A 72,089-nucleotide genomic window follows, 5' to 3' on the forward strand; every position below is an offset into this window, starting at 1 on the left:
CCAGATGGTTCCCTGCTAGTTCTTAGGCCTTTGCAACCAAGGCCTAAGTCTTCAAAGAAAAGTCAGGGTGTTACCGAACTAATCATCATAGCTGAGGACATTTCAAAAGCAAATTTTGCGCAAGCTGTGCAAGCCTTGAAAGGTACTCTAAAAAATTCAGTACTTTAAAAGTAGTTTTTAAGCTGTCATGCACAAAGAAAAAAGGAGTTTTTCTTTGTGCATAAAAAACTGTAATATTTCATGGCAAATTCATGACCTGTCTTGAGTTAGGTTTCATTTTGGACCAGCACAGGCTGACAGATTACCATCATAACATCACCATGCCGAGAGCCACAGCACCATATTTTATTAGAAACAGCACAACTAATCTTTGGATCTTTCTTTCACTTTTTATCTTCTGAGTAACTATTCTACAGGTAGAAAACTATTGTGGTTTGCTGAAATGTTTCGTATAAATGTTTAGTATAAGATATCAGGGACTCAAAAAAAGAGAAAAAAATCACTTGGCATTTCTTTATATTCCCTCTCCCTCTGTTTTATTTCCATCACTTTCTCTCTGTAGTTCAGATCGGCTGTTTGTCTCCCCGGGGAGAGAGCGCAAGAGCTGAGTCTCCATCTGCCTCTCAGCTTCGTCATCCCTCCACCCTTCTTTTCCTCCTCACCCTCTGCCTCTCTCTGGGATCTTGGTCCATCACCGCCTGTCAGATGCCAGTCTCTGTCCCTCTCACCAGTTCTGCCTCGGTCCAACTGTCAAATGAAATTTTGAGTGAGTTTCAAATGAATGGAAAGACTGAAATATGAAAAAGGTGTCCTTGCAATGGTTGGCTTGAAGTAAGCATTGTTTCAGAGCAGAAAAGTATCCACATGAAAAAGTTATGTATAGAAGTGCAAGGAAGGTTATCAGATTCCTTTCTTTTGCATTGTTCAACAACATTTCTACACTTAACAATTTAAATGTCCGCTGACTTACATAACTTTCTTTGCACACATTTTTTTTCCTTAAAGTTAGACTGCTATTCGGCTTGTGTTTGAGAACAAAATGGGTGGTATTTTTCAGAATATTGTAGTAAAGGGATTTCAAGGAGTACTTTGGGATCGAAGCAAGTTTCCAGCTTTATTCAGTCACTTGTCAATTTCCTTACTGTCAGGATGGAGGGGTACAATGGACTCTTTGAATTTATGAGCCTTTGGAAATTGGTATATCAAAAACCGCCTATACGTGTTTCCATGAAAGCCTGATTGCTTCGACACTACTCTCAGGTGGTTCTCTGCAATTCATCTGTCATGTTTTTTGCCCCTGCTCTTTTTTTCTATGAGACAAGAAGAGAGACAGCACTAGGTGGTGAAATACTGGGCAATTGGACAAGTATATCAGTACTTTGGGGTTGGCCTAGTCCATCAGTGGTGCTAGATTAGCCATGTGTTGGTAGTTCTTAATGAATCAGGGGTCATGCAGAAACATCTGTATGAGGGTCAGCAATATACGAGCCAGTTTGTAGACTGAATGTGGCTGCCTGGAAAACTTTAACAACCTTAAAGTGCAATTTGTACATTTTAGTTCTTGAAAACAGTGATGTAACTATTGATGTAGTTATTATTAACTGTGAATTTCCGCCCAAAAGTATGTAGGTATAATTGTTATCATCTTTTGTTGATTGAGACTGAGATAAATGTGATTCATTGCTTTATTTTTTACAGCAATAAAATGAATAATTATTATTCGGTCATGGCAGGTACACTATGAATCTATGCTAGCATAAATGACTAAGTAGCATACTATCCCGTAATTTATCATGAGTAATACATCTAGAAATGAGCATAATGATGTTGGTTTGAACCACGGTAACTTCCTCAGAACCTTAGATCAAAAATGGACTTCTGTGACTCATAAGCAACTCTGCTGGAAAGAAGCCCGTGTCAGCTGGTGATGAAGTTAGCAGGGAGTGTTGTCTTGCTTGTTTTTGATCTCTAATGAGGATTAAAACCTCAGAGAATCAAACTTCCTCCGTTAAAGACATGTCGGCTGCCCACACCTTGTCGTAACACCTCATACTGAATGCTTTGACACGGCTGACAAAGTGCCCGTTGCTAAGAGACAAAGTGAGAAAATAGCATGGTACAAACAGAAAACCTACAGATTACTCTGATATGCAGAACATGCTGGCATTTAAACCCTTAAGTTCCAGCTATCGGCTGTTTTGATATCTCAGTCTGCTTAATTTCGACAAAAGATGGGATAAATTTAGTTGAACCATTCATCTTTCATAGCATTGCTCAAATTTGAGCAGAAATATACTCTGGCTAATTGCTATGAGATGTTTTTGAAAGTTAACATTTACATTTGATTGCTTTGTATTTATTCTGCAGGAGAAGTCTGGAAACATTTGAATGCAATTTCTTCAGAGGACTTGAGAAAACAGGCAGAAGACAAAAATTTAGGCGGCAACTGCCCTTTTTTTTCCCCATTGCTGTTGCTAGGCTGTTACTGTAAATCACTTATTTGCCACATGTCACAAAAGGTAACTATGAAAAGCAGCTACTTTAAGGCAATCAGTAAAAGACAAGCAAATATAGAAACCTCAAGTACTCAGCTAATGTTTCTGAAAGCTGTGTCGTCAGCAGCAAGAACTCAAGGGTCAACAACAAAACAAAAAAGGTAACAAGTCAACACTAACTTAAATCTACAGAGAGGTGATTAAATAAAAGGAAAACCAGTGTAAAGTGTGTTGGTAAAATGTTAGTCCACCCTGTGCCATGAGAAGAGCTTTAAAGTGCTTTGTAATTTATTTGCCGAGTTTGTGTAACTCCACTGGAGGAATGAGTGCTGGTATTTCAAAAAGTATTCCCAGAAAGACGGTTGTGTAGGGCAGCAGGTAGTTCAGTTTTGGTTGATACTCTATTGATTGTGAAGACCGTGGAATATAATTCAGATGATTTTCATACTTAGCAAACCATTTAGTGAGCCCTTGTGTCCTCGGGTCACGTCCTGGCAGACAGCTCTGTCTACAGGACAGAAATGCTCCCTCACAGGATTCAGCTTATTATTCATAACAATTTATTACTGACTTGACCCTCTGATTGATTTCTCTCTCAGGACAAGTGGGGCCCAACCATGAATCTGTCCCAAGGTTTTGCCTGGACTTTTAACTGGTAACATATTTCTATCCTCCCCAATCTCAACTACATCCAAAACTATGAGGTAAAGCTATGGTATAAATGTCTGTGGCAGGGCAGCCAGTCAATAAATGACTTGACTAAAACATGCAATGCAACATTTAGTACTTGAATTTAACTTTGTGCTTGTTGGCCTTGAATTATGAACTTTTTTTCCATTTATTTTCTAAACCTCTTAGTTTATTGTGTGAGCTGAGGGTGTTTCAAACCCCAAATTTTCTCAAAGCAGTCCTTATCACTAGTTTTAGTATGTGATAGATGGAGGCCACCTGTTAAACCCAACAGCCGTCTACATCTCAGTTGTGATCAGTTTATAAGTTGAGGACAAAAAACAGGTTGTTAAAAGGTAAAAGTGTAATGTGTCATTATTGGATATAAAGTTTGATTGTTAAAAAAAAACCAAAACATATTTCTATGTTGCAGTGAACCATAACAAGTATGGCAGAGCCAGCTCAGGATTTAACCTCAGGATAACACAATATGGCTCAATGAGCAAACGCATGTGATGTCTAGAGCACAAAGAAGGATGCAAAATTGCTTGGGGCACTAGTGTAACAGAAATTCAGTTTTCTGCTCCAGGTTCAGCTGCTCTTTCATTCCAGGCCTCACATAAATTACATTCAAATGGTTGTGAGACAACAAATGATCATTATTGCTCACAACTAAACATGAGAATTAAAAAAGAAAAAGAAAAAAAACCTGACGGTGCGCGTCCCCACTACAGTGGGGAAGCTGTGGCTCAGGAGGTCAGACTGGCTGCTCCAGTCTGCATGCCAGAGTTTCCCTGAACAAGATACTGGGTCCTGGGTTTCTCCCATCATTGGAGTGTGAATGTTAGAAAGCATTTAGATATAGAAAAAAGTGCTTGGGTAAATGAGGCATGTTGAATAAAGTGGTTTGGTTTCTCAACTACAGTAGAACAGCTCTACATAAGAACCAGTCCATTTAGTGACAGCATGAAGGAGTCACCAGTCTGAGCCAAACTTTGTTGAGATTTTTCTTTGTATTTTCATGAGAACTATTTCTCAAAACCGAAGCAGAAAATTCCTGTTTTAAAAAGGCCCCGTGTACGAATGGACGCAGCCAGTTGTTCTCTGGAGTGTGATACCTGGCTGACCCACCTGCTCCTCTTCAGTTATCACCCACCTGCAGTATTTAAAGACCAGTTTATCTACTGATACTTTGCAACAGTGTTACAACAGTGCAAGAGGTAGTACACTCTTGCTCCTTGTGTTTACCTTAGACATCTTCATCCTACGGTGGCCCTGAGAGGCCAAACGGACTGCAACTTAAGAAAACACCAGCAATAAGAAAAACGCTGCAAAAGCACACACAACACAACGGAAATAGGAAAAACGACAACGGAAATAGGAAAAAAGAAAACAGAAATAGGAAAAATGAAAACAGAAATAAGAAAAAACAGATTTCCAAAAGCACAAGGGAAGTGTTTCTGGGGAGACAATAACCCGACGGACCAGTTGCAGGAACCAAAATATGCTAAGAATTGCACTGGGAGACACTTAAAAGAAGTGGAGGATCTATCTTTGTGAGGAAAGAAAAGATTAGAGGTAAGTGTGTTAGCCTAAATATTAACCTAAAAATCTTTCATCAGTATTATATGAATCATGATAAAACACACCTATTATGTTTTGGGTTCCTGCAACTGGTCCGTCGGGTTATTGTCTCCCCAGAAACACTTCCCTTGTGTTTTTTCCGATTTCTGTTGTCGTTTTTCCTATTTCCGTTGTGTTTTGTGTGCTTTTGCAGCGTTTTTCTTATTGCTGGTGTTTTTTTTAAGTTGCAGTCTGTATGAATAAAACTGAATCATATTAAATCTGGAAAACTTGCCTCTGTCTCTCACCTCTCTAGAATTCCATTTCTATGAAAACCTACCTGTCTACTCAGTATCTGCTTCTTGGCCTGCAAGAACAACAACAAATTAGCATCTGTTGTCTGGGTCCTGTTTTCTGGTCTAGCGTTTCGTTTTTATTGTTCATAACCAGCATCACTGACATTTGTTACAGAAAGTAGAAAATGTAGGAAACCTAGCAGACAAAGTGAGACAGAAATAGAAAATCCAGACAGGCATAAGAGGTCCGCTGTTAGGAAACATGAAAGCAGCGTTTCTTGGTGATGTTTTTTCTGGTGTGGCTTACTTGAGACAAACTGAGGCCATGAACTAAAATGAGTCTGCTACCGCTGCACTACAGGAAATAATGGTGTTTAAATGAGTGCTACAAACACTTTTGGGTGGATTCCAGCCAAGTCCTCCTCAAGCTGCAGCAGTTAGGACACTTGACCAGAAAAATTAGGTTGGCCATTTGTCAACCTCTACTGAGTGATTCAGTCGGTAGATTCTGCCCCCCTGACTACAAGTGCTCGGAGAATACAAGCACTGAAATGCACCAGTTAGCTTAATTCTGTCCCTCTCCTCCTGCAGATGTCCCACTGCCAGTCACCTGAATCAAATCTCACCCTCCAGTCATTCATTCAGGCTTGTGGGATGTGGGTTGTCTGTGCTGCGTCTCCAGCACTGGCTGTTCCTTTTGCATTTATTTACACTGTGTCTGTGAATATCCCCTTGTATCCCACAGCAGCAGATGACATATCACAGCCCTCTCAAGCTTTTGTCAGGCAGCTAAATCCAGTCCCCATCCCTTCGGTGGGCCAACAGTGGAATGGGAAACGTTAACTCACTCCTGTAAAGCCCCAGCAGACAGTGGACCAGGCCCCTCAGCCTCCGATCAATTCCACTTCCTCTGAATATCAGTAAATCAAGCTTCAGCAAGATCCCTCCCCTGGCCCGTTGACGCAAACTAATTCTGCCGGTTTCCTCGATAGTGATCTCACTAAGACCCCCGGTGAATGGTGGAGAGAGCGAGAAAGAACTAGTGTTGTATAAAAAGCAAGCCAACAGGTCTACGGAGCAGGGATTAGTGGGTAAAGTGGATTAGGAAGAGGTATTCTGATATTCCGCCCAGGCTGCTGAGAAGGTCTTTAGAAAAGCAGAGAAACATCTGCTGGAGCTTAGTGAGGCAATGAAAACACTGGAAATCAGAATGGTTAGAAGACACACGCGCTAACACACTGAGAGATTTAAAACAACGAAGCCATGGCACGGGAACAAGGCACTGGAACATAACAAAACCCTCACACTTTTATATATACTTATATATATATATAAATGTACAGCAGTGCCCTGGGGTACTTGCATTCTTGGCTCTGTCTTTGTGGATCCTTGTGTTTTTATAGATGGCGTGTGTGTGTTTGTGTGTGCATTTCAGAGTGTGAGCGATTGCACCAGCTTGACAGGTCCTGGCAAATTAGAGCTCATATCCTGATTGAAGCCTTTGTATTTTGAAAGCCACAGGACACAAAGTCTCTATCTCTCTTCTTTTACCTCTGTCTCTTGTTGTCTGTTCCTCCACCTTTATTTACAGCTCCATCGCAGCGCTGACATAATGAGGACATGAGCTTCAAATGAGATGAAATGAGGTAAAACAAGGCTCCTGTCAGCATCGTTTTCTGGACAGCATCTAAAAACAGCAGGCGTCGCTTCCTTAACTGGGCCATTAACTTAGGAGGAAGCCTTCAAAGTCCTGCTTTGACTGAGCAAACAGTCCAACAGGACAGTAATGTGCAGCTGAGTGTGATGCCGTTTTGATGGGACAGGCATGGCTGATTGCACGAATTACAGAAGGGATGGGAGTCGGAGAAATTCAGGATCACAAAGAACTGGGTGACAGCACTTAACTGGACTTTTTACTTTTGCTCGAGGCTATAAAACTAAATATTTTTCCACATCAGTGACTCATTTAGTTAACACAACGAGAATAATTATGTAATATCCAGCATGAAAATCAGAATGACAAATCATAAGCATGACTACAACTAATGATCATTTCCACTGTCACTTCTACCCATTTTTATAATGAAAAAATGCAGCGGTTTGCGTATGTCTAGAGGCCACAACGATGATGTCAGTCTGCTTGTTTTTCCTTTTAAAAGCACTTCTCAAGATTCCTGTCTTATTATCTGATCTTTATCAGCAAAGAAAGGATTTGTCCTTATTCTAATTCACCGTCTCTGCTAAAGTTTAACACTTAATTGGGATTTTATCCTTTTTTTTGCTTTAAAATAAGGCAGCTCTGTTCTGGCAAAAGTCATAATCACGAATATCACGATTATTTTAATCAGCATTGAGATCACTCATTACTCAACTTTAGACAGGGGATGCAGCACATTAGGGAGACCTGGTTTGAACTCACAGTGAGAGCAGTGTTGACTAATATAAAGACAAAAGAAGGGCATGATTGTGAATACGAATGCAGAACAGGGGAAAAAAAGGCTTAGCTAAGCAGCAACCTACAGAGATGAAAAATGAGTTTCATGTTGAAGTGAGGAAAACCTGCAGTTCTTCTATTGGCCACTTGAGGCTGCTTCAAATAGTGAGTTAACTCCTGTAGAGTCCCATGTTAAAGTGGCCAGTGTTACAGCATTAACGGGATATTTGTAGCCTGTTTAAAAAAAAATGTTTTTGGCCTTTATGGATATTCTAATTACCTGATATGTGTCTGTGCATTGTACCTCTACCATTTATGATGCAACTTACATCAAGCTAGTATTAGTTGGTAACTTATTCTACCTTTTTATCCAAATACTGCCTTTCTTGCAATGATCAGACAGAAATAACGTTTAAAAAAGAAATAAATAAAAAAACCCACATTCCTTACTGCATGAGCACAGAGATGTTCCAGTTCAGTTCTGAACCTTTGGGATCAGTGGACAGTCATGTAAAGTGATCATAAATAGCCACCTAATGGACCTTTAGGTAAGACTTGATAGAAATTATCAAAATAAAATGACAAAAATTGTTTTAATCAACCTTTTTTTAAACAGTTCAACTGTTATGTGGTGAAAAATGGGGGGAAAAAAAATCACAAATTATTCCTCCAGCTGCCTAAAAGATTTCACATACTCATGTTGATCTTTTTTTTTTTTTTGGTAAATTGTTGCATTAATATGTCTGATTTCCTGTTCCAGTGGCGCCTCGGTTAACTTGGTTCAAAAGGATAAATGTGGAGCCTCACTGTGACCTTTTAGCACCAGTATGTGTATGCGTTACCGAACGTGCAAACCTTTTGTAATGCACTTTCATGTGTGCCATTACCTGTGTGTCTTTGTGCCTTTGTGCATTTGTCTCCCTCTGATGCGTCCATAAGTCCAGTCAGGATGTAGAGTGTTAAATATTGATACCAGGCATCACCTGACCACTCCCAGGGGAGGACGGTGTAAAGGTTGTGGCTCTAACAGCAGGCTCCACTGAGCTCCCGTATATTGCTCACTTTCCTCTCCCCAGGGCCATATTTTCACTCTTTCTTTTTTTTGTGTCCCTAGCATCTTTAGACTCAGAGCAGCAGTAAATGCACCCTGTATTTCCACTGTTATTTATTTTTATCTAAAGCTATGAGATATTCTCTGCCAAATCTGCAGCCTGCCACAACTCTGTACATTTATCTAGCACAGGAGCAGCATGTTGTGTTGACACCAAAGGAAAGCCAAATAGACTGCCGAGCCTTTCTGATGCACGTTTCCTTCTCCACTGAAAAACAAGAATAGTGGTTTGAAGAGAGTGTGGGCAGGGTTCTGACATGAAGGTAGTTATTTTTATCATCTTGATGTGCAAAGCATAGTCAAAAGGGCACGTTACTTATTTTTTATGGTAGACCTGGTCACAAGGTAGTTTTCGTGTCCTTTTAGCATTCATACTAAATTTAAAGTAAAACACGCTACATTTACTCATTTTCTTACACATGAAGTCACTAGTCTCACAGTTTTGTATATGACAAGAGGAAAAGGAATTGGGGTTAAGCTTTCAAGGGCTACCCTTGAAAGAATACTGAAAATAAATAGATACTGAGGTGTCAGAAGTTGTCATCAAGGGGTACAGGGAGGTCATCAAATCTCATCTTTACGAGGGAAGGATGAAATTCCACATCTGCTTCATATTTCTGATACAGAAGCTACATCCATGTTTTTTTTACGTACTAAAAATGCATGGACAACTAGAAAAATAGAGTTTTAGTTAGCAGGTTTAACAAACTCTTAGTATAACTGTAAATTCTGAGATGAGAAAATTTGAGTTTTGAGCTCCAGAAAAGCTAATCAGAGTTGGTTTAATCAACTCTGATTAGCAGTAGATTACATTCCTTTGATTATTTTGACCTCGAGTTCACCATATGCCTATAAGATGGGGCTAAAAGCCGGCATATATGGATCTCTAGTACCGGTCCAGTGTTACATTTGAGTACAGTATAATACAGTAAGCACTTACATGGCCACAGGTGTATAAAATCAAGCACTCGGTATGCAGACTGCTTCTGCAAACATTTGTGAAAGAACAGGTCGCTCTCAGCACCTCAGTGAATTCCAGCGTGACACCGTGATAAGATGCCACCTGTGCAACAAGTTCAGCTGTGAAATTTTCTCACTACTAAATGAGACTCAGCCATCAAGTGGTAGGCCACAAAATCATATAACCCATATAAATGTGACTGGGGAGTAGTAACGCATGAGTAGGGAAGCCAGACCATGCCAGCCAAATGCCCGCTACTATAGTTGGGTAATAGGTTGTTTTTTATTTTTTTCAGTTTTCATAAATGTGACTCAAACACACAGTGGGCCTTTTTCAGAACCAAGTTTTCTCAGAGTTGTACTTTGTGTAAGCTCTAGAGTACAGTTTCTGTACGGGGCCACAGTTTAATTAAATTAAATTTATTTCATCTACATTGTACTTTGCCTCTGGTCCTTTCTTCTTATGCGTGAGTAATAACAGTTCAGCTTCATAATTCGAGTCCTCGTGCCATATGAGAAATGAATTTCAGCAAAGTCATACAAAAGGAAAAAAAATGCGAGTTGATTTACACTGCTGCACAAGTTAAGGTTTCAAACACTCACGCCCCCTCAAGCTTTGTCATGGTTCAGCTTGAAGTATTCTGCAAAAGCAGTAGATTACATGCCTTTTAGCAGTGACACGGTTTCATTTTGTACATATTAACACAGACGTTCGGAACATTTTAACACTCTGTGAGGATCCTGACATGGGTTGAAATATTATCTAAATAGGACATACTGTAACTGTGCTGCAGCAGATTAACTGTTCTGCTGGTTGAATCAGTGGAGCTACTGTACGCACGTTTAAAGGGTTTCATTATTACATTCAGCTAAAACCATTGCATTCGGTCATTTTCTATTAACAGGCTGATTAATGCAATTAGTCATCCATTTTGATTGGACTGCCTCCAAGTATGCTTTTTTTATTACACCGTTTTCTATCCTAGTTTTATTTTTTTAACTTCAGATCTTGCCTTGGGGTGAAACAAAGAAAATTAAGTGAACACTGAGCCCTGGAATTTGGTTCAGTTCAGTTTGGACTTAGGCCAGTAGATTAAAAATTGCTAAATTAGACATTGATACTCATTATACAGAAAAATGATAGCTAGCTATTTTGTCAGTGCCCTGACCTTTGAGTCAAGGTTCCATCAACAAATCCACAGAGGTGCTGTGTTGTGCTGATACTAGTCAGAATCAATAAATACGACTGAGAGAAAATACTTTTTACTCCTTATCCTGACAGACTTGAGGTATTGCTGTCATCCTGCTCGGTGGGCAGCGTGGAAACCCAAATTTGTGAACACAAGAACTCGAGAACTATTGTTTAAGGTAAAATGACACACGGCTAATATACCAGTAATATGTCTTTTCATTTTATGACCACACAGCAAAAATAACATTAAAAAGGCGTTTCAGGCCTTTTTGGGATAGGTAAAATGGGTCTAAGAATTGATGAATATACATGTAATAGCTCATCTGATTAGTCACAGTCGTGACTCACCTTTGAATGTTTTTTCCAAAGCATGTAATTCAGCAGTCCCCAACCGTTTTAGCGTCATGGATCGGTTTATGTCCAACAATATTTTCACGGAGCGGCCTTTAAAGTGTCGCAGATAAAAACAACAAAATAAAACCAGTACCAGTACAAAAAAAAAAGATTTAATCATAACAGTCAGGAAAAGACCCAGGGAAACCGAGTTAACGATAAAAGCGATTAAAAAAATAACGCTAAAAACCAACAAAAACCCTGAAAACCATGAATTTCACACCCGAGCCTGAGTTGAATAGACTGTTAGTCGAAAAACCCTATGACCATGAAGGAATGTCTAACTGTAGACAGTAGTTTACATTAATTATGATTTTTAGCATGTCTTACTGCTTGTTCTTACTTAGCCATTTATTTTTGAAATGATATAGTGAATAAAGTCACTAAGGCTCATATGCACTCCATTAAGAGCTACAGAGACCTGGGATTTGTCCCACCTACAGACTCTATAGCCAGCAGGCTGAGGGGTAGCACTGGCGGCAACCGTTTTTAGAAATTCTATTCTGCAAAGTTGCTGTAAGCTCCCATAGCATTTACCAGTTGGCCAATTTACACTTGTCTTTGACTGATACAGTACTGTGCACTTTCCTAGTTAATTATATGACTAGGAAAGTGGGAAATGGATGGACATTTACTGAAACATGCACAAGCATGCAAGCAGTGTCATGCAAGTCTAACAATGATTTCTGGTTAACAGTAGCTCGATTAGCTAAAGGACCATCTGCGTCACTCCGGTCCACTTTGAGCATTTTTTTGTTTCGAGGACATGACTTTCAGATGCTGTTCATCTGCTGTAAGGAGCTTTTCAGGCCTGCCACTTATTTTGCCCTCTGCTTGTCCACTTGTCAAATTTTTTAAGCACACACTACACACCATGCTGAGATATGCCAAGTTTTCGACTAATAGCTGCTTGGGAATCATCGTGTTGGTGCAGAAATGCTATTTTATGTCTGTCAAACTGTGTTATCCCTGGCATTTTTCTGAGAGTCGCAAAAGAATTTTGAACAAATTATGTGTTTTTTGGAACAGGCTGTTGGTAAAAAGTGACTTGAGACTTTTGCACAAGACTGTATACATCTCAAAATAGGTATATTCTGTTAGACATTTTATGATCCAAGCTAAGGCTGTCTATATTTCATTTCGACAGCCCACTTCTTCTGTTTTTCCTTACTGGAAAGATTAAATGTTGATAATGTTTCTTATATAGCATTATACATTTAAACTTTTTACTATATGTTTAATATACATCAATTAAATCTTACTTATATTTACGTATATCTCAGACCCAGAGAAAGAACCCAAGCATTCCCTACCAGCAAACATTTGGCAAAAGTGAGGAGGAAGAACTCCCTTTAAACAGGAAGATGCCTTCAACACAACAAGCTGTGTGACAATCCTTGGTGTGTAATGTGCAAGTTGTTAGGTAATTTGCATATTTATGTTTTCTAAATGCTACAAAGTTAATTTTTTATTTTTAGATTTTAACCACAAAACAGCAATTTTTCGCCACCTAGTGTTAAGCTTGGGGAATAGAAAAATTGCAAGTCTACAATTCAGTAATGTGTGCTACTGTATAAAGACTGACGTAAATTAGCTTCATATCTTTATTTGGTATGGACTAATAATGTTTTGCTATCACTGCCCCTCGTTCAAAGTGTCATTCACGTGAATAAAGCACATTCCCAGCTGCACTGCTTCTTGCGACACTAGCTCGTTGCAGGTGAAAATCTCCCTGCCGCAGCCTTTGTCATACTCTAAACCACCTTGTTGTTTGTAATAATGAATGCAGCCAAGCTTGTTGCACTGCACAGATAGTGAGAGTCTCTGTGCTTACATTACAAATGGCTAAATGCTATATCCCCTCTGGGCCTGTGTTATAGCTAGGTGTTCATTTCCTGTCACGCTCTTTCTCGCTATTTGCCTTCCCTCTTTTGTTCCCCCTCCCTCTCTCCGTTTTCATTCCAGATGTCCATCTCTCCTAGGTCCTATTCTCTGTTCTCTATGTGACAAATTGTACCTTCTTCCCGACAACTGGACAACATAACCTTGGCGTGCTTGTGCTTGTCTGAGTGTAAGTAATTTTGTATTTATGAGGATTCACAGAGATAGTGTCTCAAATGAAGCGAAACTCGGATAAGGCTAGAATGACATTTAATTAGGTAGGTTTTAAAAGTATCACTCACCACCTGTAGGTTTGAAAGATGCCTGGTAAAACATTCCTTTCTTCAGGGCAAACAGCAGCTGTAGCCGGTTATAAAATAAACCAGTTACAAGAAAAAGACAATCACACTTCAAGAAAAGGCTGGTTTTCCAAGTTAATAGTAAACACACCAGCTAATACATACTAAAAGCTACCTGCTCACTAGCCTAGCTAAAAATAAAGCCAGTAGTGATGTCCAGACCTGCTTGGTTTGAGTGGGAGTGGAGAGGGATTTGTTATTCAGCAGAGGCTTCCATAAGCTAATTCAGAAGGCACATTTGATGTGTCCATTTATTTAAGTTGTTCGATTCCTACTGAGTCTAGTCCTCCTTCACTGTACTTCCACATATGCTAAGGAAAATTGCCTTTTATTTCAACTTAAAAGCGGAAAAACATACATACTTATATACTTTGCCCAAACTACTGTACATATCTGACTCTGCATTAAGCTTTAGCTTAGCCAATGAGCTTATGTCTGCTTGTAGAGCAGCTCCGTTTCAAAGTAAGGACTAAAAACATCCAATAAGATGATTTTCCCTTACACTGGGATTTGTGTTGCTCAATAATGACCACCGAAGGTCACAGTTTTCCCGCCTTTTTCATTTCCCACCACATTGCCGGAGGTCCATCTTTTGCATGTGAGTGGTGTGAGATGGAGACAGAGGGGGAGATGAGCAGAGGCAGGGAGAATGTGACAGAGACGGAGTGTGCGGTGGCGTGCGCTGCCGTCAATATAGCCGGCGAATTGAGATATGCTCGGAAAGCTGCTCCTGCAATCTGGCCTCGGCGTCTTCATCCCTCCCCCTTTTCTCCCAAGCTACTTCTCGCTCTTTCAAATTCTCCTCTTCGCACCCTCACACACACATGCTCAAAGTACGAGACTGTTTGTGCCTCATGTGTATGCGAGCCTATCTGTGTGAGTGTGAGTGTGTGTGTGTGTGTGTGTGTGTGTGTGTAGGTGGTGTTTTGGCAGCCTCTGGTAGTAGAGTATAATAACGAAAACTGTCCGGTTGGCATTCACTCGCATATCCCAGTACGCCCTTCGTCCTCCGCCCTGTCCCCCCTTCTCCTCTTCCTCCGCGCTCTTGTTTTCTTTTTTGCTGTTCCTTTTCTCTGTGCCATGTTTTCACAGCACAGATGAAGCTCTCTCCTTCACACAAACTCCTACGCTCTCTTTACTCCTCTCTCAAAGTCGTTTTTTTTTTTTTATCATTTGCCTATCTCATTCTCTGAAATACATACTGTGCACTACGCACTGAGATGCTCAGGCAGTGCTGGCATTTTAATTTGGTCCAAATTGCATTTGTGAATCTCGCTCCGCATGTGCACTCAGTAAATGTGTGTACTGTTATAATTCTATCCAGTGAGCACCAAATGTCCTAACAAGATTAGAAAGATGAGAAATTTTCTAAAGTGGGGACATTTTGGCTCGTACTCATGACCTGATTCAAGTGTGGTGACTTTAAGTGTCTTGCTGCTGCTGATGTAAGTGGTAATTTTACCTTTAAAACACATTGGCACCATGCATGAAGAAGCATAAAGCATAAAAAAGAGGGCCATAAAGTGATTTAACTGTTGAACAGTTTAAAAGTAGTTGAATCAATGGTAGACTTTAATTTGCCTTTTAACAGACAATTGTACAATTTGGTCAGGCTCAGTGCGTTGAACTGTTTTGTTTTGTTTTTTCTTTTAGCATTGACAGAAATATTTAAGTGCAGCTTTGGGAGATAGTAGTGTTTTTGTTCAACAGTCTATAACCTAAAGGAAGTGAAGGAAGTGAAGCTGGACAATGTATTTATAATCTGTAATTGTAGCCTCTTTGAGAATTCAACTTGCTAAACTCTTAAATTGTAAAGCCCAACCTTTGTCACCACCACTGAGCTAGATTTGAGAGTTGTACCAATACTCGTACAGTATTGTAGTTTTCACCTTCTCCTAATTTGTTTACATTTTGTTTTCTAGACTTTCTTGTCCTTTCTGAAAGTCTTGAGCAGTGGTTCTCCAGGCTCTCCGAGGGTTTTGCAAAGCTTTTCCTTGGACATTGGCTGCTTGTTTCACTCATTTTTCATCCAGTTGTAATACCTAATCATTTCCAGAGGAATGTTTTGTGTTAGTTGAGCCACTTAAGAGTCACATATGAACCATTCAAGCATTTAAAAAGGCGCCTAACTCAAGAAATTAACCAGTTTTGTGTCTACATGTAATAGAAAATATACATTTTAAAATTTTATTATGTAAACAGCTGTCGCCTCAAAGTGCTTTATATTGTGAGGTAGAGACGATACAATAATACAGAGAAACCACCAAGCACTTGGTGACAATGGGAAGGAAAAACTCCCTTTTAAAAGGAAGAAACCTCCAACAGAACGAGGCTTAAAGAGACGCAGTCATCTGCTGCAACCAATTTGGAGTGAGGGGAGAGAGAAAGGACAAAAGACACATTGTGGAAGAGAGCCAGAGATTAATAATAAGGTGTTTCCAAACGATCTAATAACTGTAAACTTTGGATATCTTGGTATGGTGTGCAGCACAGGGAGAAAACACTGAGGGAGAAAAAGATGCCAGTGGCTAAATGTTCAAGTTAAAGCTTCAAAATGGGACTTCATGATCCAGTGTGTAAAATTCTAGTGGCATCCCTCTTTCAAGTACATATTATTATTATTATTATTATTATTATTAATACAAATGATATTACTTAAAAAAAAATAGCATTTTGGACTTGTAAAGTTAGCAGTAGCATCAATATCTAAATAGACAGACCTGTTTTTATTGTTTAGATTTTGCACTTTGCTGCTAATATACAGCTCAGTGGCCTAATGTGCTTTTACAGTATTTAAACAGATAGTGATGAGGCATACACAAAACAAACCAACAAAGGATCAAGGCCTCTTTGCCAATTGCGACCCATCACAATTTGCTCCGAATGGCTTTGATCCTGAACACAATTTTAACACAGGGGAGCTTCCAGGATGAGTCATCAGACCACGTAGGACACTCTCCACAGCATTTCCATGCATTAAGATTAACTTTAGGGATCAAGCACATCAGTCCTGAAAACCACTGGCTACAGTCTGACGTCTACATACAACCACATGTTTCTGTTGTTAGGCTCCCCATTTTATCTCTTAGTAACATTATAATACTTGATTTGCAGAAGTAAATGAAGACTTGTGTTATGAATTCAACTCATAATAACTTTTGGCAATTTTGCTGTATGTTTAAGATTCATTCCATGATGTAATCTTCATGTCACCTTTCTCATTCTGGCTTATTTGCAAGGTTGTTTCTGACAGGAAAAATGTTAATATGAAGTCGGTGTGCTACAATAAAGGTGCTTTTCTTCTTCATTGGTAGATATTAGCTTTTAATCATCTATTTTAATTATGTCCCTTGGCATCTTTTAGATTTTAACAGTTCAATTGTGAACTAGCTTATCTGAGATAAGTAAAACTAATATGAATTTTTTTTTTTTTTTTCAAACCCAAAAAACACCCTCTAAGACTAGAATCTAAGTGGGTTTGTTTTGAGCCACAGGGGCTGTTTTGTCTGACCTGGAGCCACAGAAATTGTCAATCTGCTGACTTGATTCTCCATGGGAGAGCGATCCCACTGTGGCTGCATAAAGCACTCAACTGTACCTGTTCATGTAACTAGCAGCTGGATTGAGTCAAATAAATCAAAACCAAGGCAGGTAATTTATACAGCTGAAAAGCACTCTAAGATCATATCTGGACCTCACCAAGGCTACCCGATTGTAAATTACTTTTCTTAGATGAATATTTAGAATTTGTTACCTTGTAAATCTTCCCAGATCCAGAGAATTACTAGTGCTGTGATAATGCTTGATACATGGTTTCACTCATGAAGGAACATGAATTCAGCAGACTTGGATAGCTCATGCAGGAAAGTTTTTGTGTCCCTGAACACAAATTTTCACCAGACTGGTCCCATATGTACCGATCTGTGTAAATAAACAATGAAAACAATGACTTCTTTCTACTTTTAAAGAGCAGAAAATGCCACATTTGGACCCTGGAGAGGCAGCTGGTGGCATGAAAAACCTTACCACTCACATCAGAGACCACAGTTAGTCCTAAAATGGCCACATTTTAACACTTCATGTGTATTTTAAATACCCTAACTCGATCCTAAAGTAAGGCAAGAAACTAATCTGCTGGATTTAGAAATGTGTGTTCATTGATGTATCCATCTTTTTCTTGACCTTGACTAGTCTCCCAATGCCTGCTGCCAAAAAACATCCCCAGAGCATGATGCTGCCACCACCATGCTTCACTTTAAGGATGGTATTGGTCAGGTGATGAGCGATGCCTGGTTTCCTCCAGAAATGGCGCTTGGTATTCAAGCCAAGAGTTCAATCTTTGTTTCATCAGACCACAAAATTTTGTTCCTCATGGTCTGAGAGTCCTTCGGGTGCTTTTTGGAAAACTCCAGGTGGGCTGTCATGTGCCTTATACTGAGGAGTGGGTTCGGTTTTGTCACTCTACCATACAGACCTGATTGGTGGAGTGCTGCAGAAAGCAGTGGAAAGTTCTCTCTCCACAGAGCAATGCTGGAGCTCTGTCAGAGTGACCATCAGGTTCTCAGTCACATCCCTGTTTAAAGTCCTTCAACTCCAATTGCTCAGATTAGCCAGGCAGTTAGGTCTAGGAGAAGTCCTGGTGGTTCCAAACTTGCAGCACTGGAACCTTCAATGCTGCATAAATGTTTCTGTACCCTTCTCCAGATTTGTCCTGTGTCGGTTTGCAGACAATTCCTTGGATTTGACACCTTGTTTTTTTCTCTGGCATGCACTGCCAACTATAGAACCTTATGTAGGCAGGTGTGTGGCAGTGTGTCCAAATCAGTCCAGTTAACTAAAATGACCACAGGTGGAGTCCAGTCTATTTGTAGAAACATCTGATGGGTGATCAATGGAGTCAGGAAGCACTTGAGTGCCATGGCAAAGAATGTGAATGTACGTATATTTTATATTTTTGTTTTTTATTTTTCATACATTTACAATAATTTTTTTCTTGTGTTTACGAGCTATTTATTTTATTTATTAAAGTTATTGAATCGGTTTTGGAATAAGGCTGTAACATGACAAAACGTGGAACAAATGAAGTGGACAGTGAATACTTTCCAGATGCACCGCACGCTGGTTGCCAATGGTGTTTCTAAAGCTTCATTTTATCGGTTGCCAGGACGATATCCCCTTGACAACATATATGCTGCATATAATAAATATATACCAAAGTGTCAAAGTTGTGCTGACTGTCATGAAAAGAAAAACTTAATAAAAAAAATACATTCCTCTTCTTTCATAATGAATTCAAGTATTTTGAGACACCAGGCTGGGGAGCATATGAGCCAGCTGTGTCGCTTCATGTGCACAGTAAATGTATCGAGTGTGAGGTGACAGGCCTATCTACTTGTTATCACTGAAAAGAAGCTATTAAGTGTACTTATCATTATTCTTGGCTTACTGTATTCATAGCTTGAATTAGCATGGCTTCTGTTCAAGTGCTTTGGTGGGATAAACTGAAGACCTTGATCACTGAAGCAGTAATGTTGTGTAACTGTGCATATGTGAGCAGAAGTATAATTTGCTTTTTAAACCTCTTTTCAGGATATGTTACCTATCTTTTGAAGTGTTTTTTTAATCTGATATTTGAGTGGTTCTAAACATATAGTTTTTATGCCCTTGTGACATATCAAATAAAAATCATGGTTCCCCCCGTTGAAAATAAGCACTTAAATAACTGCTCTAGGGTGTTTCCAAGATGGCTGTCAAGTGGCAAGACTCATTTCTAGGAAGTCTGGGTGCATTTATACTTTTCTACCAGTGTACTCTCTTCCCGATAAGGTGAACACAACTCTCTCCTTTCATCTAAAGAAGCAGCGAGGTCCCATCCTATCTTCCTGAATTAGATAAAATAGCTGTAAGGTCTCCACAGAGGCAAATAAGAGATGCCTGAACACAGACCCTGATGTCAGCACCAGGGTCAGATCATTGCACTTCCAAAAACAGGGCTCTGCTGTGTATGACCTCCTTTAAGGCCTCAACAAAATAGAGCTATGTACTGTAAAAAGAAAACTCCATAAACAGAAAAATCAAGACACCAACACAGTTGATGAAAATAATTTCCACCACTCTTTACGATGCAGGAAATGAAAAAACGCACCAACAGACAAGTTGCAGCACCACTTTTAAAGGTAAATGTTATGATTATTTTTTAAATAGGGCAGTAAATTGTTTGCTTGCACCTCACAGGTTCATAAAACTTGTCTGCCTAATTTTTTGGGTCTGCCTGGCAGCCTCACTCAGACATAGTTATAGTCGAGTTGGAAAAACTGAACAAGGTGCAGAGGCTATTCCTTCAAAGTAATGTTCAACCTGTAAAATGAACTTGAGTTCCAAAGATAGCATGTCCACATTTGAGGATTTGTGAATCAAGCGAATAAATGTCTTATGCATTAAAATCAAGATAATCAACTTGATAGACATACTTGATACTAGATACAGTACCTAATTTACATGATGAAGAGATTGATTATCACAGAGCTTTATTCATTAGGAGGTAAAATATGCACACACACTTGTATAGAATTGTAAGGTGGTTCGGCTAAATTCATTTTAAGACAAGCTCCTTCTTGTTTTCTGGCATCAAGGAAAGCTGCTCTTTGTATTGTCTGATCTCTAATGACCCCTATTTAACTGAAGTCACCTCGCACCTTTTCATACCAAACTTCACTTGCTATTTGTATTTTTTATGGTTTTAATAGCAAAAAAATATACTATGTTTCAGAATTGTCATACACACACACACACATACATACACACAGTCAGTGGGCCCTTTAAGTACAGCTGTTCAGCTGGTGTGCATATATTTAACAGCCAAACAGAGGGCAGCAAGTCAGCACAATCAATCATGTAGACATGGTCAAAACGACCTGCTGAAGTTCAAACTGAGCATAAGAAAATAGAATAAGGATGATACTAACCCTAAGTTGCTAACAAAGTGTCCCACAAAAGCAAAATTTTAAATATTCAAAATTAAATTTGTGGTGTTTTAATTTAGGTTAAAGTTTAATCTTTTAATTTTTTTATGTATACAAATAGAAACATTTCATGCTTCTCCCAAACTAAGAGTTGTGGCGTATTCCACTAATACCGACTGTATATAGAAGAGGCACGTAGCTGAACCGTGCATCCAGTACAAACGCTTAAGAGCTGCATTCTTTCTAATAACCAGCAGGGGTTGAGTTTGACTGTATGTCTATGGGGAAACATCCCTTGGGCTTACTTTTCCACTTTGCTGAAGAGGTTACGGTTTCAGTCACTAGTTTCAAGCTATATTGAATCATGCTTCATGTCAATTTGATATATTATAGTACCATTAGTGTCCCTCGGCTTCTCAGTCAGAGCCTCAACCTAAAGCTTGAGGGTTAAAGACAGGTCTTCACTAACTAGTGGGTGATGTCATGGCTGCTGCATTCATCTTTTATAGAAAGTCTATGAGATAACCCAAGTTATTTTGACTTTTAACTGGAATTTAATCAGTTCATTGGAACACAGGTAAGCAGCTAACAGCCAAAAGCCCAAAAAAAGCTTGTAAATTTCACAGCAAACAGGCCTTTTCAAATTGATGAGCTTTCCTCTGGCAATGCAAGTAATGAAGCCTTGAAAGTTAATGCCAACATTTCATGCAGAACTGTATGAAGGCAATGTTGGTAAAAAGTCTGTTACACTTTTATTTTACACTCTCTTACATGCACACTGTTATTAGAACAGCAGTGTTTTTCAGCAGTCGTTCTGTATGTTAATAACAGAACGATGAGAAAACGGCACGTAACAAAGGAAATGCACACATAGGTGCAACTTTCCAAACAGTATTTCGTTTTTGATTATAGAAAGACTGTTGCAAGATTACTAAGTTTCATTTTATTGTTCAGGATTTGGAATCCTATTTTTTATTGTAAATTAAGTCATCATTGTTTATTAGATCCATGCTTTGATTTGATTTGATTCTGATGAAGTGTTTCAGTGATCGCTTTTACAGGTGACCGATTTATGTCACTGAGTTAAAATATCAAACTACAAACTGTGTTGTCCCGGTAGTTGAGGACTGGATTGTTTTATTTTGTCGGGGAGGTGACTGCATCCCCTCCTAGGTCCACGATTCATCCATCTATTATCTTCTGCTTATTGAATTCAGGGTCACGGGAGGGCTGGAACCCATCCCAGAATACCAAGAACTGACTGGTTGGTTGCAGGTCTTGGTGATTCAAACTTCTATCTCTCTAAACTCTATCCTCTCGCTCGCCTGCCACTTTTACCATGAAAGAGATTTAAAAATTGTTCTTTGACCAAAAACTGGAGACACGCCACATTTTTTTCACATCGACTCTCCATGAACCCATCAGCTTCTGTCACTGGGTTTTAATGCAATTCAGAGCCAGATTAAAAACTTCCTTAGCAGTGTACTCTGGCAGATGAATAATTAAGAAACATACCGCACAACTGCAACATTAATGATTTGATTTGGTTTGTGGAACGTTTTTTTTGTACACCCATTTCCTCTAACCACACTATCAGCAGTCTAATAAAGGCAAACATGCCAAATACATAATTGAAAACCAAACTCTTTTGATATTTTCCACTATTAAAGTAACAAATTTAGAGAATTGTGCATCCTCTGAATGTTTTCATTCAGAGCATCTTTTTACCACATGAAAGGTGTTTGTGTGCGGAGAAAAAGAGGACCAAAAAGGTATTTGTGCAACGTAAAAGCCTGTTGTCGGAAAGGTCACTCCTTTGTGTTTTCTTTTTCTCCATATGCAGGCAAAGCGACTGCGCTGAGACCAGCATTTCTATTCCCCAAACAGATGTGAGCGCTTTAACCCCAATCAGTAATTTCCTGCAAAAACCGGCAGCTTAAATAGTAGCCCTACTGAGTCGGCATTGTTACGTTTTTTTAAAAGACATTCATTAAAAATGGTCTAATTGTTTGAGGAAATGTTTTGGTTTATGTTGAACAAAAAAGGAATTTTAAAGGAGATAATGGCTCCGTCGTTAATGGCATTTTTTCTTTCTTTCAAAATTTCATCAGTGTTGCTTTACTTGTCTGTTACGAGTAGAGTGGCATAATTTGGGTTTATTTTATGAATATACACACACATACATGCGCGCACACACACACACACACACACAGTTGGAAGAAGAGAGTGATAATAGAATCATTGATGAATGAGCTGAATGCAGTTAGGGAAGCATGAAAGAGAGGGAAGGGGCGTGTTGAGATTAACGTAGCACAAAGCAAATTGGGTTTGCCATTATTACACAATTCAGACTGCAGAAAGCCCCTAACCATGAGAGACAAATGAGGCCTGAGATTCATAAAAGCTCCATTAACGGGAGCAAAGGGAGTGAGGGCAGGCCATCAATGGGTCCGTTTAATACCAAACATTTATAGATCTGTGTCTATGGCCTGTGGCATGTAATGACTACACTGCAGGGCTCATGCTTTCCAGGAACATCCAGACCGCAAAATTAGGATCAAAACAGATTTCTTTAAAGCTTTCAGCTTTAAAACCAGCTCACTTAGTCTTGATATATGGTCTTGAGTACCATTCTCGAGAACACAGGAAATTTCTATCCATTAACATCTCTCTTTTTAGCATGTTTTATTTAACTCTTTTAATTAAGCAAATTCTCGATCTTCATCAGCCTGTGGTTGTGTTTTGTAAATTCCGTCATCCTCACAAATTTCCGGCTTTTATTTTCTCTCTTGCACACTCGGTTGTAGGCATTAGCAGGTGCGTCTTGAGATCAATGGAGTTGTCAAAGACTCCATAAAGCCATCACCATAACCATAACACAGCCGCTATCATACTCTGCTTAACTGACTTGAGAACACATCATCGCCCATTCAGGCTAATGTGCTAATACGTCTTAGTGCTAATGTCAACGCGACGGTGGGACTCAATGGATGAGGCCCCCAGCGCAAACCAGATTATCCGGCCGTCTGACTGTCTCTCAAATGGCCAGAGTAGGGGAAATAGAGTGTCTCATTATCATCATCTGCAGACGGCTCTCCACTAATCTGGAAAAAAAAACGACGCCATCAGAGGCTCTGAATATTTGCTTAGTGTGCAGGGGCACCGAGGGCTGTTTGCTACTCGCACAGATTGGCAGGCGTAAGTCCTGCGCACTCATCACAAGTAGTGTCAGTGCTCAACACAAGGGCATCCGTCAGCGGTATATGGATACAGATGGTGGGTCAAGTTTCAAACTGAGTGAGGAGGGAGAGGGAGCAATGAGCCGATTGGGGGATAGAGGGTTTCTGGGATTGTTTATTGCTGAGCTGTAATTGGATAAACCTGGCGTCTAACCTCTTTAGGCCTGTCACATTGCTTCATCCTCACGAGGCCAATCTCAGTTGCCCTGATTGAGTTTACGCTCAATTGAAACTTATCAGTTTTTTGGGGTTTTTTCACCGTGTTAAGAGATCCTGAACAGAGAGCTGTTTAACTGTGATGCATGTAATCCGAGTTCTTTTGTTACTGCAGAGTTACTGCAAACAAATGTTTATATGGATTTGAACAATTTAACAGATTGGAAATATGCGACTATATGTGACGTATGTCAGTGGGGTTTAATTTACATTTTGACTTTTACATTCCTTGGGGCAGAAAACTAACATGAAATTGCCCCAGGGATGTCTCTGAACTAGTAATAAACTGCCAACTAGTACATTGTCAAGATTGCCACGAGCAAACATATGTGAGGGTCTATCACCCTCACATATGTTTGACGCCTTCAGGCAACTGTTGTTCTGAATTGGTGCTATATACAAAAGAACTGAACTTTATCATGACGAGGAGTGCAATTATCAACCTCTTGCTCCTATATGCTTCTTGATTACTTTAAAGCCCATTTAAATGATGTAAAATCATAATTTTAATTGAGCAAATTCAAAGCAAGTCGATTCAAAGAACATTAAGCTACAACTTTAAACATGAAAACTGGCCTTTACTCACATTTAGATTGTCTTGGTGTGACTTTTTGGAAATGTCCTGTGTAGATACGTCGCCCTATAATACAGCTAGATGGCACTCATCTTGATGATGCCAGATATTTTACTCAAAAGCAAACCCATAAACCTCTCTCTGAACACTTTTCCATGGGAACACTTTTATTCTACCTAACTAAATCCAACAAATATATCTCTGTGCAGAGGGAAGCATTTATAACCTTGATGAGACAGTTAGAATAAACTGCTCAGTTTTGTGAGTTTTTCCACGTGTGCATTTTGGTACTTTGAGCACAACAAGGCAATCAGCCTTTTGTTCCAGTATACTGAAAGCGAGGGCAAACACCTTCATAGGTACCTCCCAAACTGGATGACTCTCACCAACTCACTCAGGTGGATAAGTACCCCTGTAGTCCAGGGGAGTACTGGGTTGAACTGTCCCTCTTAAATAAACACAGCGTCCAAGCAATGGTCTTGATAGCCTTGAATGTCTTACCTATAACTGAAGAGAATCCAAAACCAGCAATTTGTGCTAAACTCAGAATGAACATGACAGTTAAAATACTGTAGTACCTCTGAAGTAATACCTAGCTTTGCAAATGACTTGGAATCATAATTTTCACTGTAACGGCTCTATCAGGATCCAGGATTAGACCCACTGTGGACATAGGCTGACTAGAAATATTGGACCTTGAGTTTGGTTCTTAGCGTTTTAACAATTCAGCTGTCCTGAAGATCCCACCTCGAAAGCAGTCTTCCTTCTTGGCTTTCTCTAGTACACACACATACACCCTCTCATGTAGTCAGTTTCTTTCAGGTCTGTCCATTCACCTCTCCTCTCATGCTGATTCGTGCCCCTCTACCTTCCTCTCTTCATGACTTACTTTCCAGAATGAAGGTGCTCTTTACATTTGAAAGACCAATTTCTTCTATTGGATTAATTCATCAAAGTTGCCTTGGAGCTCAGTGACCACTAGAGCAGGAGCTGAGGAAGTAGACATGAATGTAGAGAGAGCATGAAAAGCCCGTATCACAAGCTTTCTACTTTTCTATGGACATTTTACTCAGAGCCATAATTTTTTCTTTCTGTAATCCAAAGAGTTTGCCCGTGATATGTTTAAACCATTTGAGCTAGTTATATTTACTTATTTTCTTCATGGCCAGGCGTCATTTTACTCATCCCACTAAGTGAGTTACAGTTTACAAGTGTAAAGAGCAACACAAAGTTTTTAGTGGGCAAATCTTTCCAACAAAAAGGTGGAAAAAAGGAGAGAATGAAAACAAGACACACACAAACTTCCTTGAAATTTCCAGAACATGGACATGTTCCACGAAGGATGCACCATTTCCTGGACATTTTCTGAGTTTTTCATTCGATCCATTATGCTGCAAGGGGAATAGACCTGTTGGCGTCTCTCCTATTTTTATGCAAAGGGCAAACATTTTCAGCAGTACTGTGGGTGCAATGCAGTCAGCACCAACTGTCTGTTAACAGCTGTCAAAGGCAGTTTATTGCATGTGGTTGGAAGTTTTGATTGGTTAGATTTGTACAAAGCAATGTCAGATGAGGCAATGATAAACTCCTAAAGAACAGTTTATCCCCTTTGGTTTAACCACAGTTTGTTTTTCATTGGGTTGAACAGCTACGAATGCATTTATATGGAATAATCATCATCAGAATAGGTTCTATCATCTTATGAGATCAAAACCCGAGAACACAAAGTTCTAGCTGAATTTCAACAACAATTCAGAGTGTGGTTTGCCCTGTTTACTGTGTTACGCCAGGCTTTCCATGAGTAATTACTGACATACAGATGTCACCATCTGTCTTGCACCCATAAACCCTGAGTCTTAAAATGCTTCAATCTCATGTGTAATACGGTATTACGCACTAATTGATCCTAAACATTGACTTAAACCAAACTTTGTGCTTTCGGGAGAACAGCAGTTGTGGTTAGCCTAGATTAGTGGCTGGGAAAAGGCATCTGAAATGACTGGAGGAAGCATGTCAAACTACTCCTGGAAAAATTTCTCCTCTATAAAAAAAAAAGAATGCTACTCCAAACAGTCTCAAACTCTGGATTACACTAAAACTGCCAAGCTTGCAGATTTTAGTAAAGCAGATATTTGGTTTCTCCAGGGACTGAATGACATGTAACATTATTACATGACCTCATAGCATCTTTTATAAATTTGTGTTATTCCAATATGCACACAGTATCCTTTATGCAGCGCAATACAGGACGCAGAATGATGGTCCACTTTCATCATAGGTTAAAGTCCAGGAGGTTGGAGAGATGGCAGGGGAGTCTTTCAGCTGAGAGATGATTTCAGACCTGTTAGGATGGCCTTAAGCGCCTGGATTAAAATAGGAAACCTGAGGCAGAGATGAGGTGCAAACCAACCAGGTGTTTATTCACCAACATTAGCAAACGCCAAAACATAACACAAAATAAAACAGCCCAACGGTGGGACATGGTTCCAACAACAGGGTCTGATGGTAACAGACAGCCTTTTATAGACTGTTGCTAATTGACTCTCAAACCATACCATCACCTAGGGTTATATGTTAAACTAAACTAATGAACTAAAGACACATCTCATGTAATAATCTTTATTACTATCAAATCAGTACTGTAGAAATAAAAGCAACTTTTAAATAAAACATTTTCCCACTTAGCCTATCACTTAAAATCTACAGCCCCCTCTTCAATCACTTGATGTGACCTGGAACCTTTAAAAGGCACTCAGGACGCCTGGGAACTCTTTTAGCTGGCACACCCTTGGGTGAAAAAAACAGTTAAGACACAACCTTGCCATCAAAATATTCACTTAGAATATAAATTGACTCTCCTACTTATTAAGATACACATCAGGTGAATGTTAAAGTAATATTTTCCATCATCTTAACCAGACTTGCCATGCAAATTGAAATTTCTGTACTTCATTAATAACTACCAGCTTTCTGTTTTACCTGCTGCTTTGCTACTTTTAAAAACACCTATTGGGTAGTATTTACTTTTAAAGGAATTAAATTGTATTTTGTGTATATTCATTTTAATTTAGTTGTTCTTTGTAAACGTACTTTAAGAAATTTGTAGTGCTGTAAAAATCAGATTAGGGTAGCTTAACAGATGTTTAATTTGATTAAACAAACATTATGCAGGAGCAGGTAATGGATAATAGATATCGTTTTGTAAATAACTGGACACGAATAAGTTATTATATAATATTTTACCACAGTATACTTCTGTTATTATCACATTATTATCAGTTTGACCCTTAGATCAATCCATAGACCTTGAAGAACAGGTCACAGGGCAAATATTGACATTTAATACATGATATTTTAAATCTTTAAATCTTTATCCTTTCAATATGTTGACAAAACACTTGTAAGAGTCATCGTTAACGTGAGCCTGCTCAACGCTCCTACAAAGTTTGATTAGAATTCATTGAAAATATTTTGAGCTATCGTGTTTACAGACAGAATGGTGACATACACACATGCGAACACGACCAACCACCTAAACTCCTTCATGGAAGTAATTATGAAAAGCTGAAGGTAAAAATAAATCCAATAGGAAATTAAAAACAATTTAACACATAAAAAAGTCCTTATTTACAAAAATAATCACCTTTAGTGACCAAACGAGCCTTTGGAACCACTAACAAGCCTATGCCGGGAGATCTCAGGCAGCGGTCAGGCTCTTTACTTGGTTAGGTTCAAGCAACCAAATTATACTTTGAGGAAAACACTCAGGTCTGGGTTAAATTTTCCCCAGTGACAACATTACCCCTCCACTTTGAAAAAGTGATGCTTACCCAGTGCGCTCAAATGTGACACCGGGGGGTCGTTTAGAAGCGTGGATACGTTGCGAATCGAGAGAGGCAGACCTGTCTCACCATTGTGTCATGGCACAGACTTCAAAGGATGCATATCTGTGAGATGTCACCGGCTTCACAAACCAGCAGTATCTGACATCCTGGGATTAAGAACGGGCTGTATATTTCATTAAAAAATAAGTCAAACTAAGAGCTATAACATATCTTTCCTATTCTAATAAAAAGCGGGGATCTCTTTTTGACTGTAATGTGCGATCTAGGGAATTCATAGTACTCCGAAAGGATTTATTAGCAGGTGCAGCAGACTGGGTCGATATAGGAAGTAGTTGAGTGGTTTTCTCGCATACAAAGCCATACACCTTCAGTGAATTGCATTGCTTTTATTACCAGCTGTAATTATTTTTTTTCAAGCTTTGTTGTGTAAATGTTTGAATTACTTCATAATCAATCTTTTTTTGACTGACAATACAAATGAGTTAGCAATTTTAAGCTGTTCCAAAGTGATAAGAGAGCAGCAATAATGATAACCATTTCCTAAAAGCGACTATAAAGCCCTGCTCATATAACCAACTTAGGCATCACAGAGGATTCAAGATGTTACATTGGCCGTCATGTCTCGGTTGAAAACTACCCACACACTATAATTCAATCAGTATTTTATTTTCCAATTTCCCCTTGCTCTTATTGCTTGGATGACCATGTTAACTTGTTCGCCTCCGTCTCCCGTGCAGATTAAGGTGTAATTGGTTTTTTTTCAAGAGGCCATTAGGTTGAGCTGAATCAGAAGGCCCTGGTTTGGCTTTCCACATCTCCCCGACCTGGGATACCTCAGAGTTACTGCTTCCATCTTCCAACACCAGCGTATATTCTCTCTCTCGCTTAACCTCGGGTTGTGGATCCACTGGTTTAGTCTGCTAGCCTGGGTTGCTTTTCATTTCCAAGGGTTTGAGTCGGTCCCCAGATGACAGCTCAGCCAGTATATTTCCTCGGCCACTTGCCAGATTTAAAATCAAATTAGCTGAGCGGCTGAATGAAAGCCCTTTAAAGCTCCCTATACACATGACCACACAAATAGAGAGAGCAGGGAAAATGCTTGTTTATGCATCCAAACCTTAGCTTTAAGTGCCTGGCACATGCTGCTGGGTCCCTTGTAGTAAAAGCAAACCGTATATGTTATACAAGATAAACATATTATGAACAATATGGATATTACTCTTGTGCTATTTTCATAAACAAGCTCTAATAGTTCTTGCTGTTGCAGAATGCCCATCAATTCAAGACTACAGACTAAAATGTGCTTGTTGTTCCTCTCAATTAACTTAAAGACATAATTGGAAAAGGCTAAGTAGCTGTCGTCTGTCTTCTGCGTGGGCTGGAAAGCAGAAGTTCAGTCGGTGGCTTTTAAGACGTGTGTGCGCTCTCCGGTTGCTATAGTGTGATTTGCAGCAGCACACGACTGTCAAAAGCAATGAATCACATTACTTAAGTCAGTCATTAAAGACTTGCTATTCCTGTTACACAAAGCACTCACATCAGCGGCTCCCCGCGACACCAAAGTAAGCTTTTAAAGCTCTCACCTGTGACATCCCTGTGTTGTTTTTTCTTTTCTTTTTTTTTGTTCTGGCGAAATCTTTGATGGTTAGCACTTATTGCTGTGTGTATGTGTGCAAGTGAGTGTGTTTTGAAATCACTTGTCAATCAAACAGTGTGGGCAGCACAATGATGTCTTTGTCCTTGGATTCCCTTTATAAGACCGAACTGTAGGGAAACCATAAATGTAAACCATTTCTGTGTAGTGAAGGGACGGCTTCAGGATCAATTTAGAGGGAAACAAAACTGTTTGCAAACAGAAACCAGAACGTCAAGGCTTTTAAAGATCATTTATAGAAACCCATGATAAAACAATCCCTGACTTCATGTCGTTTCTTACGGTCCCATCCATTCAGATCTGTGGCTTATTGTTATCTTACTTGAAAGACAGACCTTCGCTGCGGAGAATGGTCCTGTGCCGCGATTAGCGCTGTATTCTGGACCGCGCTTTCTGATTTCTCTTGGAAAGTTGGAGAATTCCACCAGTCCAAACCTGTGCTCGGTACTGATGTTGGGCATTTGTGGCTCTCTAAATACACCACACACAGAGTGACCAGGCTCTATCCATGACTGTGCTGCCGTGGTTTTGATAAGGCAGTTTTCACATCCACCTGGTGACTGAGGGAATCAGTGCTCCTCTAAACTTAATGTTAAATGTTCAAGAGTTTTTGCCCTAATGTATTCGGAACGTGCAGTCTAGTATTCAGTAATGTGGAAATTCCACCACCCACACTGACAGTGAACTTTGGACCATAAGTAGTAACAATATGTGCATATTTATAGCTCAGACAGCACCAGTAGTCAATAAAAAATGTCTTACCTCCATTTGCAGGAGTTTATATCTATGTATGGTTCTATGCTGTGGCCTCCCTGACTTTTCACACCCTGTTTTGTAAGGCTGGAGAGGGAAGCAGCAACAGTGCAGAACCGAGCAGAAGCTGGTGAAAGACAGATATAATATTGATTAAGTGAGACACAGCATGAAGAAGAGGAGCTTAGGTGAGGAAGAGTTGCAAAGTAGCTTGCAAATATGCCACAAATGAAGGCATGGTAGAGCAACGTTTACCAGGTGGATCGAAGCTAAGTCATCAGCTAACAGTGAGGTCAGCAGCTTGCCTGAACTAATGTTATGACTTTTTCATTCATGTCATTATGTTCGTTTTTTTGTGGTGTAAACATAAATAAAATAATGATAATTTTAAGTGTGTCTTGTATTAAAAACCTTTTATTTACCCCCTGTCATGTTTGGCCCTCTGGTTTGGTTCTGCTTCAGCGAAAACATGACAAAGATTAACAGAAGTCTGTGAGTTCTTTGTGCTGTCCATCACATATTCAACACAACTCAGGCAGACATCACAACGCAGTCAAAAATTAAGAAACCAAATGTGTTGTTTTTGCAATTTGCCCCTGAACAGCAAATGAAAAGCTTTCTCGGTGTCACATTAAAGACTCCTCTGCCCAATGTCATTGCAGACAGCAGTGATCTAAGCATTGTGGTCAGTTTTACATGTAATACCACAAGGTGACTAATAAGGAGGAAACAGACTGACGCAAGAGGACCCAATATCTTGCCCCCATGCTGCTTTATTCACATGCCCACTCTGCCACGTCTTTCTACACCCACTCCCTGCTGTAATGAGGGTCCCCGGAGTGCTGGGAAAAATCTACCCTCTTCCTTTAGCCACCCGTGGTGTGTGTTCATGTGGTGTGTGCTCATTTGTTCATTGATGTAACACCCTGCTAGATTTATGGTGAATTTTAATGGAAGAGCTTTTTACAATATATACAACAACACATACTAAATGCCGCTATTATCTAAAATTTCGGCTTTTCGGCTTGAATGTGAGAAGAGAACACAGAGGCCACAGATTTGCAGCACAAAGTACAATGTTAGACAAAATGTGTAAGCCACAGTGCTTCATATAGGACATTTATAAAGCTCAGCAATAACTGATGTGATCACACGTACATAAACATGCCTTTAACAACACCCCTTTTAATACTAAATGTTCTGACTGCTGGAGAGGAAGACCTGTTTTTACCAACACAAGCTGGGTTTTGGTGTAAAAAAAAAAAAAAAAATGTGACTGTCAGTATTTACAAAGAGAGCACAGTGACCAGATCAACGTCAGCAACAGGTGAGAATTGTTGTCTATGCATTTCTGGACTTTACCCTGTCAAGGTGCAAAATATACAGCATTAAACCACAAGTCTACAAACTGATTTACAAAAGCACCTTATTGACCTTATTTCTAACTTCACTATATTGTTTATGCCATTTCAATTGAATGTTAGCAAGACACAGTTTAGTAGTTTGTGTGTGTGCATTTTAGATGTGTCCTGATGATTTTTTGTCTTGTCCCTCTCATAGTACTTTCACTTGACTGTCTTATTTAATGTAGATGATGACATCTTTGCAGTTTCATTTGGAAAAAATTATTTTCAAATTTTTTAAACTATTTTCAAATACAGTAGTACTTAAAGTGGAAACTGCCTCTTGAACTTCTATTATAAAAGGCACGACGTCTTAGCTTAGTTTTAAATACACGGTCAAGCTGATAATTAATATAATGAGCTGGGAAATTGCATAACGAGCTTTTTTAGCATTATGTAACTTTTCAAGCCAATTTTTTTGTCTTTTTGGGGAATCAGGAGAAAAAGCAAAAAGCTCAACCTCTCAGTTTCAACAGTTAAGTTTTTCTTTCACTATACTAAAATTAAATAAGTTTATTGTGTGGATGCTTTAAGGCATCCACACTATTGTTTTCCTGTTTCTCTTTCTTCTTTATTATTATTCCAGTTGCCACTTTTTGTACGTTTTTTGGCACTTAACTACTTCCACAATTTTCAGCCGATTTTCACCGTTCAAATTTTAAACTATTCTGCTATTTCTGGAGATGGGTGCTATGACTTTTGGTATTTTATACTGTTATACTTTTTAAAATATTAAGCTTTTTTCCTTTAATTTGTCCCATTGAAATGAATGGGAAACTTCCGCAATTCTGCTAAAACTTGCTTGTTTTTGAAACTTAACTACTTTTTCCTACTTTCACGTAGAACAACCATTCAAACTTTAAAATGTTCACAAATTATTGGGCTATTCAGGAATGATTCAGCTTTATTATATCTGTTACCGTTTTCATCTTATCCCTCTTTAAGTTTTGAGTTTCATCTTTGTGATTTTTCACAAAATACATGCGTTGTTATGGTTGCTATGCACTTGGTTCTAAGTGAGCCACTGTACCTTTGGCAATTTTCTCTTCATGTCCGAACAACTTCTTGCTACTCGCTCAATTTTCACTCAACCCACACAAATTATACATCAAAACGTAGGTATTTTTGCTGGCTTTCAGAAAATGTCACCATCATTGTTGTGAGATTTATAGAATTTTGGCAAATCTCCTCAGACCAACACAAAGTCAGAAAACTCTCCATAGAAAGTCAATGGAGAGTTTGTTCAAAATCATCGCTTGATTTCTCTAATGAGAGGCATATTCGAATCGTCATATCTCCTTAACGAAGCGAAGTTAGAACATGAGGCTTGTCCCCGTATATCTTCAGACACTCCTGACGCTCACAATTCAAGAATTTTTTTCTCACCTATTACTGTTCTGAAATGAGTTAGACTTGTTTGAGGGTAGGAAATTCGTCCTTCGCTCAGATTTCTTCAGATTTCAAACTCTGGAAATGAGGCACTTTTTTCTCTCGTCATATCTTTTTGATGGATTTCCACAGAGACCTGAAAATTTCCATGACTGTTCACCAAAGCCTGCTGTCTCTTACGGTGAAAGAATGATATTGATACTCCAAATAGATTTAGAGTTAGAAAGCGTTGTTTGAGGGCAAGCCAAGGCAGTTTTCGCTTGCCTATACTCAGTTATGGTGCATTAGAAGTCAAATATCTTCAATAATTCATATTTTAATGATAAAGTGTCAACACTTTAAGATTCCCCCATCTCTTCTGAACAAAACGGTGTAAGAATGACCGTTCTAGCCCCTACGGTTAGGAAATTATGGCCATTTGTTTGAGGGGAGTCGTCATTATGAGAAATAGACTGCAAAAGTCCTGTGTCTCTCTGTGCTGCGTGCACCTGTTTTGGCGGGAAAAAGTGCACAGGCTCTCTGATTGGTGGATTCAAATTCAGCAGCTCCCAGGCTGCTTGACTGAGCTAGAAACTTACTTCTCTCTCCCTGTGTGTGTGTGTGTGTGTGTGTGTGTGAGAGAGACAGAGAGAGCGAGAGAGAGCCTTTTGATGGGAGCATCTTATTATATCACTTAAATTTAATATATTTAGACTGGTTGACTGAATTTGGTCCTGTGTGTGTCTCTCTGTGCATGTGTGTTTCCATATGTGCCCATATTTGTGATTGTGTGACTGTTATACTTTTTTTGCTGATTTTTTTTTTTTTTCAATTAACAATTAGATTTGAGGGACCCTTAGCATGTTCAGGATTTTTCCAGCTGTCCATTTTGCTTTTCCAATTTTTCTATAAGTTATTACTGTTGTGCTAAGTCATAGCATTTCTGCTGCTTTTTAGTATTTGTGCTAAATACAGCATTTCTGCTAAATCATACTATTTCTGCTATTTCATAAGATTTGTACTAAATATAGTGTTTCTGCCAAATATAGTATTTCTGCTTAATTATAGTATTTCTGCCATTTTATAGTATTTCTACTAAATGTAGTATTTATGCTTAATCATACTGTTTGTATATATTTCTGCCAGGTCCCCAGGCAGCTAATCCTCTGTGAGGCCTGATACATATAAAATTTACATATCAGGGCCTGCACGGCTTCCCAGCCAGCCAATCATATCTGAGGTCTGCCCTTTCTTCTCGTCATATCTCAGCGACAGATGTACAAAGAGCAATGCAAATCACAGTCAAAGTACACGAAAGTACGCTGATTCCCCCAGTACAAGAATTATGCTTCTAGTGCACCTAGTTTTTGAGTTACACGACGTTTTGTAACTCCAAAAAACTGTGTTTTTCGCCTCTCACCGCAATCTAATTCTGACTGCTCATCACCCTGTTTTCCAGGCGCTCGCTCTCTTTCCCAGTGGCGCAGTTGGTAATGACACAGGTCTGCAACCCAAAGGTCGTGGGTTCAATTACACCTTGGGCAACATGTTTTTTTTTCCCTACAAATTAATACACTATCACAGACCACTAATTCATATTCATCATTTATTACAATTCTGCAAACTTTTATGATTTTAGCAGCTTTTCTAATATTGACCTCAGATTCTTGTTAACACTCCATGGCACAAATCCTGTTCCCTTTAGGCTCTGTGTATGTGTGTGTGTATCAATATTTCTCCCATTTTAAAGTATTACTCCTCCATAATTGTATTTCTGTTAAATCAAAGTACTTTTACTACATCTTAGTACTTCTGCTCAATCATAGTATTTCTGCTAAATCATAGTATTTTGCCAAATTATGGTTTTTTTTTTTTGCCAAATCATAACATTTGTTTTATGTTACAGTATTACTACTAGGTAGAGGAATTTCTGTCATGTTACAGTATATGTGCTGATTACAGTATTTCTGCTAAATCATAGTATTTCTACTATATTATATTTTTCTTTCTAAATATAGCATTTCTGCTATATAATTGTATTACTGCTATGTTATAATATTTGTGCTAAACCAGAGTATTTCTGCTGAAACATAGTATTTCTGCCGAATGATAGTATTTCTGTCAAATTACAGTATTTTTGCTAAAACATAGTATTTTTAAAAAAAATTTCAATATTAATAGTAAATTACAGTGTATCTGGTAAATCGCAGCATTTCTGCTATGTTGTACTGTTTTTCTAAATCATAGTATTTCTGTAATGTTTAAGAATGTTTGGCTAAATATATTCTTTCTGTTATCTTATACTATTTCTCCTAAATTCTTGTATTTTTGAGAAGTTATCGTGTTTCTGGTAAGTTACAATATTTCTGCTAAGTTCTGCTATGCTATTGTATTTCTGCCAAGTATTATGTTTCCTCTAAGATATTGCAGTTCTGCTAAGTTACTACATTTTAGCAAAGTTCCTTTGCTTCTGCAAAGTTTTTACAAATTCTGCAACTTTTCAGCTTTTTCTGCTAGTTTCAGCAGACAGCTTCAGCATTACAGCATCCACACTGCATTTTCGCAGGAAATGCAAATTTTTCTAGTTATTATTCCAGTTGCCACTTTTTGTACGTTTTTTGGCACTTAACTACTTCCACAATTTTCAGCCGATTTTCACCGTTCAAATTTTAAACTATTCTGCTATTTCTGGAGATGGGTGCTATGACTTTTGGTATTTTATACTGTTATACTTTTTAAAATATTAAGCTTTTTTCCTTTAATTTGTCCCATTGAAATGAATGGGAAACTTCCGCAATTCTGCTAAAACTTGCTTGTTTTTGAAACTTAACTACTTTTTCCTACTTTCACGTAGAACAACCATTCAAACTTTAAAATGTTCACAAATTATTGGGCTATTCAGGAATGATTCAGCTTTATTATATCTGTTACCGTTTTCATCTTATCCCTCTTTAAGTTTTGAGTTTCATCTTTGTGATTTTTCACAAAATACATGCGTTGTTATGGTTGCTATGCACTTGGTTCTAAGTGAGCCACTGTACCTTTGGCAATTTTCTCTTCATGTCCGAACAACTTCTTGCTACTCGCTCAATTTTCACTCAACCCACACAAATTATACATCAAAACGTAGGTATTTTTGCTGGCTTTCAGAAAATGTCACCATCATTGTTGTGAGATTTATAGAATTTTGGCAAATCTCCTCAGACCAACACAAAGTCAGAAAACTCTCCATAGAAAGTCAATGGAGAGTTTGTTCAAAATCATCGCTTGATTTCTCTAATGAGAGGCATATTCGAATCGTCATATCTCCTTAACGAAGCGAAGTTAGAACATGAGGCTTGTCCCCGTATATCTTCAGACACTCCTGACGCTCACAATTCAAGAATTTTTTTCTCACCTATTACTGTTCTGAAATGAGTTAGACTTGTTTGAGGGTAGGAAATTCGTCCTTCGCTCAGATTTCTTCAGATTTCAAACTCTGGAAATGAGGCACTTTTTTCTCTCGTCATATCTTTTTGATGGATTTCCACAGAGACCTGAAAATTTCCATGACTGTTCACCAAAGCCTGCTGTCTCTTACGGTGAAAGAATGATATTGATACTCCAAATAGATTTAGAGTTAGAAAGCGTTGTTTGAGGGCAAGCCAAGGCAGTTTTCGCTTGCCTATACTCAGTTATGGTGCATTAGAAGTCAAATATCTTCAATAATTCATATTTTAATGATAAAGTGTCAACACTTTAAGATTCCCCCATCTCTTCTGAACAAAACGGTGTAAGAATGACCGTTCTAGCCCCTACGGTTAGGAAATTATGGTCATTTGTTTGAGGGGAGTCGTCATTATGAGAAATAGACTGCAAAAGTCCTGTGTCTCTCTGTGCTGCGTGCACCTGTTTTGGCGGGAAAAAGTGCACAGGCTCTCTGATTGGTGGATTCAAATTCAGCAGCTCCCAGGCTGCTTGACTGAGCTAGAAACTTACTTCTCTCTCCCTGTGTGTGTGTGTGTTTGTGTGTGTGTGTGTGTGTGTGTGTGTGTGTGTGTGTGTGTGTGTGAGAGAGAGAGAGAGAGAGCGAGCGAGAGAGAGCCTTTTGATGGGAGCATCTTATTATATCACTTAAATTTAATATATTTAGACTGGTTGACTGAATTTCGTCCTGTGTGTGTCTCTCTGTGCATGTGTGTTTCCATATGTGCCCATATTTGTGATTGTGTGACTGTTATACTTTTTTTGCTGATTTTTTTTTTTCAATTAACAATTAGATTTGAGGGACCCTTAGCATGTTCAGGATTTTTCCAGCTGTCCATTTTGCTTTTCCAATTTTTCTATAAGTTATTACTGTTGTGCTAAGTCATAGCATTTCTGCTGCTTTTCAGTATTTGTGCTAAATACAGGATTTCTGCTAAATCATACTATTTCTGCTATTTTATGAGATTTGTGCCAAATACAGCATTTCTGCTAAATCATACTATTTCTGCTATTTCATAAGATTTGTACTAAATATAGTGTTTCTGCCAAATATAGTATTTCTGCTTAATTATAGTATTTCTGCCATTTTATAGTATTTCTACTAAATGTAGTATTTATGCTTAATCATACTATTTGTATATATTTCTGCCAGGTCCCCAGGCAGCTAATCCTCTGTGAGGCCTGATACATATAAAATTTACATATCAGGGCCTGCACGGCTTCCCAGCCAGCCAATCATATCTGAGGTCTGCCCTTTCTTCTCTCGTCATATCTCAGCGACAGATGTACAAAGAGCAATGCAAATCACAGTCAAAGTACACGAAAGTACGCTGATTCCCCCAGTATAAGAATTATGCTTCTAGTGCACCTAGTTTTTGAGTTACACGACGTTTTGTAACTCCAAAAAACTGTGTTTTTCGCCTCTCACCGCAATCTAATTCTGACTGCTCATCACCCTGTTTTCCAGGCGCTCGCTCTCTTTCCCAGTGGCGCAGTTGGTAATGACACAGGTCTGCAACCCAAAGGTCGTGGGTTCAATTACACCTTGGGCAACATGTTTTTTTCCCTACAAATTAATACACTATCACAGACCACTAATTCATATTCATCATTTATTACAATTCTGCAAACTTTTATGATTTTAGCAGCTTTTCTAATATTGACCTCAGATTCTTGTTAACACTCCATGGCACAAATACTCTTCCCTTTAGGCTCTGTGTATGTGTGTGTGTATCAATATTTCTCCCATTTTAAAGTATTACTCCTCCATAATTGTATTTCTGTTAAATCAAAGTACTTTTACTACATCTTAGTACTTCTGCTCAATCATAGTATTTCTGCTAAATCATAGTATTTTGCCAAATTATGTTTTTTTTGCCAAATCATAACATTTGTTTTATGTTACAGTATTACTACTAAGTGGAGGAATTTCTGTCATGTTACAGTATATGTGCTGATTACAGTATTTCTGCTAAATCATAGTATTTCTACTATATTATATTTTTCTTTCTAAATATAGCATTTCTGCTATATAATTGTATTACTGCTATGTTATAATATTTGTGCTAAACCAGAGTATTTCTGCTGAAACATAGTATTTCTGCCGAATGATAGTATTTCTGTCAAATTACAGTATTTTTGCTAAAACATAGTATTTTTTAAAAAAAATTTCAATATTAATAGTAAATTACAGTGTATCTGGTAAATCGCAGCATTTCTGCTATGTTGTACTGTTTTTCTAAATCATAGTATTTCTGTAATGTTTAAGAATGTTTGGCTAAATATATTCTTTCTGTTATCTTATACTATTTCTCCTAAATTCTTGTATTTTTGAGAAGTTATCGTGTTTCTGGTAAGTTACAATATTTCTGCTAAGTTCTGCTATGCTATTGCATTTCTGCCAAGTATTATGTTTCCTCTAAGATATTGCAGTTCTGCTAAGTTACTACATTTTAGCAAAGTTCCTTTGCTTCTGCAAAGTTTTTACAAATTCTGCAACTTTTCAGCTTTTTCTGCTAGTTTCAGCAGACAGCTTCAGCATTACAGCATCCACACTGCATTTTCGCAGGAAATGCAAATTTTTCTAGTTATTGTTCAGATTTTAATAATTGGGGTTGTATTATGGGCCCTCTTGGCGTCCATCTATTTTTGTCCCCTCCCCTATCCAATTCAGGGTGCAGGAGCTCATCCCAGCTATCATGGGAGAGGAGGGTGCACCATGGACAGGTTGCCAGTCTGTCTGGTAACACGTTTAGACAGACAACCATTCACACTCACATTTACACTTACAGCCAATTTAGAATCACCAATTAACCTAATGTGCTTGCTGTCAGACTGTGGGAGGAAGCGAGAGACCCCACACAGGCAGAACATGCAAAATCCACACAGAAAGGCCACGGCCTGAATTTGAACCCTTTCTCGCCTCATGGCAAGTAAGGACATTCTTGCTGTGAGGCAACAGTGCAAACCACCACACCACTAAGTTGCCCTTGATTTCGTATCACTTTGCTAATTTAGGACCTAACAAATGCAAAGTGAGTGTAAATGACAGTGTCACTTCAAATATCGTTCATTTTTCTTCATTGCTGCCTAAAGCTAGTAATCATGATGACGCTTCCAGAAATTAAAATTTAGACTAAAAATTTCATCAAAATATAATAGAAGAACTGTTGAGCCATTACAGTGTTTTAGTTTAATTGTACCCCAAAACAGGAACTTAACCTTAAAATGTGATTTTTCTTTCTTTCTGTTTTTTTTCTTCGACGGACTGATCTTTTGTCCCTTTCTAAATGTCATCGGGGCCCAACTACAGCAACAGCCCACACAAAAGAATCATTGAGGCCCATTACATTACACGGAGATAGACTGTGTGGGAATGTCAAGGACTCTTGCATAGCCATTACTGTTAAAAAATAATTGATTGCATTAACCTGCCCTTTCACCATTTTACAAGTCCGATCCATATTCCTAAGTGGCCGTGTAGTGTGGGGTTTTAACCTGAGAGGAAACAGCGTAATGATTTTGTCAGGCCAGTATCGAATGGCTCAGTGGTGTTGATGTTACTCATGGTGTGCAGCTTTTCAAGCATCCACACCACAACCCAAATGTCAGTGTGTCATTTTCCATTGAGAGGAACCTACACATTCACGCTCTGGGTATTTTTTTCCCCCCTTTCTTTTTGTGTGGCCAGTTGGTTCGGGTAAAGCCTTTTATGAGGAGATTTATTCCACTTTTGAAGTAATGCTGCCAGCAGGGGTTTGTACGGCAATAATCTATATGTTTACATTTAATGAGTTCGGGGGCTAGAAAGTGCTGCAAAAAACCAACATGGTTTACAATTTTTCTTGGCAGAATGAAAAAGTAGCAGTTTCACCATGAAAATCGTGTACTCTTCCTCACATTTCAATTCAATTCAATTTTATTTATATAGCGCCAAATCACAACAGAAGTCGCCTCAAGGCGCTTTATATTGTACAGGAGATCGCACAATAATACATACAGAGAAAAACCCAACAATCATATGACCCCCTATGAGCAAGCACTTTGGCGATCTAACATCTAAACAATCAGTGTGTACTGTTGTCTAAGAGCTAAAGCAACCATGTGTGCAATATTAGACTTCACTGGCATCTGCATTGATATTGAGCCTTGAGCCATTAGCTATAGTTGTCATTTTGTTTTTGTTCTCGACTTCATACCTTTTCATCATGTACACAATTCTTTCCGGTTGACTTGAGAGGCAACACAGTGAAAAGTGCAACGTTTGATGTTCTACAAACGGCATTAAATTAATCAATTTGATAACTCCCAACTGCCGGGCTCAGTCTCTTCCTTAGTGTCTCTTCTCTCTTTCCTCTTTCAAGGCAGTGCTGAGGGAGAAATATAGATTTGATAAGGCCGCTTGCTCCCGCTCTCCACATCCATGCAGAGAAAATACATTTCCCCCTGGACAGAGCCAAGTCTCATCCTTCCTCTCTGGAAAGATTACAGAGCAGGCATGGACAGAGAATGACACAATCTGCCTCGCTATCCCCTCCGCATCGGCAGGAGACTGTTCCTGCACCACCGTCCATAGGTTATGATGACAAGCCTCCCAAATGGCACAATCCATAATGCCTGGAGCTGCACCTGTCTGCCATCTTATATAATTCATTATTATATACTTATGGTTTCTTGTAAGGCTTACAAAGTGCAACTCTGATTCATTGCAAAGGGAATAGAAACACTCTAAGCCAGCTTTATTATGGAGAGTACAGTTCTCCACCACAGCCCCGAAGATAGATGCTTTGTTATGCCGGTGCTTTATTAGCACTACTAAATCACTTGATAGCAATGTGGCTGAAACAGAGATAATTATTGACGTTGTATCTTGCCGTTTAATGGCGTGGCACCAACACGTAGCTCAATGAGTCGCAAAGGACCCTCGCTTTTTTATTCCTTCCTGCTTTTCGCACATTTTCCTCTTTCATTAGATTTTGCAGAACCTTCTCCTCATGTGTTTTTCTTTTATCTTGTACTTTTGCATGATTCCCTTTTATCTATTTTTGCTCAGTCCCTCTTTGTCTTTTCTTATCCCTCGCCTTAGTCTCATTACATAGTTTAGAGAACATTTTTCCTGCCTTGCATTGCTACATTGCGTAGCCACATTTAAGCCATTAGTCTTAAAATGTTTTTGTGTCAGTGCACGGCCTGTTGTTGTTCCCCCCCACGATCTCCTCCTCCTCCTCTGCTTTTTCTAAGGCTGATGTGTCTTTCATTACCGGGGTCTGACAGCACTGAGCCGAGTGGACGTCTGTTTGTCACCCTCTAATGGGGCTTGGCAGCCTACAAGGTGTGCACAACACCTCAGAGAGAGTGCCCTTCTCCTTCTGTCTTCCTCAGTGGAGGAAAAGACCAATAATACTGCCTTGCGCATTCAGTCCACTGTTCAATTTCACTTCACGTCCGCGTCAGTGCTGTGAATTGGATCAGGCACCTATGGACAAATTCCACGTCCAGTTGACTTGATGGGAATTGACCAAACCTTGCCAGGATCTCACGCAGTGCGGGCTTTGATCCTGCTCCAGCTGTCAATTGCAATATACAGTTTAGAAGTAAGGCTATCTAATCCATTGTGAGTAAATCCTGCTTTTTGGTGTCAGCCTATCGACCTGCCCTCAGCTGTACTGTTGCTTATGGATCTATCTCTCCTGAGCAAATGTTTTCATTTGATGGATTCCCAGACAGACTTATATTAAAGCCATGGACCACCATTTGATAAGATTTCATTGGATCAAAATAGAAAAACTTGGTTTGACTTGTTGTATTGTGGCCTTATAATGTTCCTTGTGGAGCCCTTCACTTTAAGAACCTGTCCAACAGAAGTCCCATTTTGTTAAGATTGACTCACCGGCTACACAGGAATCTATTTGCTGTTTTGGCTTACTTGCTTGATTACTACACCTGTGTGTAAAACTTTGAAAATATTCACATTGTTTAAACCAAACAGGCAAAAGGATCTGAAAGCCACATATAACCACAGAAAGGCCAAATATGATTTTTCTACTTCATAAGGAAATTTAGAGATAATCCGATTTTTGTTAAGGGACTGTTTGGATGTCCCAGTGCCCTCAAATTTTTGTAAATCTCCACTACAAAGGCACTAGCTATGCACGGGTCCTTTACATGGAAAGCACAACTGTTTGCTCACATGCACACAAGAGTGTATCTTGGCCTAATTTACCTTATAGTTTTTCATCATTAAATGTGAGCAGATTGCAGTCAGTTGAGTTCTGTTCTTACACGTGCCTGTTCCGCTCAATAATCCCAGCTATACTGGTTGCTATTGGTCAAACGTCTAAGGAGCGACTGGGCTCCTTTAAGTTTCTTTAAAACCTTTTACCTCTTATTCGAGAAGCTTCTTCAGCTCTAAGACCCACTATTGATCATGTGCCTCATCACATTAGCCAAGGTGTGAAAAAGGGTGTGGAAAACATAAACAACGTGCAAGAATACACGTGAAATTTAAATTAGTCCAGCCGCATTTCTTTCCAAGCTTCTTAGACTACTATGACCTGGATGACTGACATAGTTTTAATCAGCAAAGAGAGATCAAATATATTCACCCGGTATCCTGACAAAACATGTAATAGGCAAGGCAGTCTTCCATGTCCATTTCACACATGCAGAAGATGCAGTAAGCTGCAGAAACAGCAGATATTTTATTTCAATCCAACGTGAAAATAATCACAGGAAAGTGTTTAAATGCATGTTAGGACAAATTAGCCACCTAGCTTAACCGTCCCTTGCGATTAAAGAACCTGGAATGTACTTCATACCTTTCTTGCTCACTACTGACTTCTTGCCTTTTAATATATGATCTCCCCCTGCTGGTACTGGGACTTCTGCATGCATGTCCATTTCATGCTTTGGAGTGGCTGTGATATGGTTGAAACATTTTAGACTGTAGCTCATGACGGCCACAGCTGGCATGTTTCTACTACTGCTTGGACAGAAAATCTCACTTCTGACCAACAGCAGTAATACTGAGGTAAGTTGTTGATTATATGTTGAACTGTCAGTAGCCCTCTGCTAGCTGCCGTTAGTTTCGCTAATAGAGCTAACAGTAACAGCTATCTTGAAATAACTTTGTTGTATTCTGAGGCTTAGCAAATAAACTCTCATACAATGTAAGAATGAAATCAACTGTTTATAAAAGGGAAAGTGTGATCTTTTGGACTCAAGCCTAACTTTAGCTAGCTTAATGTTAGATTATAATCAGCTGATGGAAGTGTTGTGTCTCTAATCTGCTGACCAAAAGTAACTGCGAAAGTATTCGGAATAAATGAGCATATCTATGAATGCTTTCGTGTGTTAGAGCCCTGACTTCAGTTCAGGAAATGAGGCTTGAGGTGACATTTTATTAAGATCCGAGTGACACTGCCTCTTTTATTTGTGTTCCTGCTTCTTTGGCGAATGGGACCCCTTCTCAGATGGCAAAACATAGACTTAAGTCCAAAGGTGCCAAAACAATAGCAGGAGGCGGCCTACATTTTCTCCTTCCTGGCCACTCTATTCAAATACAGGGAGTGCAGAATTATTAGGCAAATGAGTATTTTGTCCACATCATCCTCTTCATGCATGTTGTCTTACTCCAAGCTGTATAGGCTCGAAAGCCCACTACCAATTAAGCATATTAGGTGATGTGCATCTCTGTAATGAGAAGGGGTGTGGTCTAATGACATAAACACCCTATATCAGGTGTGCATAATTATTAGGCAACTTCCTTTCCTTTGGCAAAATGGGTCAAAAGAAGGACTTGACAGGCTCAGAAAAGTCAAAAATAGTGAGATCTTGCAGAGGGATGCAGCAGTCTTAAAATTGCAAAGCTTCTGAAGCGTGATCATCGAACAATCAAGCGTTTCATTCAAAATAGTCAACAGGGTCGCAAGAAGCATGTGGAAAAACCAAGGCGCAAAATAACTGCCCATGAACTGAGAAAAGTCAAGCGTGCAGCTGCCAAGATGCCACTTGCCACCAGTTTGGCCATATTTCAGAGCTGCAACATCACTGGAGTGCCCAAAAGCACAAGGTGTGCAATACTCAGAGACATGGCCAAAGTAAGAAAGGCTGAAAGACGACCACCACTGAACAAGACACACAAGCTGAAACGTCAAGACTGGGCCAAGAAATATCTCAAGACTGATTTTTCTAAGGTTTTATGGACTGATGAAATGAGAGTGAGTCTTGATGGGCCAGATGGATGGGCCCGTGGCTGGATTGGTAAAGGGCAGAGAGCTCCAGTCCGACTCAGACGCCAGCAAGGTGGAGGTGGAGTACTGGTTTGGGCTGGTATCATCAAAGATGAGCTTGTGGGTCTTTTCGGGTTGAGGATGGAGTCAAGCTCAACTCCCAGTCCTACTGCAAGTTTCTGGAAGACACCTTCTTCAAGCAGTGGTACAGGAAGAAGTCTGCATCCTTCAAGAAAAACATGATTTTCATGCAGGACAATGCTCCATCACACGCGTCCAAGTACTCCACAGCGTGGCTGGCAAGAAAGGGTATAAAAGAAGAAAAACTAATGACATGGCCTCCTTGTTCACCTGATCTGAACCCCATTGAGAACCTGTGGTCCATCATCAAATGTGAGATTTACAAGGAGGGAAAACAGTACACCTCTCTGAACAGTGTCTGGGAGGCTGTGGTTGCTGCTGCACGCAATGTTGATGGTGAACAGATCAAAACACTGACAGAATCCATGGATGGCAGGCTTTTGAGTGTCCTTGCAAAGAAAGGTGGCTATATTGGTCGCTGATTTGTTTTTGTTTTGTTTTTGAATGTCAGAAATGTATATTTGTGAATGTGGAGATGTTATATTGGTTTCACTGGTAAAAATAAATAATTGAAATGGGTATATATTTGTTTTTTGTTAAGTTGCCTAATAATTATGCACAGTAATAGTCACCTGCACACACAGATATCCCCCTAAAATAGCTAAAACTAAAAACAAACTAAAAACTACTTCCAAAAACATTCAGCTTTGATATTAATGAGTTTTTTGGGTTCGTTGAGAACATGGTTGTTGTTCAATAATAAAATTATTCCTCAAAAATACAACTTGCCTAATAATTCTGCACTCCCTGTATGGTGGAGGAACATGGCGGCTTCCGCAAACTGCAAACCTGCCCCTCTTTATTTTTTAAAGATTAATTGTAAGTTTATGAAAATGTATCAGTTTGTTGGAAGATGTAATTACACATTAGGTGGAGTGCACCCACCTAAGACACAGTTCTGCCAAAAGGATATTAGATTTGGAAGGTTACTACAAATGACTGTTTCATAGGAAAAAGCTTCTTTTTTTTCTAGGATATCAGAATTGCTCACAAGTAATTTATGGATTCATTATAAGCATCGTTTCAGGATTTTAAACCCAATGCAGGTCAAACAATAAAAAGATAGGAAAGCTTGAAGGAGTAGGAATGAAATTCAACTTAATGGAATAATGGTGATAGAGAAGGAAAATCGGAGACAAAGCAAGGCAGATGAAAGTAAAATGATTAGAAGGCCATCAGAACGTTCAAATGGCGAAGAATGGGGTGACTGAGAGAATAGATCTAAATCCTCTTTTTTCTTTTCTTGTGCGGGTCCGTGCGACTGTCAGAGCGCCACAATGATTGTCCCAAAACGCACATTTAGACCAGAGCCCACATCGTTTTATTAATCCCGACCTTAATTTGATTCCACAGAAGAAGGAGGTGATGGAAAGAACTGCGGGAAGATGGCAGAAAGGAGGAAAGAATGCAGCTGAGGGTTGAACATGATGTGGGAGTCGGAAACCTGCTTTTCTCTGCTCGGAGATGAAAGGTTAAAAAGCCTGATAGATCTTTCCATTTTAAATGCACCTCTGCGCCCGAGTGTGCAGTTCTCAGAGTGTGCATGCCTGTTCATTTGTGCAGCGAGTGTTTATCTGCGTGCCAAGAGTGTTAGAATGGGGAAACGTTGGCTAATAACAAGATGTTCCTTTGAAAATCGCGGCGCATTCATCCTGGTGTGTTCTTTCAGGCGAGCAGCACAGGGCGAAATGTCAACCATTAGAAATAAACAGTCTTGTCATGACAACTCTTGACGTTGAGAACAATGCCAGAGAGAAAGTGAGAGAGGAGAAAAGAGTGATAGATGTAGCAAGATGGAAATAGAAAAGGATGGAAAGGTGTAAAAAAAGAAAAAAAAGAAAAAGAGGAGTGAGCAGGAAGATGAAAACACTTCCCTTTTTTTGCACATCCCTCTGAGTCAGCCTGCCAGTCCCTCCTTGAAAAGCAGCAGAATCTGTTTTTTTCCTTATTTTTTTCCTTCTCAGTCTTATTGTCTTTTTCTCTCTGAATCTATTTTTTCTTAACTAAAACCACGGAGAAGCTTCTCAGTGCCTCACTCTGCTGTTTAACAATCCACACATCATTAGCGCCTAGCCAGGTTTCCTTTATTTCTTTTGATTTGTGTCTGTGGTCTGCTCATAATGCTGTGCTGATGAGCAGCAACAGAGTTAGACTGATTTTGATTTATTAGCATGTATGAAATAAATCCACCCTAAAAGCAGGGATTCACTAGATTTTTCTGTATGAACAGCTCAGTTTTACTTCAACCTTCTCTTAATGCTGAACAACCGAGAAAGAGATTACATTGTTGAAAAATGAATCCATACGCAGCAAATAATGGAACAACTCATCTGACGCATAATTTTTACAGTACTATGAGGACATTTACTCCTTCATAGCTGGAAGCCATGCATTCAAATAATATCATTTGTTTGCCATAGCTTGCCCAAGAGTTTTAAGAAGTGACAGAGTTAGTAATTCGTTTTAATATGCTTTTCCTTCCAAAGTCACTACATAAAGCCAGTGAGTTACACAAAAGAGTGTTGGTCACTCTGATACCTGCTTCTTGTTAACGGATCTGAAGAATCTCATAGTAGTAGACAGTAGTAGTAGTAGGAACAATCAATAGATGCCTCCAGGCCAGATATTATTCATTTCTGTGCAAAAAGTCTCATTCCTTTATAAATTAATAGGAAAATGGGAAACAGGTCAAGAAATGTATTAATGCATGTGCAAACACACATGGAAAACAGAGTTTGTACAGTTCTATCAAGCTTGAAATGTAATATTTGGTACCATTATTATTAGAGCCTGAACTCTCTTAGACAGTGTTCTTCATGAGTAGTTCTTCAGGATTCTTAAAAAAGCTCTTCTTCAGGTTTTGACTGTTTATTTTTCCATTCCGTCAAGATGATTTCACACTGATTCAATAACGTTGAGGTTGTGGCTCTGGTGAGTTTGCATGGACTGAAAATTAAAATGAGTGAAAAAGCAACCAATGTCCACAGAAAAACTTTGAAAGGCATTCAGAAAGCTCATGACAACTTTATTTTGCTTCCCTGGAAGGAAAATACAAAGAAATAAGGTGTGGCTCAAGACTTTTTGTATAGACTTTGCATATAAATATTTCATGCAGCCCTACAGCAAATTCTGGGTCTGCCTGGTCATCTTCTTGAAACCAAAGGGTTCAAGGATGCAGTTGGATCAGACTGCCAAAGAACTCCACTGGTATCTTTTGATGTAAAAGAGTACTGCTACACTAGCCTCATCTAGATGTCTACTTGTATCGACACCTTCATTCTTTTGGTTACCATCTTATTACAAGTAATTGTTAGACCTCAGATTGACTGGCAAATTGAAAGCTTTACTTTATGATTTCATTTTCTCTGACAACTCAGTGATTCACCTGTCAATATACTACCAGCTGCTTTACCATTACTCATAATCAAGATTCCAATATAGTCCAAGTGACTCCTATTTCAGAGGTGGTACTCCACTGTTTTCCAACTAAGACTAACTAATTATTGCCATTATTTTTGATGATTATTGGTTTTGTCACTCCATAGTTACAACTTGTAACACATTAGGTTAAGTCTATCCTAACAAAACTAACTGAAATGAAAAGAAAAAAATGTTATACTTCTTTAAATGGCCTTTGAATTCACAAATCTTATATTCCGTTGCCTATCTGAATGCTGGATGCAGAGTTGCCATTTTGGAATGGAGTATAGTATATCGAGGTGAAAGATGATGAGATTGAACTATTGTGGAGAAAAAATGAAGAGTGGAAAACTGGTCAGTTGACAGCCTGGTACACTCCTTCCTCTTATTCATGTTTTAAAATAAACTGATTTACTGGCCTTGAAAACAAATCTTAAGGATTTAAAATCAAATCTTTATTTCTAGCAGGTCCATGATGGGAAAAAAAAGAATTATGAAACAGCAAAAATCTCAGATCCGGACAACCATCAAATTCTTTTTGACAATTCCACTGCCCAAAGCCAGCGTGTTCTCCAAATTTCATGGCAGAGTAGCTATCTAACATAATGTTTTGAACCATCAGACATTATGTTCTTGGCATACAAAGTGATACTGATGGGTCACTGGAATCTGTTTACTGACAAAAATATACATGATGCAGAAATATGTGGCTGCAGACTTGAAACAGGAAGAAAAAAAGCTTGAAGTTGAAATTGCTCTTGTGCTACAGTTAATATATTCATATTGGCTGCTACATGTCCTGCTTTGTGTCTTCTGTATGAATCTAATATTGTTCGGCTGTGCCACTGAATCCCAGTTATAGGGTGAGCACAATCAGAATCTGTAATATAATTGAGAAACAAAGCTGTGGAACCATACTGTACCATCATACATATGCTGAATAAGTAAACAATAAGACAAGCAAATTCTGGTAAAAACAAAAAAATACAATTATGTTAATATCTTCCCGCTTTGTAGAAAAGTGTGTAACAACTGAACAATAAGCTGCAGACTGCATGTCTTATCGCTAATATAATGTTAGTTTATTGAGGCCTGTAGTGGCCAATAGATTAATGAACTGTCATTACCGGTTGCCAGCGCTTTGTGTCCAGCTCACTTTAACTGGTTTTCAATTATGGTCCTTCCTTTCATCCAAGGGAGGTTTAACAAATTGCCCTCTGCTAAATGTTTTTGGGTTTTTTTAACTCACATTAGAGTGTGTGTTTGATGTACTTGATCGTGTTCTGAGACTGGATTTGTGCTGTGCATTGGATAGAAACCTTCCCTGTTAACTTGTTGCTTGTAAATTCTACCATTTTGATCCAGAGTGAAATATGTCCACTAGTAGTAGATGATTAATTGCCATAAAGCTTTGTATGTGTAACTAGGTACTTCTGCATTTTTTTTTCTATACACCACCGCAGTGGATTTTGAATCAAACAGTTAAGATGTGACTGAAGTGCAGAATTTCAGCTTTTATCACCAAATACCACAATTCATCTTCACAAATACCACTTTTAATCACTTCTATAAGCAGTCACATCATCAGTAAACACTAGTGACCTAGTTCCACTTGCAGACATACTGTACATGTCCATTTCTGCAGATCCAAAATTGTAAAATGTGTGTCACTGTTCAAAGATATGTGGACCAAACTGCAAAGGATGAATTCAAAAACTTTACTGACATTTCTTTCTCCTGTTATTATTCTTTTAGCATGTTAGCAATGCCAATTAGGATGTGTTAGTATGCTTTTAGTGATTAACAATCCTGTGTCTTAGAACAGCCTCAAAGAGCCCCCTACAAAACTGCAGACTCTTAGTTGTGTTTCTTTAATATTTATGTTTCTTTCATGCAATTATTGGAAGTAGACTTTCTGTTGGGAATAATGGATATTTTAAAGCTCTACAAATGATTATTTAAGATTTATAAAATTGTCACTAAATGTTGTCTTGGGTTTTGCAGAACCCTTCAGAATCATCATTTAGAGCGGCCAAGTGAGCTATTAAGAACACATCTGGTCACAGCTGCTCGGAATTCCTCACTACCTCAGCTATAATAAAGCAACTGTTGCAGATTTAGGCTCTCTTCCTTCTTCCTGCCCACCTACTTGTTACTGAGCTGGTTTTGATTTACCTGCATCCTTATTATCGGGCAGCACCGTGCAGTGCTATAGCTAAGCAGGTTATTTTTAGTCAGACTTACCCGTTCTTAAAACCAGGCGCAGGAGTGTTGCTGCTAAGGTCAGCAGCTTGGCGTGGCTTGTTGTGGTGCTGTTTTAGTCACAGTCTGCTTCCAAAACAATTTTGATGGCCGTCTTGTCTTTTAGTCACATATGCAGCATAATTGCTGAGCTTTGATGTGGCAGCTTTGCTCTCAGCTCTTGTGCCAGGTTTCATTCTATGGTGGTGACCTTGTATTTATTCTCAAATGCCTGTCCATGCCTGTGAAATTATTATTTTCATTTATTTATTATAAGTGCCATCATAGGTGTCATTAATCATTGAGGGTTATAACCCTGATTTTGTTTTTCATGTATTGTCCTCATAATGGGAAAAAAAAAATACCAAGCTCTCTTCATTAGTAATTTGTTATTCATTAACGCTTATGAAAGTACTGTGATGTTTGTGATCAGAAATGCAAGGGAGTCCTCTTTACACTTTAGAGTGCTTGGCATGTACATTTTTTTTGTTGAGCAGCTGAGAGAGAACACAGAGTCATCGTTATTGATTTAATAAAGTTAAAAATGTTTGTTTTCTTTTCTTTTGTTTTCTTTTTCTTAAGGCAGTCTCAATTCAATTCAGTTCAATTTTATTTATAAAGCGCCAAATCACAACAACAGTCGCCTCAAGGCGCTTTATATTGTAAGGTAGACCCCACAATAATACATACAGAGAAAAAACCCAACAAATTTCCCACATGTGGGACTAATAAAGGTTATCTTAATCATATGACCCCCTATAAGCAAACACTCTGGCGACAGAGGGAAGGAAAAACTCCCTTTTAACAGGAAGAAACCTCCGGCAGAACCAGGCTCAGGGAGGGGCGGGGCCATCTGCTGCGACCAGTTGGGGTGAGAGAATTCTTGTAGTTTTGTCCGAGCCAAGAGTCAACTAAAACTGCAATACTGGAGATGTGGAAGTAAATAGTGCTTTCCAAAGTTGGTTGTTAAATGCAGGTATATTCATGTAGTCCCTTTTGTATTTTACAGTAGGCTAGGCTTCTTTAGAGCTTTACAGTTATCCAGTTGCAAAGTTTATTTCAGTTTTGTTTTCTTATGTGTTTTTTCATTTTTATTTATTCATTTGCATTTTTAGACCTCGCCTCACCTTAATGTTCCTCCAGTTTGGCAGCTCAGTGTGTATGTGAGCGTGGGTGGGTGTGTGGGTGCGTGTGCTCAGTGTCTATTTTTTTCCCTTTTTTCTTTCAGTCACATTTGGTCATTGTGCTGATATGTATCTGGCTCAGTGCTGTGTTGATAACTGGCTTCTGTATTAACCAGGTTATTATCAGCTGTTAGCCGCTCACGCTGTGATTTCTGTTGCCTGTTTTCTTTTCTCTCTTTTTCTCATTAGACTGGAGTTTTAGGGCCAATGCGGGTAGCAGCCCACCCCGTGGTGGCAGTGTCCCTTCATACATCCCATTATTGTAGAGCATGTTGGGTTTGTGAATGGTGTGTGGTGTTTGTGTAATATGTGGCATCAGGATCCCCCCACCACCAACCGGTCCCTGCTGCCTGTTTCCTATGCCTAATTAGGATACTACTGGCCCTACCCAGTTATTTTCCTCTGCTGCGTTGGTTGATCATGTTTTTCTTTTTACATATCAATGGGCTGTTTGCTTTGTTTATGAGTACAGCCGTCATCTGTTTTTATTTGTATTTATTTTCTGTACTTGCTGTAGCCTAAACATACCAAGTCATTGGGATTATTGAGGTTTTGCAGACATGTGACCACTAACCATATGATGCTAACACATCTACCATTTTGGATGTGTCACAAATGATGACAAATAAAGTATAATAAACTAAAACACAGGCTTGGTGACTGGTATACGACCACCTGGCTACCATCAGTCATGAGGGGGAAAATGAGTATTCCCAGACCAGTTGCGAGTGGTTGCTGGATGCTGATGGGAGTTGCTGGGAAAATGACTGCTAGAGTCCCAGTCATGCAGGCCTATAAACAATTCTAGTGACCTGAGTAAAGTCACAGAGGAAAACCTTGCATATCCAAACTGGTTGGCAAAAGCCTGTGTGTAATTGCTGGAATCGTAGTTTGAATGGAAGTGATGGATTTATCGTCTAACACTAACCAGCTACACCCTGAGCTGTGGTGAAACTGTAATAAAGTATGATAAAAACAGGAAATGGAAACCTTTTTCCTTCAAAGGGAAAGTTTAGCTTTTGCATTATGTTGGTTGCCTTGATGCACAACCCTCAACAAAGGTGAACCCTCTCTAGTTCTGGTTTACAACTTTTTCCAAGTTTTACTACTGCTGGGCTAGTTGATATTTGCGGACAAATGTGAAAAATTACAGTCAACTGTGGTTAAATAAGAAACTTCACTAAAGCGTTTTGTGTACTAATAATGCTGGTATTACATCTGCTTTTTATATCCAAAGCTGTTATGTATAATTTTTGGGGTCCTTTTTCAGCTTTATGTGATAGGGACAGTAGAGACTGACAGGAAAGTGGCGCAAGAGAGGGTTAGACATGTGACAAAGGGCCACGGGTTGGACAGCTCAGGCCGGGTCAGCCACTCTGTTCATTGCAGAGCAGAGTAGCCGGCCCTGTTTATTCCTCTGAGCTAAACCGGCACCCATGTTTTATTGTTTTTGATGGTGTTTTTAGAAATACATGGCACAATATTTTAAAATGTCAACTAGCCTGGTAAAGCCCAATGGCCCCATTGGTAGGGTTCCATCCTTAGTTACTTTAACACAGTAGCATCTGCTGTAATGTTTACACCTCTCAAGCCTCACAAGTGTTAGCTTTGTTTTGATACCAAGATAGTTTACACAGGGTTTGTAATTGCAGGGAAATCCTTCATTAATTTTGAACATGTTATATTTAAGCAGGAACCTTAAAAACACTCTTGGGGTTTAAGAAGCTAGCTACCTAGCTTACCACTACCTTCAAACTTTAAGAGTCCCTAAGCCTTTTTCCAAACTTCTCTTTTCATGGATGCTACATTTGTTTGTAACACATGGGAGAAAAGCTACACTAATCCCTTTCTCTAGAACCAATTTGGACCATTTTTAACTCTTAGCGGTACATCTGCGTTTGTTTACTTTTAAAACAATTTGAGAGCATTTTGATCTAATGGATAATTACACCAAACATATCAAGCCAGTAATTTGTTGCAGTACCAGAGTTTTGACGTTTTTGGTGTTATTCATGTTTGTCATGATTTGGATTTCTGTTTATGCCAGTTCCATTTTATTTTGAAATCCCATACTTTGTTTAATCCCAGTTACATCTGCCTTTTGTTTTACTCCCCGCTTTTTTTAAACACCACTAGTGTCCAGTCATTTCTTAGTGTATATATCCCTAGCTCTAGAGTATTTAGCTTCTTGATTGTCATGGTACTATATTTTAGTCAAGCTTTGTATTCACTCTTGTTGCTTTAATTCAGCCTAATTACTTGTGAGGAGCTCCTCTGGGTGTTGTTCAGCATTATGCATTTTTTTCATTCTGCTGTTGCTTTGTCCTAAGATTTTATTTAAGGTTATTCTTGCATCAAATTTCAAAATTTAGTCCTGTTTCATTGGAGTTACATTGGAGTTTGAGTAATTTGCAAAACATTGTATTCCGTTTTGTGCCAGCTTATTTAAAAATGGACTTTGAATAATTTGGACCAGTTTTGCTGTTCATGGCATGTCTTGACGAGTTCTAGGGTATTTCCTGGCACACCATTTATTTCCAAGTATGATTAGGCTGGAAAATGCACCAGACCTGGAAGGCGAATTCCCCTTTCCCACTGCACAGCGCCTGGGACGTCAGTCCTGATTGTTCCAAAGTGACACCCAGCACCCAGATTCTGCCATCACTTGTCGGTGCTCACAATAACACTCTGCCCAATCTTCCCCTCCTTCTCGCCTTCCTATCCTGTCTCTCCATTCTTTTCGTCTATTCAGCTGCCTGTCTGGAGCACTGACTGGTTCATCCTCATTTACTCCACTCATATCCCCAGACTTGACATCACCAAGCAGCCACCAATGTCTCCTCTTTCACAGGCCTCTGCTGGGGATTGTTTTTGTGATCAAGCTTGTTAAATTGTTTTGGGGGGTTTTGTTTTGTTCATTAATGGTAATTTTACTGCTCTGAACACCAAGCCTTATTGATGATTCATGCATGTTTGTGCCATCATTTTGGACAACAATTTTATCTTGGCTTTAAAATGTTAATTTAAAAATCAAATTGGCTTCATATGTACATTACTCTTTCTGTAATGGCATCACTGAAAATAGGTGTATCACAGAAAACCAAGACAAAGAAAAACAGTGACTGGATACAGATTAAGAACCACCAATCCAATGGCATTTAAAACAAATCAAGTGCTTTTATCTACCTCTCATTCGCCTACAAACCGTTTTTGCCATACAGCATTTTACCTTCTGGAGGCAATTGGATGGAACTTGTACCAGTTGAGTCACCCAGATTCAAAAGCATGTATGTTTGTGAGTGTGTCATTAGCCCAATAAAAAAAAACATATTATATCTCCATTGAAAAACAGATGCTAAAAGGAACCTAAAAAATAATATAACTGGTCCTAAAATAGAACCTTGAGGATCACCAAAAGTGACCGAGCCATCTAATCAAAGCAAGATCTTTACTTTAACAAAAAAGGATGTCTCTAAACCATGAGGCAGAGCATTTTAAGATGCTAATAATAATATTATAATATATATATATATATATATATATATATATATATATATATATGTGTATATATATATATATATAGAGAGAGAGAGAGAGATATACAGAGATATATATACAGAGATATATATAGATATAAGCTAAAATAGCAAACTGTTGTTCTTATGTACTATTACTCATAAATAGTCTTTAGTTTCATTATCCTTATATGTATGCTACGTAGGATTTTCTTATAAGATGTCATAGTTGTTGTTACATTATTAAATGTTGAAGATAAACATGTTTATTTTAAGTGCAGTAAGAGAGAAGACAAGGTATGAAAGAGTTTCCAGGGAGATTTTAATTGGCCTGTAAGTTTTAATCTACCTGCTCTACAAGTTGTTAGTGGCAACTGTGTCTAAGTCAAATGCGTTTGCAGAAGATGGAGACATGCACACACAAAACACACCCACAGAGGCAACAACAGTGACATGTTAAATATATACATCTGTACTTTCATAAATAAAAACATATAGGCACGTGACATGTAGGGGGAAAATGTACATATAAAAACTCAAAGCTGAAGATTTTTTATACCCAGTTTAGAGAAACCAAGCACTCCATCAGCAGCAGCTAGGGTTGAAAGCTCATCTTCCCTCTGAAGTAGATAAAATGAAAATATTCCAGAAATCCACTGAGGGACAAACTCCCACGTTATGCTTTTATATCCGCTCTGTCTTCTGTAAACACTTAGAAGCTTTCCTCAAAAATCACCCATCGACACACATTCACTTACTGCTGCAGCTCTCTGTCTCTACACCGCAGCGGATCTTATGGTGTCTTGCTAGCCTCGGGCTTCATGCTGCTCCTGATTGCTATGCACCCGGACTAACGGCACATCAAAAGTGGCCCCCGCACGGGGCTTCTGTGTGTTTATGCACGTGTGTATGTCTAACACAGGTCATTTTGGCTCTTTTTTCACAGATCAAAATGCTCAAGACAAATGACGAGCAACCAAATAATCTCTCCCTCGCTCGCTCCGCAGGGTGTGATTTAATAAGATTGATTCTCACTACAAATGACTGAAGAGGGTTTTACATGTCTATTTTTGCATATTTACTGCCAGTGACAGCTCAGTGCTGCTTGGTTACATTTTAACGTCTGTGTTGTTTCTATACTCGTGCTTGCTTATGGCCTAATAACATTTGAGATGAATTAAAAAATCCATCACAGTGTTATACACCTCAAGATGAGGATGATATGTGGGTATTTGAATAATAGATTCCAACATTCATTAGAACAAAGGTTTGGCCCGGTGGTTCCTAATCTTTTTAGCTTGCAAAGCAATGCCCATTTGCGACCCCTCATCACAGGCTGAATGTGTTTATGAGCTCTAATCACTTCAACCACAGAGTGATTTTCCCTTCACAAATTGTTTCATTTAAATATTTTATAGTGGCGTGAAGAGGTAAAAGGCTCTAGTGTTTCACAAGAAAAGGCAAAGCTTAGAGAAACAATGCAAACAAAATAATTATGACTTGGTTTAATACGTCTTTTTTCCTATTTCTTATCCTAATAATCATCACTCCAAACAAGCACCACCTCCCATCAACCACCCCCCCAACCCCACCCAGTTTCCATTGCCCCTCCATTAGGATTGAACCAGCTGGTTTAGTCCAATGTTCAAATGGTTTTGGAATCTATCAATTCTGTCCTGATTTAACAACAAATGGCTTATTCTACCTTAAACCCTTTTTGGGAACCACAATTCCATATCAAGTTGTTTTGGAAACATGTGACTTAGTATACTTATGCTTCAGTCACACAAGGGAAAACAGTGGTTAGAGTCCGCGGTACGACCGTGTGCAGTGAACTTGTGATCTTGTTGCCTTTGAAATGGTGGCTTTGAAGATGCGAACCAGGTCTGTAGCCACTCACAGTCAGCTGCTGTCTTCAAAGTCACTTTGGTCCATGAAGACCACAATAAAACAGCAATAAGACAGAGTCAGTCTGCCATCCGTCTGGTGTCAGTTTGTAATCGAATGGGGTAAAGTTGGTAATTACATGCAAGCTGTTTGTGATAACATGACCATTAACTGTGAAAATCTGTTACAATCTGCATTCCCAGAAATTCACATTAACTACTTGCATTCAAAGTCCAATCAGAACCTCGTAGATTTCAAACAGAAATTCAGAAATTCCTTCACAAATTGTCACATAGTTGCTGGAAGACGGCAATTTAACTGCAAAATGACACAGAAGCTCAGCAGTTTGACTAATACGTAGCAACAGAACCAGGTGAATGGATTGCTTATTGCAAAGAGGCGCATTCTAGATGAGTTGCACTCATTTGCACAGACCCAGAATGACTGCTTAGAAATTAGATGGCAATAATTTGCAAACCTTTGCCAATATGTTATTGATCGAAATCAGTCTGACTTCGACCAAAATTGCCTGTATACAGGTTGTTTCCCTGTGTAATTGCCTTGCGGTCAAATTTGGTAACTGGCAACCACCATTCAGTTGATGAGTGGCTGGTAGATGTTGCTACTTGTCATTAGGTGAAATCAGTCACAAAAAGGGTGCTGCACTAAGAACTTCCTTGTAATTGCTTTGGTTGCTATCAGATTGCCATGGCTGGACCTGGCTATACCCCAAACCAGAAACTGAGCTCTTTAAAATAAAAGTTTTGGCTTGCTGGGACAAAACAGACATTTCAAAAAGAACAGTTTTTTACTTTGAAGGCAAACAAGCTCTGTTTCTGTTTGTGTTATACTTTTTGAGGCTTTGCTACAATTCGTAGTTGGGTGAAATCAGCCAGGTATCTTCCATACAAAGCAACAGTGGAAATCTGCTAGCGGTGTCGGGTATAATCAGTTCTACGGTAATGCATTACTGATTACAGTTACAGTTAAGTTGTTGCTCACATTACAAAGGTTCATCTGATATCTGCGTGTTAGTGGGACAGAAAAAAAAAATCAAACAAAGACACACGTTTCATCCTGTGCATAATCAGCTGATTTATGTTTGTGTGCAGGTGGATGAAAATTATGTAACTATACAACTATTGTAAATGGAGGCAAGAACATTACTTTACTTTTATTGCATGGAAAGACAAGAGTACAATGGTGAAATACAAGCTGCTTCCAAGACAAACGACCGCATTATAATAATAACAAAGCTTTGGCTCTTTGCAGCCATCAGCACAGACAGTATGCTAACAAACCTAAAATGACGTTAAAGCTGAGTGCATGCCCACCCCAGCTCAGCAACCAGACCCTGAACTTCAACAGGTAACAGTTTCTTTCTTTAGATGGTTCTACAAAAGAATCGCTGCTGCGATCATTCGGATGTCTCTATGGCTTGGTTTTCAAGTCCGCTTTGTGTTTATATGTAAACACTAAAAGAAAGATTGTATGTGTGTCTTCTGTTGGTGTGTTGAAGGTTTATATTATTAACTGTTAAATATAAGATAATGTGTTTGAGGTCATTTTACAGAGTAATGCAAAAGTACTGTGAGTATAGTAAGTGATTAAGTAAGGTACTGCATTACTTGCATTAATGACCCAAGCAACTACAAGGAGGTTTTCGGTGTACCACTGTTTATTCTTGGCAACCAGTTTCACCTGACAACTTACAACAACCACTTGCCAACTGTCCTTTCTTTCCTCAGAAACCCAACAGCGGTTGCCAGTAGGTTGCTGAGGGCCTCTGAGATGGAGGCCTTAATAAACATGTTGAGGATATATTCTGGGAATCACTGATTGGGTCCTTTTTAAACATGTTTTGAAATCATTAAAATAGATTGCACAAATGTTGCTTGGAACCTCTTTTAGTACCTGCTAAACTTTTTTTTTCTTCTTTACATCTGTTTTGGTAACTAAACCTGTTTTCTTCCTCTTTTACTACAGTTTATGCATTTATGGAGTCCAAATCACACTCTGAGTCACTTTAACATTGCTATTTAATGTTTCCTTTTTTATATAGGGAATAGATCTTGACCTCCTCTAAGAAGAGTATCACTTGCTCTTAGCGATAGTCACGTACACAGACTCGTAAATCTATACAGAATGCACGTATACTGTGGAGGGAGAAGGTGTGAAATTATGATTTATTTCCATCAAGTGAAATTCAAACTCTTTTTTTTTTCCATACACACACAGTTACACAGTGATTTTTTCCACTTTGTTTATCTCTTGCTGTGGAGGTATGTTTCATGGGAGGAGTGCGATCCCTGCACCTGTCAGTCCCTGCCTTTCAAGCAATAATTTCAGCAGATAACACACACATGCGCACATGCCACCCATGTTCTGAAACTCTGAGAATCTGCCAGGGATGTTTTCTTCCTAATTGCCTATGCTAATTTTATCTCTAGAGTAGCAGTAAAAGTATTAGTACAAAGCGTTTCTTGGCGCTTAGATGTCTTCCAATCCGTGATGTCTTTGAAAAAATAAAAACAAAACAGAAAAAAAAAGTGCTTGCATGCCACAGAACTTACAGCACATCTTGATTGTAAAAAGTTCAATTTTGATCTGCACACTTAAGGCAATGATTCACCATTTTCCTGCTGTTACAGTCTTAGAGTGAAGGAGGAATGGAAGAGCCACGAGATCAAAAATATATCATGCTTAAACTGCATGTATGTAAAGCAGGCACTGAGGAGTTCTTACTCAGAGGCAGAAGGCTTCCCGTTATTTTTGCAAACATTTGTGTTCTTTCTTTGACCGCAGCTGCAACCTTCTCATTCCGAAATGCGTCACTTATCGGCTTGGGCTGTGACCTCTAATCACAGAGTGACCTTTGAACTCATGAGCCTGGTGCTGGGATATTCCCATTTGGTTGGTTTGGTATTGACTCAGAGGTTATTGGTTCAGCTAATTGCTATTTGCATAGCTTTATTAGTATCCCAGCACTGCCTCTGTGACATTTCAATCTTTTTTTTTTTTTCCTTTTCTCTCTGCCTCTGTCTCCCCGGCTCCGTCTTGTTCCTTGCATTCTGGGGAGAGGAATTAGACAGTGTTTGGTGTGTGATTAAGTATTCATGCTTAAAGTAGCGACGGGCAGATCTCGGGAGAGAAAGCCATGGAGGAGAAGAGCAAACATTAATATGCACTTAATAACTCTTTCTATCTGCTTCCTTGTTTTCCCATTCTGTCTTTGTCTGTCTATCTTTGGCCGGGTTTCCCTCCACATATTTTTGGTGAATTATAAAATATTGAATTTGAAAGGATGAATGGAAATGGAAAAATCTCATGAAATTTTAATGTTTTTTTCCAGAAAGAACTTACTCAGTAAATATCAATCTAGCACACATTTGTTGAATAGTGACAGAAACCTGGCGTTATTGAGCCCTGTTCTTTAAACCACTCAGTAGGGACCGGTGACATTAGGGAGCTGGATTTGTGTACAAGTTGTTGGTTCAACTCCTGATCTGGTAAGATAAATCTGAATGCAGGAATGATGGCTCTTTTCTTCCCTCTGTGCCATGCAAGCTTCTCAAAGTGGCCAAATCCAATCTGTGAAATGGTGGTTCTGTGAAAAATTTAAAAAAGGATCATCTGTATCTGGCAGTTCGACTTGTTTACTGTGAAGCTAATACCTCTAAGGTAGTGTTAAGTGTGACATGATGAATGTAAAGCGCTCATTAACTCAACAGAAACAAGGAGTGGCGATGCCAAGAGCTCCAAGGAGAGGAAATGAACCCACACTTTTGAAACACACTGACTCAACAGTCACTGCTACACTCCTGTTACAATATTTAATACATGAATGCGAACAGTTGAGTTGTTTATTCACTAATTTAAAGTCGAGGATGCAATGATAAATGAACTGTGGCTTTTGGGTATGCACCAACTATCGTTCAAACCATCGTATCAACATTTGCCAATGGCGGTGGCCGATGTTAATCTTTTTAGACGAAATTACTTGGCAAAAAGGCCAGTTCACAACCCAGACTCTTCTTCGACCAAGCCGTACTATTGGAATAGACTTAGTATGCAATTTATCATTGTCTCATTGAAATATGCAAAGTCTTCCTTAAAAAGTATCATCTGGATGGAGCATATGCTGCTCTAAAACCTGTATATACTTTGACTCTTTTGAGGATATTATGTTTTTAAGATGAGATATTCAGTGTCTTTACTATTTTATTTAGTGGAGTGTTACTGTGAAATTGTTCCACAGTTCGTAGAAACAGTTCATTGCGCATTGAGCAAACCTTTACTCATCTTTACTTCTGAGAAACTCTGAGATACTTTGAACATCCAATCACGTTTCTGACCTGTTGCCAGTTAACCTAATTAGTTGCAAAATGTTCCTCCAGCTGTGTCCTGTGTCCAATTTTGAGCGTGCATGCATCTGTGCCATCTGCTTCCAGGTAACAAGGAAATGGTATTATTCGCAAGGTTTCCTGACTGGCAGAGCTAACTCAAAATTTTGAGTTATTAAGTAAAAATTTTGAGAAAATAACTTGAAATTTTGACAAAAACATAACTATAGATTATTGGTTACCGTCTTGAAATTTTGACTTACTACCTCAAAATTATGCATATGCATAGCATTTTGGGGGGGGTTCAGTTTCCATAGAGACAAATCCAGCATTTGATTTGATTGAAATATTTTAAGTATCAAACTAGTAGAGAAAAAATGTGTATATAGGAACTTTTAGTAATGTATCAGTTTCTTGGATGAACTTCTTCTTGGTAATAAAGTTTTTGTATTTTGGGGTCAATAATTACATTTCCTGCCTCATGAAGATACCAAACATGTAGATATTGTTTCATAGGATTTTCAAAGTTTCTGAAACTGACTTTAACTTTGTTTTTTCTGTTTTTGAGTTTTTGTTTTTTGGGATTTTTTGTGGGGGGGGGGTTGAATTTCCTTCCTCTTACAATCTGTCTTGTTCCTTGTCACTCTCTCCTCGACTGTCTGTCTTTATGGCTTGTTGCATTATCGTGTACCGTGCGTTGGCGTGTGTGTGTGCATGCCATTTCCTGCTCTGTGCCTTTGTGTTTGTCCTGTGGTCTCTCAGCTCACAGAGCGTGTGTGCATGTGTGACTGCCTGACTGAGTGTGTGTGTGTCTTCCAGAGTGAAATGTCAGTCTCATTTCGCTGTTATTACTTGAGGGACGAAGAGGAGGGCTTTACTCTGTAATCTCAGCCTCCCTGTGGCCGCCACTCAGCCCCTGATGTACCTGGGAACACACTTGCCGCAGTTACATAGAGGCTTTTAAACACCTTACTCTCACACTATTCCATTATAACCACAAAACATTTCGTTTTTTATTTGCATTCCTGCTGTGCACCGTACTGTGAAACTGCGGGTGAAGGGTGACAAATTGTTCGGTTAAAAGCATCATGAAAAGAGCATTTGATTGACTGATTGTTTGTGATGGATTGGCCTGTGGGGGTATGGATTAGAATAATGAACACCTTCATGCCAGGGGTGGTTATGCAAAGCACAACTTCTCTTGTAAAAGACCTTTTGTCCAAAACACTTGTCAGGAATTAGCCGTAAGGGAAAAACCCACCCAGCAGAATGTAGTCGGTAGCCAAAGATATGTTTGGTTCTGCTTTAAAGTGAAAGACGAAAGGACGACTCAGGGCTTGTGGAAGATAAAATATGACACAACATATTACCCAACACAAACCTTGACACCAAACCCAAACTACCTCACCAGCTGGGCAAAGAAAAACCTGCACTTTGGACTCGCTAAAGTGGGATTAACCAAAACCATTAACCCAATCCAGTTTCTCCTGTGCCAAAGTTTGACTAGTGACAATTCTGTAACACCAGCATGCAACATCCACCTTAATGAATCTAAATAAACTGCATGTCAAAAATGTGCATCAAAGAAGCCACACAGTTTTTTTTAATTTCAAATTCTAAAAAGCAGAGGCAGTCACTAATATGTTTAGCTTTTTGGTCAATTTACTTAATAATACAGCTGTATTTTATGATGTTACAGAAACATTAATATTGTTACAGCACGTTTAAAACAGTTTTTTAGGCTGCCAGTCACATCTAACCGCGCTACGGCTCCATTTTTAGGTTTGGTGACTGAGGCTCAGGTGCCATCCAATTACAGGCTTTGCCTTTAAAACCAAGTGTCCTTGTGCAAGACGCTAAACCTAAAAATTTGCTCCTAGCATGAGGTCAGTAGTCTGTATAGCAAGTCCTCTGCCATTGTGTGTGAGTGTGTGAACAGATGGATGAGAAATATTGCAAGGTTAAGGGTAAAAAGGATGTTCCCAGGGGATTCATTGGCTCAGTAAGGGTTTAAAATTTCATTTGTTGGCACCTTACAGTATAAACTGTAAGGTGGGTTGACTTTTGTGATACTTAGCTGTCGATATATGTAGACATATATATTATGTCTATGTTCACTTTGTAATTTCTAGTACAAAAAGTTAAATAAATAAATAATGAAACAGTAAAAATTCCCAATATAATTCTTATTCCTCTTGTACAGTAGGTTGCATGAATATTCATCGCTTCATTTAGCTCATGTTGTTTTGTAACTCCGCTTTAATTCTCGTATTTTCTACCTACGTCTAGAAAAAAAGTCTGAAATAATGTGCACTAAAAATAGAATTATTATCTAACCCCTAACCAGTAATGTTATGCAGCTACGAGGAGTTGTTCTTTTTTTTTTCCCTTTCAAACTGCTCGCCCATTTTATTTCAAGCCCAACTGCTGGCCTCTCGCGCGATGAGCCAGCTGTGCTCTGGCTGTCTGTGTATATGTTAGCATGCCAAACAAGCCCATGTAGATCGCCTTTACACGTCTTCTCATCTTCTCAGCCTGTGTGTATGTACTGTGTGGGAGGGGAAAGCAGTGCCCTCAACCCTCACTCCCTTGAGTCCAAGGGAGAAGGTGTTTCTTAAAAATACCAACATGTGTCTGTTAACTTGCAGCTACAGATGCACAGTGAGAGGTGAGCGGGTCAGTTTCATTTCACAAGCATGTGTATATGTGTGTGTTTTTGGGGGGGGTTGGGTTTTTTTCCCTGCAAAGGGCGCCTTGAGGAGGTGGAGGAAAGGGCAGACGAAGAAGGAAGGAGGAGAGGAAAGGATACGGGCAGATGAGATTGAAATAGAAATCCAAGTCAGTGGATAAAGAAACTGGACTCTTCATTTTGCCTTGTTGTGCAACCATGTATATTTCCCACCCGCCATCGCTCTTTCTCTCCGTCTCTGTCTCCCTGCCCCGCAGCGTCCCCGTGATGATTGATACGCACCGAGAGCGAAGCTAGCTACAGAGACAGAGAAAATCATGCATAAAAGATGAGTGCAGTTTATTGTGTTTTCCTGGGGGCCAAGGGGAGAGCTAAAGTTATGGATTTATGCCGTGTGTGATTGGATGAGAGCCCAGACCCATGGGACAGATGTTGAGCGGGGAGGAGGGGGGGGAAAGGTGGTTTAGGGTCTGGAAGCGCAGAGCAAAGAACTTGTGTTTGACAGGTGTGGATGATTTGATGACAAGTGGCGGGACTCGCAGCGGCCAGAGGGAGCCACAGGTCCCGCACTACCGCCAGGGAACCTCGCTTTACTCTCAACAATGGAAGCTGGCATCATAATTACATTATAATAGCTCCGTTTCACCTCTTCATTCAGCTGTGAGCAAACGAGTGGACTTAAGTGAAGCTGTCTGAACCCTGGCAAAAGAACGTCACCTCATCGGGTTACGCTGATTAATTGCTTCGCTGATACGTCAGGTCGCTACTTATTCAAATTTGGATATCGGCCGGCATGATGGATGTGACGCAGTTTGTTTGATGACAGTGTTTAATTGATCAATTTTTATGGGAAGCCATTAAACTGAAATCATTCTAATGAGACATTTTGATTGGATTCCACACAAGTGTGCTTGAATATATTTTCTTCTTATTATGGAAGTTTAAGTGTCTTATTATACTGTATATATGTGGTTAATGAGCTTTGCTGCTCTGTCGAGAATAAAATTATACTTGGAATACCGGATAATTAGAAACTTTAAACAAAATGTTGGAATATTTTGACATTAAAACTCAAGGCACCAAGCGAGAGCAAAGATGCTAATCCCGAGATTCACAGTCATCCGCAGTGAGAAAATCTAGAAAAGTTCAAGAATAGGATAACGAAAGTGAAACTGTGAAATTTCTTGTCTGAAGCTTTCATAGTGCAGCTGAATACTAACTAGCGGCTAGCACAGTGGAAAAGACGATATAATAGATATAACAAATAATTTGTTACAATATTGGTTGAAATTCTTTGTTGTCAACATCATATTTTACTATTTATTAATCTCATCTAAAATTACTGCATCAACCTTTTTAAATCACACATGAAAATATCAATTAAAGTCAATATGCTAAAAGAACAACTGGTTAAGGTCGTGCATATAATGTAATATTTACCAAGGTCATTTACAATCATTGCCTTGTTAAAGTATAGACTTGGAAACAATGATTAAAGTGTATGGGTCTAGGAACAAATGACTCGACCTCCCTGAGCCTGGTTCTGCTCAGGTTAACAGGTTCCTGTTAAAACTGAGTTTTTCCTTCCCACTGTCGCCAAGTGTTTCCTCATAGAGGTTCATCTGATTGTTGGGGTTTTCTCTTTTTTCCTGTATTATTGTAGGGTCTTTACCTGTTTACCTGTTTGCAAAGGTTTTGTGTGAAAATTGCATTCTTCTTTTTAAAACACACAATTAGAAAAATCTATCAAAGCTCATATTCTGTAGAAAAACTGGCTGCTAGTTTTGAATCATCCTCACTAAGGAAAAAATAGGGAAATGTCTGTGAAAGTAAAAACAAAATGTTGAGTAATATAAATCTGACAGTTTGTAATGAATTGGTGCCTTACTTGGTTGGGAGGAATTTCTTCCTCTCTTCTCTGGCTGAGCTGACCACAGTGTGTTACTGCTCATTGTGCGTTGTCAGCTTAAGGTTCTTTATCATGCACCATTTGAGGAGCAATTATCCAAGAGGTGGAGAAGGGTGTTATCGATACTTCTTTTCTTGTTTTTCTTGTATTTTTTTACTCCTAGGCAATTACTTATTAGATTTTTAAGTGCAGATTTACCAAGTAGCACCCCTGCATTGCTAAACGAACAGTACAGGTTTAACAAAAACAGCAATGGTATTGTGCCTTGTGGCCAAAAGAAGGTGCATGGGTGCTGAAGTCACAATTTAGGAGGCCAATAGTCACTTAAATTAGAAATGTCATCGAAGTATTTGTCTTTGTAGGGCGATTGTGGCTCAAGAGTTGGGAGTTCGCCTTGTAATCGGAAGATTGCCGGTTCGAGCCCCGGCTTGGACAGTCTCGGTCGTTGTGTCCTTGGGCAAGACACTTCACCCGTTGCCTACTGGTGGTGGTCAGAGGGCCCGGTGGCGCCAGTGTCCGGCAGCCTCGCCTCTGTCAGTGCGCCCCAGGGCGGCTGTGGCTACAACGTAGCTTGCCATCACCAGTGTGTGAATGTGTGCGTGAATGGGTGGATGACTGGATGTGTAAAGCGCTTTGGGGTCCTTAGGGACTAGTAAAGCGCTATACAAATACAGGCCATTTACCAGGCCATTTGTAGCAGACTTATCATACTGAACTATGTGTTGTCCACTGTGATGTTTTTTTAATATAAAAAATGGCAAAAATGCATCAAAAACGATCGCTGTGAATCATTTTCACCAAAGTGGCACCTGGTACACTGGACAGGCAACAACAAGACTTCCCCCCAAAAAGGAAATGGTTTTAGAGGTGGGACCCACTTTGGTATTTGTCATTGCTATCTCTTGCTTGATGTAGATAAATAATAAGATAGATATAGGTAGATGTACAAATAGATAGATTTGTGTCATTTGTGAACTTGAAGAGCAATATTACCTCATTTAAATCTGTAAAAGTTCCCAGCAAGTTGCAGCAGTTATGAAAGTTTAGCTCTTGATTATGTGCAGGTTAGCTGTGACTTGGTGATCTCTAATCACGTCCATCTCTCAGAGCAGCCTGTATTGATTTGCAGTTGCAGAGCAGGAGTGAATCTACCTTATTGATCTCCTTTGATTCCTTTGTTTCATCTCTTCGTAGCTCAACTAATTGGCCTATTCTTTGTCGACAAGATTGACTTTTATGGCTGATATTATGGACCTGTATTAATTCCCTTGAGGGGAAAAACAAATTAAAGGAAGTGTTTTTTCCCCATCTTCTTCCTCTTCTTCCTTCATACGGATATAATTCATATGAATGCTTTTTTTATACAAGATGCTCATAAATTCGGAGGAGAAATCATTATTTTCTCATAAATGTGATGATATTGCTCTCATCGGGCGTGCTGTGGTGTAAAAGCACTTTATGAGATGGGCTATCTATCCCAAGTGTCACATGACTGCTGCATTGCTTTCTGATTGGCTGAGCGACATTAGCGGTAATGCCATTTCATTAAATAGAGACACAGAAGTCTTCTGTCTGGGGAAGGAGCATTGTCCTCGTCTGTCTCTCTGCCGAGGGAGAGTTAAAGATGAAAAGTGACCCAATGCGTCCATTCACTCTTCCTGTCTCCCTAGGAGGGACGTGGTGTCTCCATAAAGACCGTATGTCTCTGTGACTTGCCATCTAGTAAACAAAGATACATTGATGCCAGTGTGTCCCCTTAGCCCTGAGGCCAGTATTGACCGACACATTACTAGGAGGTTTTGTCCAACTGGAGTGATTACAGCATTTAGCTAAGATTTACTCAGCGGTTAGGGAGACAGGACTATCTGAAGGAGATGTGCTGCTCTGCAGGCGGTAGGTTGTGAGTTCAGTTCCCCTGGGATAGTTTTGCGAGCATCTCCGAGTGCCGATTCATTAGATCCTATGCGCTATTCACGGCCTGAATTATGGATGCATATGTTCACGGAGAGGATTGGGTAGATGGCAGAGGTTGGCCAGAGGATTTCTGCATCCAGCGCAGAACAGGAAAACAAATGGCCAAAGGTTAAGGGAGTACAGATGGCAAATCTCCATTATGGTGCAGAAAATTCCAGAGGACTTGATGTTAATGCCATGCTTTATCACACAGTTCCTTTTTAGTTCATTTTATGCTAAATGCTTGATTTGCCAGCACTCTGAAAAGAAAAATATTAGAGACATAATAATTTTATTTGGAACATTTTCACTTACAGAATAATAAGGTTCCAATGTTTTGTGTCACTCCGATTGTACCATTTATGTGGAAGATACGGGCAAGGCATGGTGGATGCCAACTGGATCTCACAGCAGTTTGTGATATACACAAACTCAACATGAATTTCATCATTATTTAGTGTCCCCGAACATGATTTTTCACCACTGTCCTCCCATATATAATGATTAAAAAGCAATAAAAAAGTTTGTATTTAGAGTCACACCCAGCACACTTTTTCACATCATAATTTTGATGATTTTTAAATATGCTGTTAATTACAAAGATGACGCATGGTTAGGTTTAGCTAAAAACTACTGGGTCCCGTACAAAAAAATAAGTGTCTGACAATTAATGTCCACAAATTATAATTATATGTGACTCTTTCACAAACACCATGAGGCCAGGCTGGTTGAACATATTATAAGTCTTTTGGTATGGTCTGTAAGTCAACAGTTCAGGTTAGTACCTGGAAATTTGAACATAATCACTCAAAATTTTGAGTTGATCAGAAATATCTTGAAATTTTGAGATACATTTCAGGTACCTAAATTCAGATTTTTAAGATTAGAACTCAGAATTTGACATTTTGATGCAGTGCTTTCATCTTTTCGTTGGCGGAAACAAGCTTCCATACCATGAAGAAGAAATGAAAATGTGAACTTATTGCTACATAGGGTTTAATAAATTGGAAGTTCATATTGAAATTATATTGTTCAATTTCACATCTTTACTGTAACTTCCACCCCCCCCCCCCCCCCCCCCCCCCGAAATAAGACTTAAGCATTGTTTTGTTCATAAGGCCAAATCTTAAGGTATTTTTTTAAATATTAATATTTTTTCTTGTGTCTTTAATTTTCTAAAATTAGAAGAGTGCATTTAAATCTTTTTGACATCACTCCAAAGGTACCCATTTTTAGCCAGAAGTTACAACATGTGACTGTGGCAATTGTTCTAAATGTTCATTTTTATATATGTCTTTTAAAACACCATGAATTCAGGCACATATGAACACAGATCACCAGAATCTGGTCCCACTAAACTGATTAATTTTCTTTATGGTTCCAGAGGGAGGATATATATTTCCCATACTGCATGAACCATGCACTCGGGCCCCACTCACTGAGACCTTGATGCATAATGTTTAACCACAGATAAAACATAAAGATCACATGCTTTATCTGTTGCCACACAGACCTTAGCAACCAGTATGATATGAAATACTAGATAGCAAGCTACTCCTGTAATAGTATTCTAATAACCTTGTAATTGTAGCAGATACATATGAAATTAATTTGGCAGCTATTGGTTTTATGTTGCGTCCCTGTTGGAAAACTAAGGCCCATTATCTATAATGAAAATGACTAAAGAGGCCCAGCTTTCCAGGGGTTTGAGTATTTCCCCAAACATTCATTTTACTTCTTTTGTGCCTTGCATCCATTGGCATGCTGCTCAATACTCAATATTTTTTTCTCGTTTTGTGGGCATACATGCCTACGCACACTTGTGGCTATCTGCATGTTTACGAAGCGTGACGGTGCTCTTCAATGCACGTTTTCTGGAGTCGCCTGCTTTCTAAGCGGCTTCCAGCTTGCCGGCATCCAAGCTGAATTATATGCATGCAGCAGCGAGCGCAGGCCTTGTAATTTCAGCGAGGACGTGTCATGTTTAGTTACGCTCTATGTAATGGAGAGCTCCTCTTTTCATTAGCCTCACTTTTAAATGGGCTGCACCACTGCAACATGTGGCAGTGATCAATTTGAATGTTATTAACACGAGCGGCTTTAAGGTCCGGTCTTCATTCTCCCCACTCTCTAAACCGCAGTAATTGAATCAAGGAAACGGCCGTCGTTCGAGAGCTCCTGGTCAAGCAAACAAAAGGATTATTAACATCGCCAATGACATTGTATTTACAGGAGAGGCTGAGGGAACTGTGCCATTTACAAAGCAATTTGCCGCCGTGATGATGCAAGAATAAATAAATGGGAATTTGTTGTTGATTTGTGTACGGGGATAGGGAGTGTGACATGAGGGATATGGCAGCCGGAGGAGTCATGCACATCCTTAGGCGAGCTTCGAATGACTGGGGACGCTGTTTTAATATGCCGTTTGATGCCTAGAGTACATCGCACTGCTATTAAACATTCAAAATACAATATGTCCTCTTCTAACCTTTAAGAAGATTAAAACTATATTAGCAATAATAGCTTTCAAGTTTCATCCCTTTCTTTTCTTTTTTTTGTGCGTTCGTCATGCGCTTGTTTGTAAGTGTGCAGTCGTCGTTGGCTTCTCGAGGGTGTTTTTGTTTTTTCCTCCATGTGCGCTTGTTGATTTGGACTGCTGTGGTAGTGATGCGGATGGCAGCTTTAGTCTATTTTCTGTGAGAATAAAAATCCAAGCCCATCTGCAATTTGTCTTGATTAAGCAGGGTCTCCATCTGCGAGCACCGATCTCTTGTTGGTGTCTTTTCCCATTTGCAATATATTTCATTCCAACAGCCCCCCCTGTCCACTTAACACCCCCACCTCCTTCTCCAAGCTAAAGATTAACAGATTAGAAGTAACATGATTGCCTGCTTCCTCTTTTCTTTTGTGCCTGCTGCCTTTTTTCCCTCCTTTTTCAGGAAGAAGTGAGCGGTGGGGGGGGGATCCTCAGCTATGATTTACTTCTTTGTGTCGTATTCTGCAATCTCAAGCCAGTCGAAAGCACTTAATGTCCCCACTCTTCTAATTTCATCTGTCATTCTCTCTCTGTACTGTATCACATGACACCCATCCACGCACACACATTCATTAGAATTCGGCGCAGACCTATGTATGGTGTGACCAGACCTATTTCTCCAGTGTAGTGTGTAGAGGCCTATCACACACTTCAGCAATGCGTAACCAATAACTGAAAAAACGCCTGACTGAAAAAATGAAAAGAGATGGAGGCAGATGAAGTGCGGCAGATGAGAGAAAGGAGAGGTGGGGTTGAGAGTTTGACTGGATGGAGAGAGCAGAAGAGACATAATCAGAAAGAAGAAGCGATGATAGAAAATGAGGAGGGGAGAGATGGCGGTCGCATTGAGAGAAGAGGAGGTTGGTGAAGCAAAGGATGGAGGATCTAGCAAGCTGGGTGGCATTAGTAGGGAAAGCCTCTGCACTTCTGTGAGATAAGAGATGGCCCTGGCCAATGATGTGGAATGGTTCTGATTGGCTGAGCCCGATCCCCCACCAGAGCGAACCAAGCTCTCCTCTCAGAGCCTGGAGCACTACCATGACACTGTCGGATATTTCATACTTCACTCTAACAATCGTGACTACAGCGGGGTGCTGCGGCTTTGACCCCAGCACCATGCTGCTCAACATTTCACACTTGACTCTTACAACATTAACTACTGTGGCACACCTCAGTCAGAGCCGGGATTGTGAAAAAATGGCAGCGTT

The 72,089-nt window shown here is 39.2% G+C and overlaps 1 long non-coding RNA gene across 1 annotated transcript; it reads right to left on the bottom strand.

Annotated features, from left to right (window-relative positions):
- Positions 1–562: 562 nt before the first annotated feature.
- LOC112842699 (uncharacterized) lies at positions 563–56,378 on the bottom strand. The gene is made up of 3 exons (XR_003214654.1): positions 56,124–56,378; positions 30,606–30,723; positions 563–747 (listed from the first exon to the last, which is right to left on the bottom strand). It is a non-coding gene; the product is annotated as an uncharacterized LOC112842699 (long non-coding RNA).
- Between the last annotated feature and the right edge of the window lie 15,711 nt (positions 56,379–72,089).

This window comes from Oreochromis niloticus, linkage group LG17 (assembly GCF_001858045.2).
Source record: "Oreochromis niloticus isolate F11D_XX linkage group LG17, O_niloticus_UMD_NMBU, whole genome shotgun sequence".
Classification (NCBI taxonomy): Eukaryota; Metazoa; Chordata; class Actinopteri; order Cichliformes; family Cichlidae; genus Oreochromis; species Oreochromis niloticus.